General features: G+C 41.6%; 1 protein-coding gene across 1 annotated transcript; it reads right to left on the reverse strand.

The window, feature by feature from the left end:
* Positions 1–8,957: 8,957 nt before the first annotated feature.
* On the reverse strand, positions 8,958–27,907 carry LOC147620797 (kinetochore protein NUF2 homolog). The gene is made up of 11 exons (XM_086825464.1): positions 27,687–27,907; positions 18,015–18,236; positions 17,837–17,927; positions 10,921–11,100; positions 10,745–10,834; positions 10,537–10,644; positions 10,244–10,297; positions 10,034–10,145; positions 9,778–9,923; positions 9,581–9,670; positions 8,958–9,267 (listed from the first exon to the last, which is right to left on the reverse strand). Exons 1-11 carry the CDS (start codon positions 27,851–27,853, stop codon positions 9,250–9,252), a joined length of 1,278 nt encoding a protein of 425 aa, XP_086681590.1. The 5' UTR covers positions 27,854–27,907; the 3' UTR covers positions 8,958–9,249.
* Positions 27,908–72,089: the final 44,182 nt, after the last annotated feature.

The raw sequence follows: 72,089 nt of genomic DNA on the forward strand, positions 1-72,089 counted from the left end.
CAAGAAACACAAGATTTGACCAAATATTGAAAGCTTAATCTCTGTTTTACCAAAGAAACACAAGATTTGACCAAATATTGAAAGCTTAATCTCTGTTTTACCAAAGTCACCTGCTGTGCTGCAGATTTGATGAAGAGCTTGGATCTCACTGTAGACTTTATGAAACTGAATTTTGTCATCACACCAGCTTGTAGAGCATGCTTGAAAACACCTTGGGCTAGGAGGAATTAGAAACATTTGATTTGTGCAAGCTGTAATGTCAGTTTTACTCAGAAAAAACGCGCCAGAAAACGTGCTACCGCCGGCGATTCGCGCTGTTTCTCTTCAATTCCTTGGAGTGGCTTGTAGCCCCTTGAGTGTAGTTTAAGCTCCTAAAAGGGCTTGGCCTAATTTGAAGTGTGCAAGGAGAATGGACTCCTCCACTGGCTGGGGGTACAGAGATGAGTTGAAAACTAACTAAAATTTTGATTATTTTCTAATTATCTACTAATCCTAATTAATTAGATAATGGGCTCATAAACCTGATGGATTCTACGCATGGCTCTGATACCATGTTGAAATTTGAGCATTGTGATGAGCTATGGTGGATCAAACACTAGAATCAACATCATTAACAAAGTGATTAGCAAATAATTAAGATGTAATTAGTGGATAATTAACAAAGTGATTAGCAAATAATTAAGATATAATTAGTGGATAATTAATAAAGTGATTAGCAAATAATTAAGATGTAATTAGTGGATAATTAATAAATAGATTTATGTAGGCATGGATACTCAAAAACCAGCAAATTCTCATTAGGGCTATGCCTCAATTTATAGAGTTTACATCAAGCATCAAATCCCACTGATTTCTCCATGATTCACTCCACCTCTTTTCCCTGATTCTCTCCACCTCTTCACTTTTCCCTGAATATCTCCCAGAATATCTCCACACTTCCCAGAATATCTCCACACTTTCTAAATCTTCTCATGCTACCCTTTATTCTCTCCCAGTAGATTCTTCTCACCTTTTCACAGGTTCTTTCACATTTACACATTCTCTTTTACAGCCTCTAACCAAGGGCTTGTTCCCGCACACACCCTATTCACTTGTATTTTCAACACACATAACTCCACATAATTCTGAGCTTTCCTGATCTCCCTCACAATGTAGAAGTTTTGCAAAAATCTCCTTGTTCTGGCTTTCTTGGTAGACTACATTATGGGGTCTTTGGAGGCATCACAACTTGTCACCTCATTCTCCATCCCACCTCGTCCTATTGGGGTAGATCATACATACTTGGCATTTTCACTACCCGGATCACCAGTATCACCAGCCCCCCACATACCGATGCCACACACTACCATCTACTTCACACATGACATGGCAGACATATACACTAGCAGAGGAGAGGATGGGCTCCTACTCATGGATCCCCTGGCACCTATGGATACCATTACAGCCTAGCTGGCATCACTCCTACACACGACGGAGTTGATCTAGCAGGTACCTCAGTACATATTATGCTTTATGCTGATGATATTGTATTAGTGTCTGAGTCTCCAGGAGGTCTACAGCAGCATCTACATGCACTCGATGATTTCTGCACACAGAGGGGTCTTACTATGAACCTTGGGAAAACCAAGGTTATGGTCTTTCATACATCGAGACAGGGCACATTCACTCTCGCAGGATGCCAGGTGGAGGTGGTGACATCATACGTGTACCTTGGGGTTACCTTCTCTGCAGGCAGCCATGCGCTTCACCATGGGTTCAGCAACCAGAGCTAGATTGAAAGGCTATAAAATTGAAAGTAAGTTTGTATGAATGACTTAATCACTATTGGCATGGTCACGTAGTGAGCTAGTCCATTTCTTTATCTTACCTTGGTAACTCCCACACACCAATTGGACAATCTAGGTGCTTGAACACATTGCCTTTGTTAGCCACTTTTAGCAACCCCATCTAGAGATGTCAAAGGAATCCTCTCCTTAGTCAAGATAATGATCCTATATTTTCTCAAATTGCAACAAGACCCCAAGGCATTTGCAAACTATCGTGGAAAATAGTCAATACTCTTTTGGCTCTCCTCATATGCATGCACAAATAAAGTTGTGTCATCTACAAAGCATTAGATCACCATCTAACATCCCTCTTATAGTCATAAGGCCATGATATGTCCTTCCTTAGCACAACTAACTCCAGTGCTCTAATCAAAGGGTGAGTGATCACACTAAAGAGCAATGGAGCAAGAGGGCATCCTTGCCTCACAAATCTTTTAATAGCAAACTGGCCTACTATGTACCATTAAGTAGAAGTCTAGATTCAATACCAAAGCACAATCTTTTAATAGCAAACTTGCCTACTATGTACCATTAAGTAGAAGTCTAGATTCAATACCAAAGCACGAATCTTTTAATAGCAAACTTGCCTATTGTGTATCCTTTTTCTCCTTCTTTTGCCTTTTCTTGCACTCATGTATGTAGTGCCCTCGTTTCTTGCAATAGTTACACTTGCCCTTCTTTTAGGCTTATCACCTTCTTTCTTTGCATCCTTACTTGAGGATTCTGATTTTGGCTTATAGCCACCATGCGAAGAAGCTTCACCTTTGCATTTTTGGGATTGGCGCAACAAAAGCTTAGTCACCAACTCGCATATTAGATCTATTTTGCCTAGACTGCTCTTCTTGCAAGAGTACTGAAACCAACTCATCAAATGTAAGGGCATTTGGGTTTCCCTTCATCATGAGTCTAAGGGTAGAGGCAAAACTCTAATAAGAATCTAGCAATGCATTGTGGGCACCAATGTACTATCAGGATATATCTCATCCACACTAGCAAGCTGCTCCTTAAAATCTTTGATCTTGATCAAGAAGCTATCCATTGAGTCTCCCTCATTCAGATGCCCAGACTCCAAATGTTTGTGCACATATGCAACACATGCTTCATTGCGCACCTGGTGTAATGCAGCAAGTGCATCCCATGCCTGTTTTGAAGTCTTACATGACCGAATATGAGGAATAATGCTTCGCTTCATTGAAAGTACAAGCAATGCATGTTCCTGTGCATCTCTTCCATCCCATCTCGTTTGAGCAGCAGCAGCAGCAGTGGGAGATACTGGTGGTGCATGTGGAGGAGCCACATTCTTATCAGATTCTACTTCAGAAGTACTTGTAGCACCTGGTTGCACTCGTAGTTGTGAAACAGGACGGGTTTCACCACCACTAACCACATTCCAAAGGCCTTTAGCAACCAGTACATGCCTCATCATATAGGACTACAATGGGTAGTTAGTCCCATCAAGTTTGTCCTCAGCAGCAACATGTTGAATACATCACTACTGCCAGCCCATGACTTTCTACCAAATGCAAAATCTTTCAACACACTGCAAGTACTCAATATTCACTGATGAATGCAACCTTGGATGGCTGCCAACTGACTGAATCACCTGCAAAGTGTATGAAAAATAACACAGAGTAGAGAATAGAGTGTTACTGGAAAAAGTATGATGGTCGATGTTGTTGAAGACCCTGTGGATGCTACTGCACACCAAATCTTTGCCGCTACTACACAGCCCAAACACCCAAAATCGAGCAGAACCAATCCGAAATTACGCCTCTCCAGAACGTCTACAGAAACCTTGCATTGCCCAAAACGTGCCCGAATTGCACCGTGGACCTCGAAAACCTTGTATACTTCGTATACAGCACACTACAGTATATACCTTTTTCTCCTAAGAGGGTATCTCAATTGGAGACCAAAAAACAAGGTCGTGAAGAGGCAGGCAGACTACTAGATCAAGTGTCAAGGAAGCTAGCTCTGATACCAATTGTTGGAATTAGGGTTAGGGTTGCAACAATGCACACACACACACAAGATAGAGAAGCTTGAGAGCATACAAACTCACTAGATTAGAATGAACAAATGTGTGCCAGATACAAAAGATAAGTACACACCCCAAAATGAGTAGATAAGAGGGTGTACATACACACACGGGGGGAAAACCTCCTAGTGAGGGAAAAAGTGCCCTGGCGGTCCTAAGTGTGTTCACACACATCACTACCATATAATGCTACAGTCTTATGTGTCTTATATGTTTTGTATTTCATTGTAAAAGTGATATGCCCAATTTACAAGTATCCCTTTGCTCATGAATGGACTGTATTTGTATTGTAGTGATTATACTTATCCACCACTAGCTTAAGTATAGCGAGTAATTGTAAAGCTCAAGACAAGACCACTAACCAATTTTTTAGGTATGTATACTTGAGCCCTTTCTATGTAGCTCATTGAGCTACACACACAATGCCATCTTGTCATTCTTTCTTGTCTTTCTTGCTTAATTTGTCCCTCTTAAACATTTCAATGGACTGCCACTTAAGCACTTTGGATCATATTTGATGTTTATATATTTGGTTACCCTAGTTATCATTTACATGTCAAGGCTTTGTGTTCCAGTCTCTGTGCTGAGATTGTAAGTAGATACATATTGCATGCATTTGAGCAAGTCCATCCCTAAGGCATTGATCCCACCATGTGACCAATACCTATTCTAGTCATGAAATCTTCTACGTCTAGCCATCTAAAAATGTTTAAAACACTCTATTGAGTGGTAAGATATAGTCTTCCCCTCTTCAAGTCTAACTTTGGTTTACAGATGAGCTCCATGGAGCTCATCCAAGAGATTATCCCTCAAGAATGACTCTAGTTCTCCCTCTCCCTCTTTTGCTTCTTTGGTAGGATCAAAGGGTTAATGTTAGAGAAGTCTGATATCCTATTGTGGTGGAGCACTATGAAAGAGGGAGAAGGAGTTAGACTTTTTTTTTTAAAAAAGTAAGGCTTTAGATTTTATGTGATCATTTGAGCTCTAACATGATTAAGGAGAAGTCAATGTATGCAAGTCATGAGCAATTCATAAAGACATGTGAAATCACATGCAAGTCAAGTGCTAAAACTATTTCTATCGATTAAAACTAGTAGGATGACTTTGACTTAATTTTAGTCATGCAACTCACGAGGGATTCATAAAGAAATGTGAAATCTCATGCAAGTAGTGCTAAAACTATTTCGATTGATTAAGACTAGTAGGCTGACTTTGATTTAATTTTTAGTCAACAAAAAATTAAGGAGAAAACATTAAAGAGATGTGGAGGTGAAAACCAAATGATTAAGAGAGCAAGATTTGTTATCTAAATTCAATAATGCAAATAGACCTTCATAAAAAATTTCATCTTTTGAATAGCTTTAGTTGGACTTTAAAGTAACTAAAAATTTAAATAGTATATAAGTCTCCATAATGGAGATCACACTTTGACAAGGACTTTGCAATGTATAAATGACATTGCAAAGATATTAAGCGCACACAAATGGATGCTTATGGAGAGACATCTTAATTAAAAACAAACACACACATGAGCGCGCACATACTTTTAGACAGAGAGAAGTATGGCCCTCTGCTTGTTAGACCCAATCACCTACTTCTTAATATATAGGCATATCAATGACTCTAATTTTGAGCTTGAAATCTTCATTGCCTATATCTTTTCTTCTTTGAGCTCTTGTTTGTAGACCAATGGTTTAAAGGGATGCACTATTTCTTTGGTCCATGACTACACAAATGCACAACTTCCTCATGAGCACCTATACACCAAACAAAGGCAATACTACCAACACCACGAGGAGCATGCTAATTGAGCCAAGGGACTAGATGTGGGGTGAACTTAACCAAATCCTAGCATGCACACCTCATTTTGGTTGTAATGTAACTCTTTTGCCTACCTGGGGGAGTGTTCTTTAGTTTCTCCTTTTTAGCTTACTATTTTTTTAAAAAAACAATTATAAATAGTAAGTTTGGGCAAGGTAGTCACCTGTATTGTAATGGGATCATAAATAAGGCCTGAGCTAAGTTTTGGTGAATTCCAATTTTAAATTTATTATGTTTTCAATACTTGGGCATGCCATCTCACTAATAGTCAAGCATTTGAGATCACTAGATATTTGACACAATCAAGGTGGATCACATGTCTACAGATGTCAACCAAGGTGGATCACATATCTACAGATGTCAACCAACAATGGGTGAGCAAAATTGGACTACATGATGAGAAACCATATTAGCATTATCTATAAACTAGCAATATAGAAGCTTCTGACTACACTAGACCAACAATGTTGAATGCTCTTTGTGACATGTGAGTAACATTGCAATTGTGTGTCCTAGCTTTGCTTGAACTCTTATTTATTGAATTTGAGTGAGCTTTTCACAAGATTTAGCTATAAATATTATGGTTGTGTGTGAGATAGCTTACAGAGAAATTCCTTGAGTGAGAGTATACTTTCTTGCTTGATTTTGCATTGTAGAGTGGAGTGGGGTGGAGTCATGGTAGGGAATGAAGCTAGTGAGCTAAGAGAGATAAGCTTTGAGTGAGTATACTTTCTTGCTTGATTTTGCATTGTAGAGTGGAGTGAAGCCATGGTAGGGAATGAAGCTAGTGAGAGGAGGAGAGATAAGATTTAAGCGAGTGAAAGTGATCGGTATAGGTTAAGGAAGGGAGTTGAGAGAAGATATGTAGAATTGAGTAGAGTGGAGTGGAGACATGGTACGAAATGGAGCTAGTGAGCTAGGAGAGAAGCTTTGAGTGAGTGAAAGTGATCGGTAAAAAGGAAGTGATAGGTTAAGAAAGGAAGTTGACCCAATGGAAGGGAAACTCAAAAGGAGCTTTGAGAGGAGTAGAGTAGGAAGTACCTTCACTTCAAGAGAAAGGTAAGAGAGAGAAAATGGCAATCTTGGAATTTGTAGAAATTTAAGCTTGGGCCTTGGGCCTTGGGCCTTGAGTCTCAAGCCTTGAGCCTCGATCTTTACACACATAAGCCAAAAAGACAAACCTATGCACCTATAGTTGGAAGTGCACACAAGCATCAAAGCCTCCAAGGGTGGATACACCACTTTTAACTTAGGAAGAGGAAAAGAAAGTGTGTATAGATAGGAGTAGGAGTAAGTAGAGTCATTGTGTTGACACCATAGGGATTGGAATATGGAACTAGCTCTTCTGAATGACCACTTACTTAGGAAGAGGAAAGGAGAGTGTGTATAGGTAGGAGTAGGAGTAAGAGTAAGTAGAGTCATTGTGGACACCATAGGGATCAAAATATAGAACTAGCTCTTCTAAATGACAGCACTTTCAACTAGGGAAGAGCTAAGGCAAGGGTGTATAGGTAGAAGTAGCAATAAGTAGAGTCATTGTGTCAAGTAAGTAGAGCCATTGTGTTGACACCATAGAGATCAAAATATGGCACTATTAAGTAGAGTCAGTGTTGATACCATAGAGACCGTAATATGGCACTAGTAAAAGTAGAGTCAATTGTGTTGGCACCATGGGGATCGTAATATGGCACTAGTAAGTAGAGTTATTCTATTGGCACCATAGACATCATAATATGGCACTAGGAGTAAGAGTAAGTAGAGTCATTGTGTTGACACACTAACTCTTCTATTGTGTTGACACTAACTCTTCTATTGTGTCTTCTATTGTGTTGACACTAGCTCTTCTACATGACATCTAAAAGAGAGGAGCACGTTGGTGAAGATCAATACCATGGTCTTCCCAATTTTACCCATGAGGTCGCATTGCTCACCGAACTTGATCAACGAGAGGTTATCAAGCATTGCACTCCTTGAGAAGGAGTTATCAAACACTAGCACTAAGTGGTAGCTCGTGGCATGATGAGCCTTATGTCAATAGGGTTGGCGATGCGTGCACAAATTTGAGATTTTTTTACAAAGTTGTGCAACCTAATGGTTAGCTCAAAAGTCAGAATACAAGGAGTCAAGTGCACAAAGCTGACATTATATGTTATCCTCACACATCTTTGATCATGAGGAAAGGAAGCCTGTGTGTAGTGAGAGGCGTGTGGGGATGGTGTGGTAGAGAGTGCCAAAAAAGTGGTAGAGTGAGTGATCAACGCAAAGGGAGGGAGATAGGGTGGTGAAGTCCTCAAAGTTGGTTGCAAAGCCAAGGATCCAATAAGATAATCCACATTGTGCGGGAGCCAAAGGGGAAGCAAGTAAGGTCAATTGAAGGCCACTTGGCCATCCCATTGTATATAATGAGCCCATGTGCTGTTTCTATATCAAGGAAATGGCATATCCGACATCCTATGAGACTCTCTCTCTTCTATAAGAAACCTTTATTGATCCTTACAAATACTACATGATGAGCTTTTCTTAAGGGTTTATCTTATCTTCCTCCATATGGAAGAAAGAATTTTAATAGGAATAAGGCATTTATTTGATCTCATCACCCTCAATCAACCACTTATGTCCTCCATGAGAGGGTCTAAGATTAATTCTTCTTTACTTGTAGCCCGATAGCATAAATTTAATGCCCAAGATTAATTCTCTTTTACTTGTAGCCCAATAGCATAAATTTAAAGCCCAAAGCAACAATCAGAAAAGAGCTATGAAGTGTGATGTTTTCATGCATGGGGTGTAGCCAGCCATCATCACGCCGTAATAAAAAGTGGCTTGCCACTTTAAAAAGGAAAGAAAATCATTGCCTTCGAATAAACAGATATGGTGAGGAATAAATTTATGTAGGTGGTTATTTTGAAGATTCTTTTACATTCAATCAGATTAGCTTCATTTATAAAAGTGGAACACGCTTATAATAAATTACTCCTCACTCAATCATCAAGACCTCTCTCTCTCTCTCTCTCTCTCTCTCTCGGAGACAGCAAGAGTCTAAGGTGGAATGACAAGCACCCACATGAAGCCACTGTTGCCAACTACATTTCTTTACTCTTCTTTGTTGATCATTGACTTGGTGTAGAAACAATAATGCACGCGCACACTCATTGACACACACACACAGGGTTTTTACAAACACACTCACATTCTCTTTACAATTTTAAACACAGGTATGATTAAAACATACCTAGAAAGTAATTCGTCAATAGCTAGTTACACCCTTTCTTTCATTGATAGCTATTCCAAGGATCCACTTGGGACAAAAATTCTCAAAACCTTTTCAACAATCAAACTCTAGCTAGTAAAGGGTAAGAAATAGGATAGCCTGATAGCAAAGATCTTAGACACAGGATAAGCCACCTGATGGTAGAGCTTTTGAATGAGCCACCAGCCCGCCCTTCATCTAAAAGCAAAGCGTAACCCCGAATTGCATCAAACATTGAGAAGTTTTAATTGCAAATGCTGCATTCCTTTCGGCATTTATGTCTCCATAGCATCTAGCCCTCCTGCTCTTAGAAGGACTTAGTGTGTCTTCGTAGCCTGTAACATGTAGAGCAGTCATCAAAAGGTTTCTTCCACTCATTCCCTGCAATCACAGGGGACGTTCTCATCCTTCACCTGCCAACCCCCGTCTACCATCTCTTTTTGATGGGTGGCAGATGGGGTATAAAGAACCTTAAAAACGTCTTTACACACTGACAAATCCTACTTTACCTAACACTACAATGCTTGTGTACAGTCCATTACCCGGTGATCATGAGAGACTACTAGTTTTCTATTCAATTATAAAAACTGAAGACGCATCAAGGCCCGCCATTTTCTGCATGGGCGAAGAAGAAAGCAGAGTACTAACCGCTGCCATCAGTTCGTTGGCATAAGCTCGAACCTGAGATATCTTGTTTGTTTTGGGGATCAAAATGTCTGCATTCTGTAAGACTTCAGTCTGCCCAAAAAAACACAGGTTTTCAGTTAGCATGAAAGCTGAGATCCCATATCAGCAAGACCACTTTGAGATGCTTGGAAAAGGGGGCTCGTTTGAAGTTGACCGACTTGCTTATCTTGTTCAGCAATGGCATGATGTCGTGCCTCATGCTCAGCTCTACATTGCTCTTGCTTTGCTTTCATGGCTTGCAAATCCTTTAAGGCGGCATTACACTGCTGCGAATGCTTTTCCACAAGCTCTTCCAATCTCCGCACTGTCAAAAACACATGTGGGTCATCAGACCAAAAGGAAGATCTCATTTTTGGCAAAGAGAAAAAAAAAGCAGAGGGAACCAATGCAAAAGCCTTTAGGATGATTACATACCTCCCCACTCGAGCTCTTCTTTCTTTGCATCAAGAGACCACTCTTCTTTCTCAATGGTCTTTAGCCTTGCCTTCCTCTCTTTTAGCATTTTATCTGTATGACGATCATTTACCTGTTGCACCATGGCACATGGCACATCACCGTGATGCAATTTGCATAGGTACTTGCATTTCAATGCATATAAATGGACAGGACTCTTGAGTTTCAAACCTGCTCTTCTAGAGATTGCAGCATCCTTTGAAGTTTTAGGATCTTCTTCTCTGCCTGTTACAATGCAACCCAAATTCAGCATATTTTTTAAGCATGGCTTCACATCTTTATGGCTAAGTGCAGGTATTCCTCTGCACCACTTTTACAAGTCTGGGCAGTCTCCGCTTTTGATGATGAGGGAGTTATGTCCATGCAAAGATTAAGCCGCCCAATGAGGCTAAGACAAAAGCAGCCATGGATAAACATCTCTCCCAATTACAAATAAAACAAGGGCGGCTGTCACACATGCCCACCTTTGTGATGACCTCTGCTTTAGCCTTCCATGTCTCGCAACTCTCAGCAGCTTTCTTGCCCAGAGCTTCTTCCTCAGCTAAGGCTGATTTTTTCTCCTGCAGTGTTCTCTGCAGACAACAGACAGACACTGCAGCACGTCATATCAAGAAGAAACCACCTTAAACAGTGCCGTTACTTAAAGCAACCTTTCTGAAGCTCTTCTCACACCTGCAGTTCCTGCGGATTTTCCACAACTTGAGACCTGATACGGGCACCTTCTTGCTGCTTTTGCATGATCTCAAAGTCAATATTTGATATCTGCATAAGGCAATACAGATTGATTCCCAAAATCAGTTGCAGGTTTTAATAAAACATTGCTCATTGTAGATGAACAGGCAACACACCTTGTCTAGAATGGCGGTATCTTCCTGCTTCAAATTGCTGATGTCTAATTGCATGCCATGTTGTTGCTTGTTCAAGGCCTGGATCCGATTGTTCAGCTCTTTTGTCTCCAGCTCTAAAGCCTCTACCTGCGGATACGTCGCCACCCGTTCCTGTTCTATTTGAGCTATGTCGCTTTCCACCTAATAAAAAGCACCCATTATAATGACATTGGACTTCTTGAACAAATTTAAGTACATGTTCTCATACATACATGCATATACCTATATGTGAACATAAGCACTTACATATACATATACATGTGCATGTACATGTATATACATATACGTGAACATAAGCACATGTACATGTGCATGTGCATGTACATTTACAGGAATAGGTATACGTTAAGGTATAGGCATAGACAGGCATGTGTGTGTGTGAGCCTTGAGGCATGTGTGTGCGCATGCACACATGTGTGTTGTAGGTTACCTACCCACACTGTTTAGAACACAAGCAGCACCAAACTACAAATATTTATGATGCAAAAACTATCACTATCTATTACATAAAGCAAAATACATGCATACCTCTAGAATAAACATTCTAAGACATTGGATTCTTAAGAAGATGCAAGAGCGCATGGAAACCCATGTTAAACATCATCTATATACAGTGAGCATTAGGACAAGGTAAGTGATTTCACCTTGTCCTAATGCAGAGAGCATGGAAACCCATGTTAAGCATCATAAGTAATACTTGGAGAAACATTGTCTATATTTGGGAAGGGTGGCTGCCCTAATGACCATCATGTGCAAGCTCTTGCTTTGTTTGCATAAAGCATATTTGACAACACTTTTTTTTTCCCGGGAAAAAGATCCTTCTATCAATTAATGAAAAAACAGCCACAAAGGGCTAAATACAACCACAACGGGCTAGATACAAACTCGCCTCATGTACAGGGCGGGGATCCAATAATCAAAAGAGGGGAAAGAGACACTTCTCCTCCGGCTGGCCGCTCTATGAGGAGAAGGCTACCTCATACATGGGGAAGGGGGCGGGGGGGGGGGGGGGGGGGGAGGGGACGGGGACGGGGACAGGGACGGAGAACCACCACACAGGTGGTCTATAATGCCAAGTGGGGACACCACCTCTATCAGTGAGAAAAGGGCCAAGCCGCCAGAGCCTCAGGAAAGCTTCCCGCAACTTCCTCATGCGGTCAGAGCCTCCCTGCAACTTCCCCCACTGGCCGCGGAGGGTATGTATGATATTGAGCCAAATGCTCCTGATAGACTCAGCTAGTAAAGTGTGGATACCCTCAATTGTTTCGCTGCATCTAGCTCACCATATATGTGTCAGGCTGCGATGCTACTACAAATCTCCCATCACTGGCATGAGCCTAGTTGCCAGTGATATGTAGGTGAGGCTGTGATTGGTATTGTTAAAATGCAGCGGTGAGAGACTTGAAGGGCTAGCCCTCCCGCATCCTCCTCGCAAGCCCTGACCACCTCAGCCTCTATGGCCCAAGCGATAGTGCCCCATGTAATGATCCGAGTCAATGCCCTGTCCATAGTGAAGATGCGGAGAATCCGCCGCCAAACCTGTTGAGCCTTCGGGCAATCCCAAAGACAGTGTCACTAAGACTCCTAGGGGTGGCCATACCTCGGGCAAGCTACTGGCCCGCCTCCGACTCCCAACCAAGTGCCAACCGCCAAGCTCATGTGTGCCATCAGCCAAAGAAAGAGGGTAATCTTTCTAGGCCAAAAACTGTCCCAAAGTCTCTTCCAAAAATCTGAAAGGAAGCGTTGTAAGAGGCCCTGTGACTACCAGTGTGCTGCTACTGCTACTGGGGTCCCATCAGTCTCTGGCATCTGGATCCTGCGGCCTAGCCATGCTGTATATGCAAACAAGGGGGCATCTAGAGTCTCCTATCGATCAGTGGGGTCATGCCAAGTCCACTCGCTTGGGTCCCACTAAAGGCGCGTGAAGTCGGCACTCCCATATCCATAGCCACCAGAATCTCCTTGGCCATCTTGGCAGGTGCAGCCCCACTGAAATCCTCTAAGAGGAGCTCGGATCTCTCTAATCTGCCATGGGATCCAATAGAAAAGGTGAGCAGACCACTACCCTCATCCGCTCCATAGACTGGCACAAGAATATCATGCTTGGTAAACTCGCCTAGCCACACAGGGGGAGTCGGGTCTAGGATAGGAGTCAACCACTCTTGAGGGATAGCTGAGTCGATGTCGATGCTGAGCCTGTCTCTACCCCAGATCCCTGCCAGGTCTCTCTCATGCACCTCTGAGGGTAACTGTCTATGTGCAACCCAATCTCTAAGCGACCTAGTAGGTTCTATGCTTACCGCTCCCCATGATACATGAGGTCAGGGCCCCCAACATGTGGCCACTAGGTAAACGGATCAAGGGATTCCAGACCAATGGTTGTCGAAGCCGCTCCTCTAAAGCTACCGGAGCTAACTACCTAAGGGCCACCCTGAGGTGATCCCAAGCTCGAAGTAACTGGCCGCAATAAACAGATCAAGGGATTCCAAACCAATGGCTGCCAAAGCCGCTCCTCTGAAGCTACAAGAGCTAACTCTCTAAGGACCACCCTGAGGTGATCCCAAGCTCGAAGTAAACTGGCCACAAATCTGTCCTCAAAAGCTGGACTAAAACCACAGGCTCGCAACTCTATGAAGATCCATCTTGTACTCTGTGACCAAGGGCCCCCTAGACTCGGGGTGCGGGCTGTAATTCATGCCAAGAGGAAATCCCTCTAAGGTTCACCACCTGGTGGGAAGGAGTCCTCGAACAATTAGCTTGCCCAGCAAGGCACGGCTCTGAATAGCAAGGTCAATGAGGCCTAGCCCCCCTCTACATCGTGGCTGAATGATCACTCTCCATTCCACCTTAGCCCTAGCAGGCCTCGCGTCACTGCCGGCCCATAAGAAGTTCCGGATCATACGATGTACCTGGCCAATAAAAGCTCGAGAGAAGGCCCAACACGAAGTGATGTACCACATAGTAGCAAGAAGTTCCTAGTTCACCACCACCACTCTACCTGCTAGGGAGAGTCTCACAAAATTCTAGTATAAAAGCTTCTTCCAAATACTCAAAAGAAGAGGGGCAAGCTACTGCTCAAGAGAAATATCAATGCCCACTTGGCATCCAAGATAGCGAACTGGAGTGCCCCTCGAGATCCACTAGAAAGCCTCAACTGGGCACCAAGTCGAGGCGGGTGCACAGCCTACCCAAAAACCACACAACTTGTGCTGGTTGATCAATGCTCTTGATGCGCGACGAAAGATCTCGATCGCATCAACGAATCTCTGGAGATTCCCCACATCTCCCACAAGGTAAGCTGATGTGTCATCTGCAAACTCTGAGTCAAGTAGCTCCTCCTGAGGGCAGAGGGGGAGACGCAAACCCTGAAGTTGGGCCGGAAGAAAACTACTCATGGCCACGGCAACGAATAGGAAGAGGTAAGGTGCCAGAGGACAGCCCTGTCGTATTGAGAGGGAGAGGGGAAATATCTGCCATGGGCTCCCTGAATGAGGACCTAGGTGTGTGAGGGTGAGTAGAGTCTTGAAACCCCACGAATCCACTCCACGGGGAATCCCATCCAGCTCATTGTGCCCTCCAGAAAGCTCCAATCCACTCTATCATAAGCTTTCTCAAAATCTAGGAGTAGCACTATGAGGTCTTGCTGCCGCATCCTGGCCGACACAGTCGTCTCCCAGAAGGTGAAGATGTTGTCTAGGATGCTCCGATCCTGAACAAAACCGATCTGAGTGTTATGAATCAAATCAAGGAGGAAAGGCTGGAGTCTCCTGCCGATGGCCTTGGCCAAGATCTTGTAGGCAGTCCTTAGAAGAGTGATGGGTCTCCACTGTCGGATCTCCAATCTGACACCACCCTCCTTAGAAATCAAATGTATCAAGCCCTCTGAAAGCCTCTCTAGCATGGCACCTGTGAGCATAATCTCATTGAAGGCAGCTTGAAGGCCGCCTTCCATGAGGTCCCAATGAAGAAGAAAGAGAAAGACCGGAAGCTTCCGGGGATTTGCCCCTGGGTAGTGCCGTCAACGCCTCCGCCAACTCCCCCACAGTGAATGGAGTCAATAGGAAGGACCGAAGAGAGGGGGGAACCACCTCTCTCGTGTGCCGCCAGACCCTCTAGCGTGCGTCCATCACCTATGGGGATAATGGGAAACTAGTGAGAAGAGATCGGAAGAAATCAATGGCGATGGCTCTCACATGGAGGAGATCAGAAACAATAGCTCCATCCTGGCCATGCAACTTGCGAATACCATCTCTCCTCCTGTAGGGGCCAGCTATCTCAAAGAAATCCCTTGTGACTATGTCACCAACCTGAGTCCAGAATGAAGCTCTGGCATGGTACATGTACTCCACCCTCCTCTCCTCAATGGAGCTAATCTCCGTGCAGGCGGCAGTAAGTTGACTCTCAATCCACGGGCTATCTAGGGAACTCTCTTGAAGCCGATGTAAAGAGGCCATACCCCTCCTCAGACTCCTCTCCTACTTCCAAAATCCCTCCAATCTGCTCTAGGCTGCCTCCTGCAAGAAACCGTTGATCTCCCCTAGAACCACATTCAATGTGCACGCAGTAGAACCTGAGATAAAGTCTAGTCCTGCCCATATCTGATGTAAAGAGGCCAAACCCCTCCTCAGACTCCTCTCCTACTCCCAAAATCCCTCCAATCTGCTCTAGGCTGCCTCCTGCAAGAAACCGTTGATCTCCCCTAGAACCACATTCAATGTGCACACAGTAGAACCTGAGATAAAGTCTAGTCCTGCACATATCTGATCTATCCTGCTCCAGATCTCAGGGTCCTAAATGAGGCTATCCGGAATCCTAGAGCTCACATGCTTGTCATGCCTCCAAGGGTCCTCTAGGGACAGAATAACCGGGGCGTGATTTGAAAAAGTAGTGCTTGCCAAGATACCAATCATACCCCCACGACTGCAAGCCCACTCATCAACATAAAACCTATCAAGTCTAGAGAGGTTGGGGCTAGTGCTCCTATCCGATTGCATGGCAACAATTTTTTATGGTGATGTTTTATGAAAAATGATGCTTGCATATAGAAAGTAAAATTACTTACCTTGTCCTAATGCTCGCTGTATATAGATAGTCAGCTATATTTCTGTTGAGGGCAACTATATCTAAGTTGAAACTATTCTTAGACGACCGAGAAGAAGTCTGCCCCAAGGACAATCGGCACCTCATGCAAGTGGGTTACATCTAACATGTGCAAAGCAAGCACAAATGACCTGACACTAACTTAACCCATGATGGCGCCTGGCAACATCTTCGTGGACAAGGGCTCACAAAATGCACAAAGCCCATCCCAAAAGGTGTCATGACTGTATTGATTAGCCAAAAAGTTCGCATGGCACCCTAGTGCAACAAGTGTGCTTGTGACACCCTCATGCTAAATCTAGTAAATAATGAAGCAAAAATATAGTCTATGGCTTGTACATGACATCTGAGCACCCATATATATATATATATATACCTAAATGAATCCAAGAACATGCCCAAATTCACCTTTTAGGAACGTGCATGTTATATACTCATGGTAGTCAACCCACAAGACTATATAACTATCAAGTCCATTATGCATAGTATGGACTAGATACTACGACATCCCCACTAACGTCATCAGTGCCTAATAGTGGGTGTATATATATATATATACCTAAATAAATCCAAGAACATGCCCGAATTCACCTTTTAGGAACGTGCATGTTATATACTCATGGTTGTCAACCCACAAGACTATATAACTATCAAGTCCATTATGCATAGTATGGACTAGATACTATGACATCCCCACTAACGTCATCAGTGCCTAATAGTGGGTGTAGAACTATATATCAAGATATGCTCTCATAGCTCATTAAGTAATGAGGATTTATCCTACATGTCTCTTGATATGTAGGTATACATGTATTTTGACATGTAAGTGCGTATCTATCTACCAATGTATCTATGTATGTATGTAGGAACAAGCTCCTTTTGCCCCCCACCCCCCCCTCTTGGATTCATGAGCATGCGAATCATCTATGGGGGATGTCTAAATTCTTGCCTTGATGGAAAGCAGCATTGGGACGGATATGGAAGAGCAAATTGCCCTTGAAGCAACGATTGTTTCTATGGAGATGTATTATGGGTGTTTTTCCAGTGAGGATTCTTTTGGCACGTAGACACGTTGCTTTAGCCTCATGTAGGCAATGCTCTCACCCACGTGAATGCCCCATCTTTTGTGGTATTGCTCCCAATCTCGAGCCCTCCAGGACAAATTGTGAAGGCACCTACGAGCACGATTTTCAGGCAAACTTTTTGGGAGGCAGTTTTGGCTTTTTGGTCAACTCTCTCTACCATTGCCAGCTTATGCACTGTTGGACGAGATTCTAGGCACTCTGGATTATCTACCATGTTCGGAATTAGTTGCTTTTTCTATTGTTCATGTCGACCCTTTTTCCTTCTTCTGTAGATCACTTTACCAGTCTCTCAGAGATTCTTTTGATCTTGGAGAGCTCTCTTTTCCATAACTCCAAGTGTTTTCCCGCTGTTTCTGATCTGGCTCGTAGTTGTCCCGCTATGGGACAGCTATGAATGTACAGTACTATTATTAATGAAGCAGTGGTTACTTTCTTCTTTTTTTTTGAAGTATGTATGCATACATGTATGTACACACGTATGTAAATATGTATGTAGTCAAACAGCCTGCCTAAAAGATTTGAATTTGAATCTGTAAATCCAATTAAAACATCCCCTTAAAGCCTCGGATTTAAGCTTAGTTTGTGCTACACGTATCTGCCTATCAAGTAATTCCAACTCTTGAGTTAAATAATTCTTATCATTCCGCACTTATGAAACTTCAGAAAACTCATGCAAAATTCTTGAAAATAACCTTGGATCTCTCTTCACTGACTTCCTCCAGTTTGGCAATTTCCTCATCTCGCACCTTGTTCAGCTGGACAATAAAAGCCACCTTCTGATTGCTGGGTCCCAAAAGAGCCTGCCATAAGATTTCAAAGAAAGAGACCACAACAACAAAACAAAGTTGAAAAGTTTCGCAAATCACTTACCTATACATCATAAAGTTGATTGCAGCAGACAAATACTTAATTGTGCGCTGTGATTCAGGGCGGAAAAGGTCCTTCAGGACCGAAAAATCTTCGGCACCCGCAGCTGTCATGAACTTCTTCAAGCGAGTAAAAGATTGCAAAAGCGTGTAGGATTCAGAATGCATTTCGGGATAGTCTCCCAGCATTTGGATGGCCTCAAAGCCCGGTTGCATACATTCTTCTCTAAAAAAACAATGCATGGAAAGCTTGTTAAGGGGGAGGCACTTCAGTTCTTTTAGTTAAATAACACATTTTCAAAAAGAGAATGATTTATATGTTAGTGTAAAATTGTCCATCACAAATGAAATGTGAAGAAACTGCAGAATCAGAATTTTTTCAGAAACCCAAGCATTTGCCCCCCCAAAAAAAAAAAGTAGCCTTTCTAATGTGAAAATACTAACTTTTAAGATGAGCCAAAGCGAGCACCTAAAAAGATTTGGGTGGATGAGTGGGTGTGTGTGTGTGGGGGGGGGGGGTGTGTGCACGTACTCGTGCACATACATGCGCACGCAGAGTGTGTGTGTGTGTGTGTGTGTGTGTGTGAGAGAGAGAGAGAGAGAGAGAGAGAGAGAGAGAGAGAGTGTGTAAGTTCGGGTGCGTGTGTGCGCGCGCGCGTGTGTGTGTGTGAGATAGAATGTGCAGCGGAAGAAGGGAAAGTGGAAACACAGGAGAGAGAGTGAGAAAGGCCCCCTCTGAGTGTAGAAAACTCCTATGGGAAGCAAAACGCAGCCAACACACTGCTATCCGGCAAAAATATCACTCCATTGCCAATAGAAGGCAAGGAACATGTAGAAACCGTGAAACCGTGTAGGCCAGGAACAAAACGCAAGTATAGATGCTCCAAAATCAGCAAAACGTTGACTGAAATCTGAAATTCAGAATCCTCCTCAAGTACCAAACTGCCTCCAAAGCCACAATCCAAACAAGAAACCCCCTCTGCAAGTGATCTGTGTCCACTGGAGAAGAAAACGCAGCCAAAACAAACAAGGGCTACAAACCTGAAAATTCAGGTCAACCAATGTCCACACCTCCTATGAGGAAAAACACTGAAGAGAAGGTACCTTCGGGTCCAACAGATGAAGCCCAAGTGAAGGTAGAGCTACCAACAAAAACGCAGATATGAAGAGGTAGAGGAGGGAGGATGCAACGCTGAAAATCACCGGCGCTTTGATACCATGATAGAATGTGCGGCGGAAGAAGGGAAAGTGGAAACACAGGAGAGAGAGTGAGAGAGAGAGAGAGAGAGATGGAGAGAAAACACAAGTGAGAACCTGCTCTCAATAACATCACCAAAAGGAATATATGTCACGAGCACGAGTGGAGAACCACGTATGTGAGGGACTACAGCTAGACAAGCTAGGCAAGCAATGAATATGTGAGAGAGGCATGCCGGCTATATATACTACTACATGTAGGCAGCCGACTAGTGATAAATATCTCCATGACTAGGAAAAATACCCAAGACCATAAATGGAGAATAAATATGGGTAAAATACATGTGAGGGGTGGCCGGCCCTCAGACAAACATGGTCAGTCCTAGAGGCTAAAATAGGACACCAAATAGGAAGCCAGCAAGTAGGAGATGATGTCTAACAGTATGTACTACCGTGTGTATGTGTGCACGCGCGCAATAACTTTTCTTACAGGTTATGCTTGTCATCACACAGCAAGAGGCTAACAACATGGATGAGCCCTTCACAAATGGAGAATTGGATGATGCTACAAAAGACCGAGGCAAATGAAAGTCTCCAAGCTGGGATGGCCTAACTGTGGAGTTCTTTCAAACGTTTTGGAATATCTTGAAATCACCAATCTTACTTATGGTAAATCACTGTTGGAATGTTGAGCAATTGCCATGCTCATGGAAAGAAGGTTTGCAGGGTAATGTTGGTTTGGTTGGCTAGAACAGAGACACACTGCTCATATACATCAAGCATAAGATGCCTGTTAATAGAATAAAGAGTGTCCTACATGCAGGTTTACATCCAGTGCAATATGGATTTGTCCTTAGAAGACAAATCACTGACAATATAACAAATGCATACATAGGCATTGAATATGCCAAGTATACGCAGCAGGATGTTCTCATCATGCAAGTAGAGATAGCCAAGGCCTTTGACACAATGCATTGGGACTTTATAGCTCAAGTAAGGGACATAATGGGCTTTGGGCCTAGAATGAAAAATGTCAGTCTCTGGCTTTACTAAGAGGGAACAACTAAATGCATTTTGGGCAGAGAACTTTGAACCTCTTAGCATCTTGGGAAATCTGTTCGACAGGGTTGTCTGCTTACTGCGCTACTCTATATCATCGCAACTCACCCAATGCTCCTCTACATGGACAAACTCACACAAGATGGGCAGCTTCATGATCTTTCCATGGTAGATGGTACACAATTTGTGGTGCAAGCGTATGCTAAGGGCTCTCATGAAAGCACTGTCCCTCTATGGTTTGCCTACAGGATTGCACGTGAATTTTGAAAAATCCAAGTTGCTCCCTTTGAAAAATTATGATTGGAATCAGATTTTGTGATCGGGTCAAATCCTGTCACCTAATGAGATAGTCAATCGTCTGGGTTCTCCGTTGGCAGTTGTCTTTGAAGGATGAGACTCAATGGGTGATGGGAAAATTGCACTGTAAAATTGAATATTGGAAATTATCTACATGGCCTCTACATGTGCGATTGCCGATAGTGTAGTCAATTATAATGGCATGTATAGTTTTATCTTTCACTACTACCCTTTTTTTTTCGTACACACCCGGGGCCCACTCAAGTGGGTGGAGCCGATTTCACTACTACCTTGTTTCATGTCTAAAGAGATAGAATGCCTATTGTAACATGCAACCGAAGTATTCGTATTGGAGGATCCTGTCACACAAATGCTCACACCGTCTTCTGTATCCTGAGTTTCGCCAGTTTATCAATCCACTTTAAGACTTCAAACTTTTAAGAGATATGAGAGAGAGAGAGAGAGAGAGAGAGAGAGAGATGAGAACTGTACACCGTATGAGGTCCCCAATTACCCACTGAAAGGCCCCCTATCCCGTTACCGAGATAGTATTTGCTTTATTATCTTTGAAGAGACTAACGGTGTGACTAACGATAAGCCAAACGCAAGACCTTTGAAGACCAAGTGTTGGGCTGAACTGTACACTGCTGTAGAAGCACCAAAGATGTCCAATCTCGAGCCTATGCACTCTTCCCAATGGAATGAGAAGGGGATGCAAAACTGAGGCTGAGAGAGGGGCTGTTTGGGACTGTTCTAGACTGAGTATGAATGCTATAAATGATTACGAATGCTGCGTTTTACCTTCACCAAGTGGCTGGAGCAAAACAATGAGATGATGAATGCTGAAAATTGTATGGATGCAGAAAACGCAAGGTGAACTGCTGGCTGAATGCTGAACTGATGCGTTTTGCTGATGCAGGGTGGCTGAATGCTCATGCGTTGAGGCGCCTAGTGCTGTAGGAGGAAAACGCTGAGGGATTATGGCTGAAACTGCAATCGCTTATGCTCCTTGTGCTGAAGATGCCAAGCGCTTGAATGCTCTACTGCTGAATATGATGAATGAATCGCTGAATATGATGCTGATCTATTTATATGGACCCAATGAGCCAGTTGGTTGGCTACAGAGCTAGCCAACTGGTCATGTCTACAATAAATGCATAAATAATGTATAAAATGCTGAAAATGCTGAAAAAAATACCAAAAAATTCCTAGTAAATATCCTGATAAATACTAGATGATATCTGGGGTTTCTGCAATGGTCTAGATGCTATGAATGAATGATGTGCAATATGCAAAATGCTTTCTAATGCAAACCCTAAGGTTTCCACTGACTGTACATGCATGAATGCGTCTCTTCAAGTGGGTTAAAGAACTTAGACTAACTGACTGACTTGCTATGGCTGAGAATGACCGACGTAGCTCGTGCCTGACTTATCCTGGACTGAGGATTACAATGGGGTCACGATGTACGACAAATATCATCCTGAATGGTACTAATACTGTTACAATGTTGCACTGATGATGATGAGCCACTTTGTCACCATGCATTACAGTGCAAAGTGCATGTGACACCTACGGAAAACCAAAGCAGATAGAAAAGAGCTACATTTGTTAAGGCAAGAGCTCGTATGTTTATCCAAAATACATGGTAGGCACTAACATGCATACAGACGCTTATAGACATTGGATTATCAATTATAATGATAGTCTTTGGGCATTTCATTGGCCGTATCTCAGGCTATTCATATGCGACTGCTCTTATTCAAGATTGACAAGCTATCCTATGCCATCTACAATGGTATGATAGGCCTCTGAATCACTCAATGTTACTACAGAGTATTCATTGGAGTAGGGTATTTGATCGACCACTTGCTTTGTCTCATCCAAGAAAGGCCTACAATATATCTACATTGGAGATTCGTCATGTACGTGACATCATGGACAAAAATGGTTATGGTTTCACCTCTACACAAGCTATCTGGCAATGTAATTTGGGGATGCATCACATGCCAATCTGGAGAGTCATCTCGGAACTGATGCAACCTTTTCAACCAATCCCAATGCTTGAGGAGGAAGGGAGACTTTGAGATTGATATTTTGATAGGCAACTTCTAGGATATACTCGTGTGCCTTTTTACCAATTGTCTGTGGCCAAGGCTTATAGGTTGCTCTTACCGCCCCCATGGATTGAGGATCATGCAAATCGATTTTAGCTTATGTCAAAATCTCTTGCTTGGTGGAAAGCTACATTGAAAAGAATTTGGAAGAGTGGATTGCCCCTCAAGCAACGACCATTTCTACGGAGATGTGTGGTTGGGGTGTTCCCAATGGGAACTTCTTTGGCATGGAGGCATATTGCCACTGCATCTTGTCGGTGATGCTCCCGTCCTTGAGAGACAATGCCTCACCTTCTTTGGTATTGCTTTCACTCTCAGGGTTTTCTTGATTATTTTTCTAGACACCTCCGGGCTCATTTTCCTGGGAGGTGTTTCGGGTGAATGTTTTGGGCTTTTTGGTTGCCTTATACAAACTTCCTTGACTGGAGTAGATTTTGGGCATTGTGGACCATCTACCATGTTCGAAATCAGTTGCTCTCCTCTAGAGATTATGTTTAGCTCTTTGCTTACTTTCAGAGAGCCCTTTTATAATCCCTCCAAGATTCTCATGAAATCGGAGGACTTTCCTTTTCGCAAATGTTTCCCACTGTTTTTGAACTAAGTACTAGCTGCCCCACTCTAGGACAACTATGAATGTACATTGTTTTTTCTAATGAGACAATGGTTTCACTAAAAAAGTGTGCGCGCGCACTGTTTCTAGATACTCCTTCACTTCCCTTCTTCTTGCAATCTGCAAAGGCTGCAGCGCTCGTATGTGTGTGTGTGTGTGTGTCCGAGCACACGCACGCGTGCACGTGTGCAGCTATGTGTGTGTGTGTTCCACTTGGTGTTCTATCTAAGAGTGTGCATGTCTGTGAGATCATCTCCATGCATGGCATTGATCCCAAGAAGACAAGGCATGAGGATCCTACTGCACGGATTCTTTATGATGAGCTGCATCAGGATTTTCAAGGTGCAAAGTGGGAGAAGTTTAAACCCACACTAAAGTGCACTATCCCGAAGAATGTAATTCTTCCCAAAGTAAAGAAGTTCTCCAATCAGGCTGTGATTCTCTTCTTTCTGGGCCCGGTGCCCTCTGCAAAAGATGTTGGGCACTCGTTAAACACAATGCTTGCAAGATTACATGTAGAAGGTGTCTACTATGCAGCCCGTGGTTTTTATGAAGTGGTGCTCAAGCAACCTGATTTCAAGCAACAGTTATTTGAAAAGTCTCCTTTGTTTTATGGTCAACAGATGGTCCACGTGCTACCATGGACCCCTACTACTGACTATCAAGCGCTTGTGCGACATCAGTATCTAGTTTGGGTGGAAGTTGTTGGCTTTCTTGTTATCTTCTGTGATGCTCTTCCATACCTGGTGCAAAGTCTCGACACAGTTATCTACCCCCCTAATGTCATGGGTAATCGAAATCCAAGCCAATTTGGGTAGCAACAAACTTTGGCACGAGAGATATGGGCATCGCATCTCAGTATGCAAACTCTTTCGGAGATAGGTTGCCAAATTACAAGCCTCTATTGGTGCCTCTACAAGCCTCTATTGGTGCCTCTGGGTCTTCATGGCCTTTCTTTGCTTCATACTTTCGTGTTTGGTCACGTAGTTCTGTGTGAAAATATTTACCCAGTCCAAAAAGGGCATTTTATTTGACATTTTTGTCTTGTGCTGCTGTGGCTGACAGCCTTATCTAGGCCGACCAGCAGCCCAATCCCATATATAAAGATTCGCTTCATAAATCGGCAAATCATGACATAATAAAAACAAATATCAACCAATCGCCGGGCAACTCTACCCTCTGCTCACAACAGCAGCAACCCGGTAAATCATCACATCCAACCTGTGCTGTTCAGCAGTGCTCAGCAGCAGCGTTTTCTACCTCTGTATCTACAGTTACATCACCGACACTTCTGCAGCAGTGTTCTTGTGCGCTGCCTTTGACCGCTACATACATACAGCACTACTTCAGCAGTTCATAGTCTATCTTCAGCACTGCCTCTTCTGTACCTACTCTGCACAGTGCTCCTTCATCATCTTCAGCAGTCTCCTGCAGCTTTCAGCCATCTGTTTGCTGCTCCTATACGCAGCCCGGTTGTCACCATCGACAGCCCTTGACCCCTGCGTTTCTGCCACCCACTACAGCTACTACTTCAACATCGTCTTTTCTTCTTCGCCGGTCTACTACTCAGAGTCACCTCACATCAGAGGGCCTCTTGTACTGGATTTCATTCACCATTATACATACACTCATTCATCGATCTCATGCTGTGTTGATTTGCTCTGATCTCTTGCACATCTGGTCCTTTTGTCCTTTTGCCCTCACACATTCTTCATCTATAAGTGTCGCAAAACGACATTGTCCAAGTCCATAATAAGACTTCTAAGTTGTAATATTTTCATTGATCCTTCATATTTGGGACAAAGACATCTCAACTAGATTGCTTTTGCATCATCCTTGGGAACTTAAGCTTGAAGTTCTCCAAGTTGACTCATGAGAGATTCAACTTATCAATGTGCACATTGAAATTATCTCCTAAGAGCATCTTGAGACCAAAGAGTACTGCTTAAGAAAGATCTTGGCATTCCACAATTTTGCACCGAATAGATCTTGCCAAACTTTGGTTGCTATCTTTTGCACATCTACACATGATGAACGATTGGCTTTCAATTTGTAATGTGTCCACTCTTGTAAGCAACTCTCGGATATCCATGTAAGTTGTCCAGTGTTGCTGCTAGTACAAATAATGGAGAGTGGTTCAAGTATCCTCCTCCCCCTTCCTTTTTATTCCTATTGGGTTTACCAATAGACAACTTCATAAGATTGGAAATTAGAAGACATCCGACCTTACAAATTGAGACAATTATTGCACTTATTTAACAAGGAAACTTACACGTGGACAGCAGCTTGGCATCATTCAGAGGCAATGGAGTGTGCAATATACGTGCATAGCAAATTCATCAAAATCATCTACAAAACTCTTAGCGGTTAGAGCCTATAGAGCGACTCTCTACAGTACATGCTGGTCAAGGAGATTTGCAACAGTGTTTAGGCTGAGAACTGATGTCTTCATTCTCGACCATTTCTTACTTGAATTTCAGTTGCATTACTTCTTTCTTGTACATAGTACAGAACAACAGTTTTAGGACTCGTGTGTGTTGAGTGTTTGATTCCACTACACTCTACTCTCTACTTGGGCTCGTATTCAGGGGTCCTCTCCTTCCGCATAGACAAAGCGTGTTGTATTTATGCGGGAGTGGGACCATGGCATTTTCTTTTCCTCTAGTCCCACAGGTCTTTCATGGCACCATGATGCTCCTCAGTGGTTGAGGTCACCTTACTTAGGGTGATTCTATTCTATTTCGGCTTATAGCCATGATTGTTATATACCTAGATGAATCCAAGAACATGCCCAAATTCACCTTTTAGGAACGTGCATGTTATATACTCATGGTAGTCAACCCACAAGACTATATAACTATCAACTCCATTATGCATAGTATGGACTAGATACTACGACATCCCCACTAACGTCACCAATGCCCAATAGTAGGTGTAGAACTCTATATCAAGATATGCTCTCACACACGCACTCCACACACACACACATGAGCATGTATTCTCATAAAGCCCTTTGTACTGAGTTTCTGTCAAACCTCCAAAGATGCAGGGTAGACTCGGCCATAATGAAGCCTAGCACTAAGGGAAGTAGCAAATAGAAAGAATTAGTACAGCAAATAAGTAGTTGATAGGGCAAATGCACCGCTAAAGCTTTTTCCATACTTAATAGAAGTCTCTTTCTTGGATGGCCACATCTTGAAGCTTCAGATGAGTCTCCCCAAGGGTGTCCCGTGGGACCATACCTCTTCATTCTTGCACCTCATCACCGTCACAATGGAAATATGTAATTTCCATGGCTCTCAGGTACACCTGCACAACACTTTCAGTTTTCCTTCCCACTTCCTGGGGGATCTCCAAACCTTCATTTTGCTATTGGAAGCCTTCCTTGTCATCTCCAACAATAAATCAATCCAGCTAAATCTGAAGTGCTTCTTCTATTCGGATTCCCTAATGAGGGTCCTTAAGGCCATCTTCCCTGCTGTCCTTACCACTCTTCCTGTTTACCACCCCTCCAACTTGGTGGCCCCCAAAGACCATAATCAGTAAGATTGAGTTTTAAGATCCACACCTTCCTCTGAAGTTGAGGGTCGAGAATTCAACTAGAATGGCTAAATTACTTTGGGACATCCATTCCCAAGCCAATGCTCGATTCACTCACACATTCGCTACCTCATATACCTCTCTCAACCATAAGAGGAGCTCTCACTTCAAGCGGCCTTGCCCAGGGACATACCCACCCCTGTTATGGCTCATTCTGCAGAGACTAAGGCCACCCTTCAAGCCTGGCTTCCTAACAAGGCGGATGGCATGAATGGAACAATCGAATGTCTGGACTTCTGAGTGGTCGGGACTCAGAACAGGGCTCGGCTTATTTTCTCCTGGCCTACCTGGAACAGGTGTAATATCTGGCAGCTATATTTTTTTGCCTAAGTGACTTCGTTGTTTATTTTAAGCCTTCCCTCTCCGCACGAAGTCCTGGTTGGAAATAAGTTTCATACTTAAGTTTTCACCTGGATTGACAGCATCTTCCTTCAGTCGCTTGAAGGATGCTGTGCTTCCTTCGGCCCTAGATTTACCCTTACCTTATCATCAAGTCTACTGCCTGGTACATAAATACAAAGGGTACTCCCTTTGTCCAGCAAAGCTCTTAGCTCTGATATCAGAGCCCTCACCTCTCTGCCTCTACTCCCTCGCCTAAACCATACCCTGAAACAACAAACGGGGAGCCACTTATCGTATCTTATCGAATAATGGTCCCAATCACCTCGCAGGTAAGAAGATCTTCAGCGGGAGGAAAGCCCCAGAACTAATGTGAAAAAAAAAAAAACACTAGCCCTAGAAATCAGACAGCTTGGAAGAGGAGAAGACCAACCCTGTAGATGAGAAAGGAAGGTACCTGGATTCGGCGAACAAGAGGGAGACGAGGAAGTCGTAGACAGGAAGGAGGGCCTCGGAAGAGGGCGAATTGAGGTTTTCCACAGAGAGCTTGGGGGCTCCCAAATCTGAGAGGCTCTTGCAGATCTCCTTCTTGTCCAACACGGGGAAAGAGAAAGACCTGTGCATGATGATAAACTGCCTTGCTTGCTGCTGTGCTGCTGCTGCTTAGCAAAATACAAAATGGATTTTCCCTCCGTTTTGTTTTTTTTTTTGTTTTCAAACCTGCTCGTTGGGCGTCATGGACAGGTAATCTTGCCCGTCCATCTGGGCGCTCGCATGGGCGGTAAAGTGTGCATACACGCTCAGCTTCATTTTACAAAGCTTCACACAATGGATGCCTCGTTTCTTATTTATGGAGACTTCACCCTAATACCCAATGCAATGGTGGGTCTCAGGTGTGCTAACCAGGGGGTGCTCAAGGGCAATAACAACACAACTATTTTTTTTTAATCATATCCATGGAATATTGCCTGATAGGGGCACACAATGAGTGATAAATAAAAATATATACATTAGTTTGGGTGGGCTGTGAGACCTTAATACAATAGGGGTCAAAAAAAAACTGAAATGAAACGGTTCTCTCTCTCATGAAACGACGTCCATCATCATTCTCCAATGGCACGCATCTTTTTTTTTTCTTAACGTTGATGATGATGGTCGCCGTGATCTAGCGTCAAGTCCTTGTACAAAATATGTAGTTGGAATTAGAAGCGAATGCCCTCTCTCTCTCTCTCTCTCTCTCTCTCTCTCTCTCTCTCTCTCTCTCTCTCTCTCTCTCTCTCTCTCTCTCTCTCTCTCTCTCTCTCTCTCTCTCTCTCTCTCTCTCTCTCTCGCTTCAAACAGAGGATGGCAATGCGTGATTCTAAGCAATGTCGACGCCCTTTGAGTGTGATGGTAGCAAGGTGGCTTGGCTCTGTCTTTGTGTCGTGAGTGATGAATGAGAGAAGGGACATTTTTTTCATTGCCTCTACTTGCAATGACATTAAGAGGTACAGGAGGTGACCTGTTGTTGAGGTGCGTGAGGAGGGGGAGGCTAGAAGGGAGGATCGACAAAGGATGATGCTATTTTTTTTCATATAAATTTTTTAAACAATTTTTTTTTAATATGGAGCTGGATTTTTCATTGATGCATTTGATTGTGAGCTGTGATTTTGGATTCGCTAAGTCCATTTTCCTTCATTATGTAGTTTTTAGAATTTTAGGTCTTGCTTGTTTACTTTGGCAAGTAAAGCCGAATCTTGCATGAAAATGGGACATTCTCCACTTTTTCTCCCGTTCATGTTTCACTAAGTCCATTTTCCTTCATTGTGTAGTTTTTAGAATTTTAGGTCTTGCTTGTTTACTTTGGCAAGTAAAGCCGAATCTTGCTATGAATCCAACTCTAAAAATTATGCAAGCTAGGTTCATTAATGTAGGAAATAGATGGATATGCTTGAACTTGAAAGGGTTCAAACTAGTAGGGTCCTACACACAAAACTCTTGTTAAATCCACTCAAGACCCTTCAAATATTTATATAAAACTCTTAATTGCAAAAGGGCTAAAGTTTATATCTCACACGTGAAAGATGGGCAAGGGAATATTATTAAGGATCCTTAGGTTTATGGATAAGAAATGGGTTGATACCTTGGGAGATTTGTCTTCAGGAGGATACATATATTGATAGACATCTCTTGAGGCAAAGGCATGGCTCATAGACATCATCCCCAAACAAACCTCTCATGAACTACTCAATGTGTTAAGAGGAAGATTTAGGCACTTGGACTCTTGGTTAGGATGGACTTTATGTAGGGTTTTTTATTGAGTTTTGCTCTAAATGACACATGAACTTCATTGTTAACAGAGCCTTTATGGCTTGTGAATTGGAGTAAGACTCTTGCAATAATGGTGGCCATAAGGTTTACTCCTTTGCGAGCAATGAAAACTCGTAGCCAAGAGTCAACATGGTTTTATTCAAGGAAGGACTATTCTTTATAATATAGAAACGTGCTTTTAGGCGACGAGTTTGTTCCTATAACCATACAAAAATGCATTGTGTTAAAGCTTGAAGCTTGACCTTGAGAAGGCATTTGATAGGGTTTAATGGTCCTTCTTGAGCAAGGTCTTGGCCAAAATGGGTTTTGGAAAGATAATATCTTTAATCATATACATCTTGTGCTTTGCATCTGCACCAAATGTAGAGAAGAAGGAAACTGCAAGTTTTGTTCAAGATGATTGGGCATGGACTGTACATTGCACTTATGACCCTTCTGTTCATGATGTATGCATGTCAGTGGTGGCAGAATCGGATGCTTGGTACTTTGACAGTGGTGCTAGTAAGCACATTACTTCACAAAAAAATTTGTTCTCGTCTCTGGAATATGTCCCAAGTGCAAGAACCGTCACATGTGCAAAGGGTTCCTCATATCCTGTCAAAGGAGTTGGTAGAGTTATCCTCACTGTAGCAAATGGGGGTGCATTTACTCTTTCTAGAGTTATCCTCACTGTTGCAAATGGGGGCACATTTACTCTTTCTAAAGTTTTATATGTGCCAGACATTAAGAAGAACTTGTTGTCAGTTTCAGCCTTAGCCTTGTTAGGCTTGACGGTGAAATTTTGGATGATAGATGTACACTTCAGGATAGAAATGATGGTTATTCTATCATTGCCTTAGGTACCTTGTTTCATGGCCTATACAAGATGGATGTATTTGAGAAGTAGTAGCATGATGCTTGCTCAGTCTCTACGACGCGTGGTGCTATGACTAATGTAGAATTACGGCATGCACGATTTGGCCATCTGAATTATGGCAGTTTGTTACTCCTTCAAAGGCATGATATGGTGTCTGAGTTGCCAACTCTTGAGACCCCTACTAGACATGTATGCGAGGGGTGTATTCCTGGTAAAATGCATCGGGCATCATTTCCAAAGGATGGATCTATGAGAGCTGTTAAGAAATTACAGCTTATACATAGTGATGTATGTGGTCCTATGAGGACACTATCTATTGGGGGATATCTCTACTTCACTTTTATTTGATGATTATACCAGGAGTATATGTCCAAGGAATTTCATGCATATGTGGCTGGAAAAGGCATAAGGCATCAATGTACAGTGCCATACACACCCCAGCAAAATGGTGTGGCTAAGAGGAAGAACATGTCTCTCATGGAAATGGCACGATGTATGTGAAAGCCCAAGATTTACCTCATGGTTTTTGGTTAGAGGCAACTATGTGCGCAAACTGTGTGTTAAACAAATGCCCTACCAAGGCCTTGCAGTCTAAAACTCCTTATGAAGCTTGGCATGGCAGGAAGCCTTCTGTGGCTCATTTTTTGTGTTTTTGGTTGTCTTGCTTATGCTCTTGTTCCTAAGCAACAATGTAGTAAGCTTGATGATAAGGCAGTTAAATGCATATTTGTGGGATATAATTCAAAAAGCAAGCGATACAGACTCTACCATCCGGCCTCAAAGCGGATTTTGGTAAGTAGAGATGTTGTTTTTGTCGAAAACTCAATTCAGCCCATGCTTTCATGCAAAAAATAGCAGAATGTATGCTCACAAGACATGTTTGATTTGCTCCTACCTTTGATTAATGGAGGGCAGCCATATGTAGAGCAATTGAATGCTCAACCAAGTGCTGAAATTCAACCTTTGTAGGTGCAAAATGAGCCTGCAAATCAACTTTTTGATGAGGCAGTTATTGAGGATATAGTGGATGAGGAGAGAGCAGCCATATAAGAATATAGGCGTAATTGTGCAGACATTGAGGGATAGCAAGTTGGCAGCTCCTTTACCTAGTAGAACTCGTGAAGGTTCTCATCATGTAGATTATTCTCATGTGGATCATGTTCTCATTTCTACTTTATGTAATGAGGAGGAACCTGTTTCCTTTGAGGAAGCACATGATGATGATCATTGGATACATGCTATGCAGGAAGAGTATAACTCTATACTCAAGAATGACACCTGGTATTTGACAAATCTACCTCATGGCAAGAAGGCCATTGGTACTAAGTGGATTTACAAGATAAAACACAAAGCAGATGGTAGCATTAATCGCTACACAAGGCCAGACTTGTTGTTTTCAAAGGGGTATGCCCAACAAAAGGGCATTGATTATGATGATACCTTTGCACCTATATCTCGTATGACTACCATTAAGTGTCTCATTGCTTTGGTAGCACATCATGGGTGGAATGTACATCAGTTTTGATACCTTTGCACCTATATCTCGTACGACTACCATTAAGTGTCTCATTGCTTTGGTAGCACATCATGGGTGGAATGTACATCAGTTGGACATTAAGACTGCATTCTTGAATGGTGATTTACATGAGGAGATGTATGTATCACAGCCTCTAGGTTTTGTTGTGAACGGAGAAGAGTTTAAAGTATGTAGGTTGAAAAAGGCTGTTTATGGCCTTCAGTAGGCTCCTAGAGCATGGTATGAGAAGATTCACACATACTTGGTTGCAAATGATTTTTGCAACAGTCCAACAAAGAGTACCCTCTATGTGAAGAGGAGTAAGGACACATTTTTGGTCATCGTTCTATACGTTGATGACATGTTGCTCACGGGACCCAATATAGATTAGATTTAAGCATTTAAGGCGGATTCGCAGGTGAGATATCAGATTTGGGACTGTTGCATTACTATTTGGGGATTCAGTTTATGCAGCACAATGATGGCATTGTTATGCTGTAGTCTAAATATATACATAAGCTATTGAAGAGGTTTAATCTTGAAGACTATAAACCTGTGGCTACGCCTATGGAGACAGGTACTCGACTTAGTCTTCAAGATGCAGGAGACTCTTTTGATGCTAGTTTGTATCAGCACGTTGTTGGATCCCTTGTTTATGTATGCAACATGAGGCCATATATAGTATGCGGTCTCACAGTTGAACAGATTTATACATAGCCCAGGTACAAAGCATTGGCAGGCTCTTAAGCGAGTTTTTCGCTATTTACAGGGCACTTAGTATTTTGGATTGTTTTATCCAAAAGGGGGTGAGTCACAGCTACATGCTTTTAGTGATTCAGATTGAGCTAGATGTTATGACACACAAGTGCCCACTAGTGGGTTTTGCTTTCAACTTGGTGATTCATGTATATCATGGCTCAGCACAAGAAGCAGCCTACAGTGGCCACTTCCAGCTGTGAAGCTGAGTACAGGAGGGCAGCTTTTACAGCTATAGTTGAGTGTGTGAGGCTCACACGTCTTATGGCTGATTTGGGTGTTGGACAATCATCTAGCACTATCATTTTCACTAACAGCTAGAGCGCATTAGCAGTTGTGAGGAACCCAGTGTTTCATGCTCGCACTAAGCACATTGAGGTGCATTACCACTATGTTAGGGAAAGACTCTCTGCAGCAGCAGCAGCTGCAGAGATCAGCTTGGTCTATGTGCCTACACATCACAACATGGGAGATTTATTCACGAAGGCTCTTCCTCGTGAAAATTTCGAAGCTTTTCGTAAAGATTTGAGCTTACTTCCTTTTTAGGATTGATCGGCCATACCCTGTACATGTTCACATCATCACTCCTCCAGGGGGGATTTGTAGCATTATATGGTAGTGATGTGTGTGAACACACTTAGGACCACCGGGGTATTTTTTCCCTCACTATGAGGTTTTTTCCCCCCTTGCGTATGTACACCCTCTTATCTACTCATTTTGGGGTGTGTACTTATCTTTTATATCTGGCACACATTTGTTCATTCTAATCTAGTGAGTTTGTGTGCTCTCAAGCTTCTCTATCTTGTGTGTGTGTGCATTGTTGCAACCCTAACCCTGATTCCAACAAAGACAAAGATTCAAAATCCTCATTTGATGACAAAGGTCATTTACCATGCCTTGAGGAAGGAGATGCTGCTAGTTTGAGAGGCTCATGATCCAAGAGAAAGTAACGCAGTTGGTTGATGAATCACTTTAAGAAAGCAAAGAACAATGGATTTTCTTACTAAGACACCACCTATGGTGCAATGCATGTTTACAACTACACAAGTTGAAACATTGGAGACTCAACCAATTATTCAAGATATCCAAGATGATACTGAGGACTAAGAGGATGAAGTCAAAGTAGGAGCAACTACATGTGCCATTCCTTGACATGTTTAAGTTTGACAATTTAGTCAAGATTCCAAAGGTATCACCTCTCAAATCATGTGAGACAACCACTACTCAAAGAACAAGGATAAAATACAACTCACTACAAGTCTGCTAATGCAGCAGACCTAGGCATATATGCCAAAGATGAAAGACAATTATACTTCACAACATGCCTTTGAGGAAGTGCAATTATTTGACTTGGATTTCGCTAGAGTTAGCTTGGATTTTCGATGAGAATATCTATCGACTTTATGGGCTGCCAGCCAATATAGTCAGTGATAGAGACCAGAAATTTAATAGTCACTTCAGGTGAGCAGTGTTCAAAAACTTGGACACAATGCTTAGTATGAGCACGGCTGACCACCCCCAGAGTGATGATCACACAGAAAGGGTCAACCAAGTACTCGAGGATATGCTAAGAGCATATCTGAGTAAACGGCAAATAAATTGGGAAGATTACTTACCAATTTTAGAATTTGCCTACAATAGTGCGAAGCATGTCGTACAGACTTTAGTCCTTTCATGCTTATGTATGGGTTTCAACCCCAATATCCAGTAGCTGTGGAGTTAGCTACTAAAAGAATTCAAAAAGTGAAAGATTTTCTGCAAGATCATCACGATATGCTGAAAATCGCTAGGAAAAATGTTGAACGAGCCCAAGATCATTACAAGCATTATCCGGATGAAGACTGCAGAGTGGTCACATTTGAAGGTGACCAAGTATTTCTTAAAGTTCCCCTGAGTTCAGAATCTTTGAAGATGGGAAAAGTGCCAAAGTTGTCGCCTAGGTTTTGTGGAGGACCTTTCACAATACTTAAGCGTGTAGGTGAAGTTGCCTACAAGTTAGCTCTGCCAGAACATTCTAAGGTTCACCCATTTTTCATGTTAGTCATTTGCGGAAACAACTAGGTGAAGATGCCAGAGCGCATCTTGGATTTTCAAGAGAAGCAAACTAGTCACAGAATTAGACAAACAGTGTCTAATTAAGTGAAAGGATAGACCGAAAGAAGATTCAACTTGGGAAGACATTAGTACTCTCAAGACCTGATATCCTACCTTTGTTTTTGAGGACGAAAACTTTTCCAAAGGGGAGGAGTAGTGTTAGAACATAGGTAAGACTAGGGGGAGTCAAGCAATTCAAGGGAGTCCGGATATGTGTGGACGGCCAAGGCTATTTTAGCCAGCTAGGGTCTATATGACGGTTGGTCCTATTCTCTTCTAACAGGCTCATGGAGGTCTCATGATTGATCTCACATCGATGTTGGAATAATCTTAGACCAACAATTGCTCAACTACACAACATCCCCAATGATGATGGTGATTACGCTCTAGATTGGTCCAAAGACATGCTACATGATAATGGTAATACTGAACAAAGCAATACGCTAGCTAACCATATTACATTTTATTATTTGCTTAAGATGAAGGGTAAAATCAAAGGTTATGATATTATTGTGTTGCATGATGATGGTAGTACGCATGATTTTATTTTTGAATGTGTTGTTAAAAAGTTATAATTAGAAACACGCCCATTGCTTTATAAGGTAAAATTTGCATTCCAAGGCACACGTTACAATGGTACTAAGGAAATTAGATAACTAGAGATTGTCATTGGTCCTTATAAAGAGAAAAGGGATTTCTTAATTGCACGACTGCACACTAGTGATATAATTTTGGGTATGCCCTTTCATCATCAATTCAATCTTCAAATTGACTATGACACACACATAATGGGGATCACTGTTATGGGCTTCCACACCTCCAAGAGGGAACTCTACACATTCACCTAATGGATGAGCAATAGCCGTTGTGGGGTACTTACCAAATTTTCGATCCTCTCAAGTCCCTTGAGGCCTCCAAGCTCACTTATCAAGCTCCAAACTCCAAACTCCACCTCCACACTGTCACCGTGGAGTCGCTCACACCATCACATAGACCAATTACACTCTCTCTCACTCTCTCATACAAGCATAAGTACACAAGCATGAAAAGAGGCAAAATGCTAGAATGCTCTCACTCCTCACTCTCTCTCAAGTCACAAGGGGAGAGCTCTCAATAGCACAAAGGGGATTGTGTCCTTTTCATTATGAGAAAATGCCTTATATACAATTGGCCCTTATTCACCCCCTTGGACGCCCAAAACTTACTTACTAGGCCTTGGGTGGCCAATATCTCATAATGTACAACCTTTATAGTGCCTTTGCATGACACTTATTAATGTCCTCAATTGAGGATCATGTTGTTAATCCAAATGGGATTAACATTTCCCCCTTCCTGATGTAGGTTCTGTCCTTATTAAGACCTGTTATTACTGAGGTCGGAAGACTTGGTCACCGAACTCATGTTGGTAGAAATTTCATCTAGAATGGAGCTTCCGAAGAGTGCGACTGAATGCTGAGTGTGAGTTCCAAAATCCAATGTCTACCATGTCTTCAAATGTAACGTGCATGTAGGCTAGAATAGTACAGCATCATTCCTCTGTCTGAAGGCCCTTGATTCATATCGAACTTCAAGTGATGTGCTTCAAAGCCATCATAGGTTTCTTTTGGTTAGTCTATTAGTACCACCAACAATTTCATAAACTTGACACTTGCCACGATGGCCGGATCGGGTGTCCTTCGCCATGCTCTAATCCATGTTAGCATTTGCTGTCTTTGTTCTTGAATATGGCCAAATGTTGCTGGTGTGAAGATAGGGAAGTTATAACAAACATGGGAGTCCCTATTTTTGGCCTTTTTTCCTTTTTTTTTTGGTTAGTAATTTAGTGTTAGTATTAATTTATGTAAATTTGGATGAGAGAATGTGAGCGTATTAATATTTTAGTGATTAGTTACTAGTCTTGTGAAAAAGATGTGCAACCCATCCCCATGAAAAACATACGCGTGAAATAGTGGGGACGTGAATGTACAGACGTGAAATAGTATGACGTGAATGTGCAGACATGAAATAGTATGATGTGAAACTGGGGGGCGTGAAACACAATGACATGAATGTGTAGACATGAAACTATATGGCGTGAAACATAGTCACGTGAAACAGCATGGCGTGAATCACCATGACGTGAATTACTATGACGTGAAACTCTGCGGCATGAAACACGGTAACGTGAAACAGCATGGCGTGAATCACCATGACATGAATGTGTAGACGTGAAACGTTGTGGCGTGAAACACAGTCACGTGAAATAACATGGCGTGAATTACTATGACGTGAATGTGCAGATGTGAAACAGTATGACGTGAAACTGGGGAGCATGAAACACAATGACGTGAATGTGCAAATGCGAAACTCTGTGGCGTGAAATATAGTCACGTGAAACAGCATGGCGTGAATCACCATGAAGTGAATGTGTAGACGTGAAACTCTGTGGCATTAAACACAATCATGTGAAACACCATGGCATGAATCACCATGACGTGAATGTGCAGTCATGAATTTATAATAGTGTGTGCACATGTTTAGGATGGAGTTTTACATATATTGAAAAACGACATGTATTGATTGCATATACAAGTGATTTATCTTCAACACAAGATGACAAGCATTCGTTCATTCAATCGACTGATTTCAACGCAAGTAGACATGTTTGGACACACAAAATCAATTGATAACATCATAGAAAAAAGAGAAAAAAGGAAAGCAAAGAAAAAGAAAAAAGGGTAAGCTCCCACCTCGAAGGGCTTGGGTATGCAGTTGAAAGTGGTTGAACGCAAGCGCAAAGATGCTTGATGATCGAAATTAGTTCACGAACACGACTCTCACACGATGCAAAGTGACAAAAAAAGGAAAAATTTTGATTTTATAACGCAGCCGTCGGATAGGGCGCCTGCGTTTAATGAAGAAGCCACATGTCATTTCATAATTGGCTGTCAGAGTTTCTACCATTTTATGGCGTGAAACTCTTCAAACTTCTTCACGGGATGAAACACTAATCAATGGTTCATGACGTGAACGACTATAGTGTGGTTCACGACGTGAACCTTTTTTTTGCTGTTTCATGTGGAGTGTATAAGATCGAATTTTTTTCTTACTGTGCCCAAACACTCACACATGCATATGATGATGCATTACTTACCTTGTCCCTTTGATATTTCCATGAAAACCAAGGGTTCACCTGGGTACTTTTGGGCATTTGCTGATGCAGTCTTTTTAGCTCTATGTGTGAGCTCCTTATTGTTCCTTCCACCTAACTAAACAATTTTGTTGCTGTGTCTCCTTGTGGATGGTTTCCATTTGGAATCTCTTTGCTTCTATCTTCACATTTCTTGTTCAATTATGTTTTCATAGTAGGTATTGTTGTTGCCATGCTCATTCTCAATTCAGTTGGATGAATTTTCTTTCTCCTCCACACAAAAGCAAGTGTGGTGCTGGTTGTTCGATCGAGGAGTTAATGCTGTAAGCCATCACATCTCTTTGTATATTGATTCAAACCTTTTGTGGTTTTGGTCATGGACTTGGTTGTTCGATCGAGGAGTTAATGCTGTAAGCCATCACATCTCTTTGTATATTTATTCGAACCTTTTGTGGTTTTGGTCATGGACTTGGGTTTGGGTACCCATACTGTTGTATTGCCTTGATAGTAGCCTTGTGCTTGCAATAGGTCCTTTTGGACGACCCATTGCTTTGATGACAGTCACGAGGCCTCTGCAAGTGCTTGGAGTTCTGCCACTTGGTATGTGTTGGCAATGGCCGACTTTTGAATTGTGTTTTCCCTTGACTCTTTTCATTACTCATTGTGTCCTTCCTCTCTGGTTGATCCTTAAGTTGATTCTTATGAGCACCCATTTTTGTGTACCCTTGTATGTTGGGTATTGTATAGGCAAATTCAGCATAATGGGTGCAGATTTTTCCCTTAATTTGTCGAGTTCCATAATGGTATGGACATGACCTTCTCATAGATGCTCAACAATGCTGTTCTTTCTTCCCATTGGATATTGCACTTGTTGGCGCACAGATCCAGGATCGTCCTAGGATCATCTCTTCCTCCATTGTACCTATAGGAATCACAAACACCTTCCCGACCAAGGAATTATTATTACTGATGGAAATATTAACATTTAAATACCCCTCAGCCTTTGTGGTTGTTAGGTGCACACTACGAACTTGAGCATCCGTGGGTTTAAGGTGTGGTTTTTCTAAGGCTAACCAAGTATCATATGAGATCAGCTGGACCCTGTATCTATTAATGCGTAGCCTTAGCTTCCTCTTGCGCTTGCTGGATTTTTTCTTTTGCAAGCTGTTTCTGTTGTTTTAAGAGGTGTTCCTGCTACAAAAGCATCTCTTGGGTCAATAGTCCAAAATAATTTTTTAGTTTACTCCCATTGACATAGCCCTCCATTTGGATGCCGTCAATCGTTTCTATTCGGACAGACCCCTGTGGTGTGATTTTCGATACTCGGAATGGTCCCAGGCCTCGGTATTTAAGTTTCTTTTTCCTGGTGTTTCCCACACCAGACATGAGGACAAGGTCCCCCCGTTTTCAGTTCTTTTTGCTTAAGGTTTTTATCAAACGACTGTTTCCTACTACGTAACTTTTCAACCATGAGCCCATGTGATGCTATCAACTGGGTCTCATCCATTTTTTCCAAGTCAATTAGCCTTTCAGCTAATCCATTCTCAGTTAGACACTCCTGTACATCAATCCTTAAGCTTGGGACTAGGTATTCCATGGGCATAACTGCTTCAACACCATAAGCTAGATAAAAAGGAGTATATCCCGTTGTCGCTACCTTATATGATGTGGAGTAGGCCCAAAGAGCTGCTGTCAGCTATGCTCCTAATTTGTTCGATTTGCTTCCAATGTTTTTGTCAAGATGGTACACAAAAACTTGTTTTGGTACTTTCTGCTTGACCATTGGCTTGTGGGGAGTAAGGTGATGATTTTTGATGGATCACTAAGAATCCTGCAAGTAAATGATTAATCACCTCATTGATAAAATGTGAGCCGCGATCACTCACTAATTCTAATGGGCAGTCGAACCTTGATATGATTTGCTCATATACAAATTTTGCAGTTGTTCACACATCAGCTTTCTTTGAAGCTCTGGCTTCCGCCCACTTCATGAAATAGTCCGTGGCCACAATTATGTACCGGGCTTGGGATGCATGTGCCACTGGACTAATCGGCCCTACAAAATCTATCCCCCATTTCTCAAATGGTTGCCCTATGATGATGGGGGTTAGCAGCATCTTGTCCTTTTGTTGTGGAATAGCAAAACGTTGACATTCCTTGCATCTTTTGACAAACTCTATGGCATCCCTGACTAACGTAGGCCACCAGAGTCCAACTTGAAGCACTTTTCGAGCTATAATTTCTCCAGCAAAATGCCCACCTACTATCCCTCAATGAGACTCTTCCAATATGGTTACAAATTCATCATCTCTTACGCACCGTTTGAGCACATCGTCCTTGCCTAGCCTATATAGTTCTCCCACAATCAATTGATATGGTGCCGCAAGCTTGATAAACCGCCGTATCTTATCTTTGTTCAAGGGTATGTCCTGCGGAAAACCATAAGCTAGATACTCTGAGATCTCTTCACTCCACTCAGGTACCATGTCCAACTGGAATAAACAAGCATAAGGAAGGTCATCATCGACACCAGTTTTACTGGTTCCCCATTTGGAATTATGGACAAGTGGTCTGCCAACACATGCTGTGTTCCCTTCCTTACTGTGAGACAGAGTGAAGTTGAATTCCAAAACAACAATAGTAACCACCGGGTGATTCTTCCCATGGTGCAAGGTTTATTCACTAGATATAGTAAAGCTTGAGGGTCTACAAAAAATATAAATTTGTTGGCCAAGAGATAATGTCGATATTTCTTGATGACGTAGACCATGGCCAATCCTTCTCTCTTTGTATAATAGTCGTTGTAGTTCACCTCTGCATCATTCAGCTGACGAGCAATTAGCGAAGCAAATTGGATAGTTCAATTTGAACTCACCAAGTTGGTGGGATAGCACGCAACCAATAGCAAAATTTGATGCATCGATATATACGTGAAATATGAGATCCCAATTGGGGGGTCACAAAATAGGCGCGCTTGTTTTGCCAAGGCTTGCTTTTCTGATGATCATAAGCTTCTTGACACCCCTCAGTCCACTCAAAGACAATGAGAAGTTTGTACAAAGGTCTAGCTATCTCAGCATAAAAAATGGTGAAGCGTCAATAATACCCCACATGACCCATAAATCTTTGCATGATGGTAGCTCCAAGATCAGTTTGACCTTGCTATCATCAGTGGATATACCATTCTTTGAGACTATGTGTCCCAATATTGCCAGGCTTGACCCAGAACTGGCACTTCAAAGGGTTTAGTGATATACGATATAATCGGCAATGTTCAAACACTTTTCTCACAAGCCACATGATCTTCACATATCGAGAATGTGAACATAGATCATCAATGAATACCTCCAACCACTTTTGCAAGTAGTCCTCAAAAGCTGTGCACATCAACTGTTGAAAGGTTGCAGGGGCATTTGTGAGACCGAACGCTATAACCTTATAAGCAAATGTCCCCTACATTGTGTTGAAGACTATCTTATGTTGGTCTTCTGGTGCTATGGACACCTAATTGTACCCGGAAAACCCATCCAAGAAGCTGTATGCTTCCCTCCTAGGCCACTCTTTTCAAAACATGTTCAGTATAGGGTAATGGTCCTTCCGAGTGGCTGCATTTACTTTTTTAAGATCGACACATACTCTCAGTTTCCCATTTTTTTTACGCACTATCACAATTGGTGACAACCAATCCGTATGTTCGATCTCATAGATAAAGTTCGCAGCAATGAGCTTATCAATTTTCTCCTTTACAATTGCTGCATACTTAGGATTCATCTGATATGGTTTCTGCCTGGTTGGTCTCGAACCTTCCATGATTGGAATCATATGTTGTACCACCTTAAGCGGTACCCCTTTCATTTCCTTGTAATTCCAGGCAAAACAATCCTTATATTCCTTGAGGAGAACAATGAGCTCTTCTTCCTCTACAGGAGTCAAATCTTCGCGAAGTCGTGGTTGCTACAGATTTTCATGTCGTGAAACTGCAGGAAATGGTTCACGTCGTGAATGGTTTTCCTGCACTTTCACGTGCTCAAAAGATTTTCCTCCTTAAGGATAAATTCCTTCCTTTAGTCGAATTCCCTTTCCTTAGCTGACCTCTCCAGTCTTGGTATTGTCGATCCATTGGTTTGGTCTACACGTGAATTTGCAAGATTTATTTCATGTCGTGAAATAGTATGTGTTTCACGCCGTGAACCGCTTCAAAAATGGTTCACGCCGTGAGAGGTTTACTGCACTTTCACGTGCTCAAAATTTTGGCGGATTGCATCGTGTCATTAGAGGTGTCAGGATAAGGGTTTCTATTTTTGGAAGGTAATCCCATGATTTTTGACGATAATCCTGGCACACTGATTACATGAGCGATTCGCGTGTGAAACTGCAAAGAAATGGTTCACGGCATGAACAACTTTCTTGCACTTTCACATAAAATTTCCCGCGTCAGCAGTCTGTGGTTTTGGGTGCATAATACTTATCCAAAAGATGAAAATTAGATTGCTCCACTCCTGAGGAATGAAATACAAGTTCCTGGCTCAATCAATGGTCCTTTATGTTTTTGATTTTTATGAATTTTTTGAAAAAAGAAGAAAACAACACCCAACTTGCTCCTTCACTTTGGTGTTTTTAGTGATGCTAACTTTAAAATTATCAAAAGTAACCAATGAATCCTTTCCTAAACAATTCCACCACAACATTCAAAGCATCAAAACCATCTCTTTTTTTTCTACCACACATACCTTATCCCTTCATTTTCCACACAATGCACTACTAGAATGCAAAGGCAATAATGAATACTATGCAATGGGAGTTGAAACTCAAAGAGGATGGAAGAAACAAAGGTGTAAACGAAACTTTAACTCTTCAAAGTAATGTCACACATGAACTTTTTCCACTACTATCACACACACAAGCTAAATGTGCTTTGCGTAAACGAGACAAGGCCTACATGATATATGTCAATGAAATAGGAGCAACTAACCACCTAGCTCAACAACTCTTTCTAAATCAATTCAAAGACTCTTTTGTTCGTGATTTTCCCCCAGGTCTACCTACATCTCATCCAGAAGACCACACAATTGAGATCATCCTTGGTAGTCAACCTCCTCACATAAAGCTCCCTATAAACAAAATCAAATTCAACAAAAAGAGATTCAGTGACAAATATAAGAACTTCTAGATCGAGGACTCATAAGACCTAGCAGTTCTCCTTTTGGTGCCCAGTACTTTTAGTACAGAAAAAGAACCAAACCTATCATATGTGCATTGACTATAGAGCATTGTATAAGATCACTGTTAAAAATCGATATCTCATTCCTTTGTGGTGCATCTGTATTTAGTAAGATAGATTTAAAATCTGGATATCACCAAGTTTGAATGCACTCATTTGACATATACAAGATAGCTTTTTGTACTCTATCCAGACATTATGAATTTCTTGTTATGCCTTTTGGTCTTACTAATGCACCTGCAACATTTAGTCGAATGATGAATCCTATTTTTGGAAATATCAATATTTTGTCATGCTTGTTTTCAATCAAAATGAAGAAGAGCATAAATAGCATCTTACCTTTGTATTCAACCTTTTGAAAGAAAATCAGCTATATGCTAATCCAAAGCAAAGTTATCTCTTTGAAAAAGAAATTGATATTTAGGTCATATTGTCTTAGTTAAAGGAATTAGAGTAGACCCCAAAAAGATCCACACTATTAAGACTTGGCCTACTCCAAAGAATGTGACTGAAGTTCGTTCTTTTCTAGGGTAATGCAGTTACTATAGAAAAATTATTCGTAATTTTTCTTTGATTGCACTACCTTTGACTTTTCTTTTTCAAAAACAAACTTTTTTTCATTGGAGAAAGTCCCAACAAAAATTCTTCGATATGCTTAAACATATTCTTACACATACCCCTGTACTTCAACTGCCTGATTTTTCTAGACCTTTCTTCCTTGTTGTCACTGATGTTAGTGGATCCGGTATTGGTGCAGTCCTCATGTAGGAGGGTCATCCCCTTGCATATATGAAAGTCATAAACTTAAACCATTTGAAACTAAACATAGTACATAGACAAAGAACTTTTTGCTGTTGTTCATACACTTCATACGCGAAAACATTATTTAATGGATTCTAAATTCCTCATTAAAACAGACCAATAGAGTATACGACATCTACTCACCCAACCATTGATATCTGGTTGTCACATAAAATGGGCACCATTTATTCAAAGTTTTCATCCTCTTATTCAATATCAACTAGGAAAAGAAAAGGCGCACCATTTATTCAAAGTTTTCATCCTCTTATTCAATATCAACTAGGAAAAGAAAATTTTGTAGCTGATACACTGAGTAGATGTCCTTCAATTACAAACATTTATGATATTGATATACATTCTTTCTATGTTATGCGTGACACTTATGAGAATGATCCTGATTTTCATCATGTATGGTTGAAATTGCACTCTAACAATTATTTGCCTATCTACTGATAATTATTCATATCATGATGGATTTCTTTTCTTTGAGAAGCGTTTATGCATAACTCTTCCATTTACACAACTCCTTTTGGAAGAATTACATAATCCACCCTACATTGGCCATCGAGGAATCATTACTACTCTCAAAGCTGTGCTCGATGATTTTGATTGGCCTAACATAAAGAATAATGTTTATAATTTTGTTTTTTAATGTCTTATTTACCAACGAGTCAAGCGACATCATGGAAAACAGCATGGCTTACTAATGCCTTTACCTATTCCTGAAGGTCCTTGGCAAGAAATATCAATGGATTTCATTACTCGTTTGTTACTTCTGCACGAAATGATACGCTTTGGACTATTGTTGATAGATTTAGTAATCAAGCATATTTTATTGCATGCAAAAAGACATTGATTGCTTCACAAGCTGCACATGTTTTCATCAAACATGTTTTTACACACCATGATCTACCTAATGTTATTGTGTCTGACTGTCACTCTAGATTTTATAATTGCTTTATTTTCAAATCTAGGATCCAAAATTGATTTCACATTTGCTTTCCACCTTGAAAGCAATGTCCAAACTGAAGCTACTAATAGCACCATCTTAGATTTATTGAGGTCTTACTACACAATCTCCACACTAGCAAATTGGGATCAACATCTTCATTTACTACAATTTGCTTACAAACAATACACCACACTTAGCTAGAGGAAAAGCTCCTTTTGAAGTAGTGTATAGTAAGAAATTTCCCACACCTGCTTCTCGACTTTCACACATTGTTCCTGCCATTAATGATTTCACTAGAGATCATACCCATATATTACACAAGTACATGAGGCTATAGCTAAATCCCAAATAAAATATACTACTCAAGCAAATAAGAAACGTAAGCCATTTTCTTTCAACCAAGGTGATCATGTATAGCTTTGTGTTGAAAAAAGAAGACTCAAAAGTGTCGACAAACATCCTGTAATTAAATTAGCCCCTAGATTTTATGGCCCATTCAAGGTTTTGACCAAAATAAATGACAATGTCTATTGTCTAGATATTATTCCATCACATTGGCATATTCATAACTCTTTTCACATTAGTCTCCTAAAACCATTTAGAAGTCATCTTCTTGCCTATCTAGTATATGATGACCCACCTATATTAGATGAAGATTCTGAAATCATAAAACTAGAAATTATTTTGGACCATGAGAAAACAACAAGAAAAGGTAATGTTTATCATAGATAATTGGTCAAGTATAAAGGACACCCCATCGAAGATTCTCAATGGTTACTTGATCCTTCCCTCACCACCTATCCATCCTTGATTGTATCTTTATAGGGATACTAGCCCATGATTATTATTGATGATTTTGTGAATAACAGAGGAAAGTTGCTTATCACCCTTGGGGTATATTATTGAGGATGAGTTCATGAAATATTATATATATTCCCATGTTGTGTAATTATGGATTCTTAAAAGAATTCATGAAATATTTTTATTCCCAGTTTTTTTATGTTATGAATTCTTCTAGACGGGTTTAGATTGGGATGCCTTTCTAAATTTGGGCGATCGTAGCTTACTTTATGCATACACGGGTGAATTTGTACATGCGTGGGAAGTATTAGTTGCATCGTCTTATTGATGTGAATTTTTATATGGATGTTTTTTTAATTAATTAATTAATTGATTGATTGATTGGCTAGGTGGTGCAAGTGCAGATCATTGGACCGGATAATGGAGGCAAGCTGGTGTTGGTCAATTCAGGGAAATATATTTTGAGATGACAATTCTGAATATCGACAAATAATACTTGATTTTGTGATGGCAAGTGCCAATAATTTATTTGGATTCTATTCATATTTATTAGCAATGTGTATATGTTAATTGGGACATGTGAAAGCTCCCTAGTGTATATTTTAGTTTTCAAGACACGTACACTCTTATAAGGTTCAAGGCTCACACCTATTTTTAAAAGAAGCCTAGCTTGTGTGCTCAAGAAAGCTATTTTTGAAGTAAGACACTTTGAAGAATACTATCCTTGAAGAAGTTGACATTTTTGTAAAGCATACTATTCTTGAAATATATTTAAGTACACCAAGAGGAAGTGTGGGCTCAAATATGCAGCATTGGCTATGCTAGAGAGACAGTGCCACCAAGCACATTTTCAGAAGCCCCGGACGACGAAGGGGTGGCTATTTGACACATTAGTCACACTGGCACTGATGTATGGAGCAGCGTATGGGCGCCAGGCCTTGCTACCCATTGGTGGACACAGATAGAGAGACCACAAGCCCTCATGATGGCACGCATGATACGCAGCAGATCGTCAGTACCTCATGACATTATCCGAGCAGAGTTTGTTGCGTCTCCTATGATGGTAGAGGCCATATTCCAGACTTTATGCCTGCTAGATAGATTCAGAGAGATGCCATAGGACAGATTGTCATACAGAGCTTTTGAGGCAGTTGGCTGAGGCAGGAGACAGAGGATCATGGTATGCACAGGTCACACATTGGTTTTCACAGCATGGCCTAGACATGGATCATCTACCACCATTCCAGTATGACAGGGATGCACCACATATCCGTCTCTCTCATAGTAAGAGGAACAAAGTATTGAGACAGGACCTATGGCAGCTCTATACATGAGAGACATGGATATCGCCTACACAGCCTCTTCCACCGAAGATGCTGTACTACAAAGATCACTTCATTGAGTATCACTGATGATGGATTTATAGAGAGGCCTAGATACATGGAGGGACTTTTACCACATGGCTCCCGAGTAGCTACGGTCAGCTTAGAGTCTCATCACATCGATTGGAGATCGAGAGACTGGCAAAGCAGCATGGATCCCCCCGAGAGGAGAGGGTATGCAGATTGTGCAGAGAGGAGGTGGAGAGTGAGGAGCATTATGTATGTAGATGTAGAGCATATACAGCCATCAGAGAGAGATATCCCATTTTATTCAGAGAGCCACATTCCCTACGCCAGCTCTTTAAGGCAGCAGACTAGCGCATACGGGGGAGATTCATTCTAGACATACAGCGTCACAGAGAGACATCATTACAGGCTCAGACAGCTCCAGAGGGGGAACGATAGCCACAGATTACTACATTTTTCAGAGATCCACCCCACTCCCACCCCTACATAGCAGGGAATTACTCTCCAGAGAGCAAAAACACTCAGAGCCCATAGGAGACAGAGGACACCTGGCTTTCGGATACCACGCCTCTACCAGAGAGAGATGACAGAGATCAGAGCTCAGTTTCACAGAGAGGGTGCGAAGCGACTTGCTCGCTTTAGAGCAAACCCAGGCATGTTCTTCAGGGAGCTGTGGACACCCCCTTCATTGATGTATACCATTTTATACCCCCAGTATGGTACAGGATGGAGCTAGCTAGGTTGCATATCATGATTGTATACTCCATGCATATAGCTTTGCATTCTCCTAGTAGTAGAGCTCCATCCCCTCCCCCACTCATTGTACTTATTGCACACCCAGATTCAGCTTTTTAGTTCAGTACTTTTTCATTTTGTTGGGATGACAGAGGATACCCCACACAGGTACATTGATTTGTCTCATAGGCCGAGTTTCGTCTTTTGGAAGATGTTAATAAAATCTTTCTCTGTGTGTGTGTGTGTGTGTAAGATTCCTCCTCATTCTGAATATCAATTAAGCCTCTTCTTCAATCCCTTGTAATCATTCTATGTTTTTGAATACAAGAAAATATCATTTTTTCTTGTTTTGTCTAGTGAGATAAAAATTTCTAGAGAGGTAAATCAAAATTGGGATATTTTTAGATAAATAAATTCTACAAATATCAAAAAAATGTTTCCCTGAAATAGAAAATCAAAAGAGATTTTCCAAGTGCAATTGGAATTAATTAAAATTGATTCAGAAGACCTTAGCCTAAGGGTCCAGATTTTTATTTATTTATTTATTATGGTCCAATTAAGGCTCCTTTGGACCAATAAGATTAATCCAAGTGTTGGGACAAGATAAATCTAAAGAATAAAAGAAAATACCCAAAAATGAGTAAATGCCCACATAAGATGAAGAGTTGACCAAGTACTAGGTTTATTAGTTAAAAATTATGAAGCATTAATTAAAAAAATGAGATATTTTGGAGTAATCATTCATTTTTGACACATGTGTAAGGAAAAGGGAGACCTTCAAGGAGGTGCCTACTTCACATGCTTGGATGAGTTTAAAACTAAAAAATAATAGGATATTTTTATCTCTCCTCTCTCCTGGATCAAACCAAATAAAAAAGGGAGCCAAATTGGTCCAAATCTTGTCCAAATTCAGCCAAACTGAAGCTGGAAAATTCTAGAACTTAGTTGGACTCAGTTAGTGGCCTCCCTCTCCTATAAATAGACCCTCGTTCCTTTGTATTATTATTTGTGAACTAAACTATGCCGGTAAACCTCTACAAAATTGAAGAGATTAGAGCTTCTCTCTCTCTTCAATCTTCCTTGGTGACTCCTACAACATACCAAACCAATTGATTGGTTGGGGGCCTCTATTGTGATCAAATAATCAAGTAAATTAGAAGGTAAAGTGTGGATTATTGTCTTTTTCTTATTAAAACTCCAAATGCTTCTCTTCTCAACCCCTCTCAAGCTTGAGAAGCTTTAATTTGAATGGATTTTGATTACTATTGAAGTTATTTTATGAATTGTAATAAAGAAACACATAAATTTCTATTTATGCTTAATTTTAATGGTTTTTAAGAATTTCTCTCTCTCCCCCCAAAGAAAGGTCATTCCTATGACCTATTCTCAATCCAAATGAAGCTTCTCATGAAGCATTTCTCTAATCCAAAAGTAATTTCTATGCTTGTCTAATTGGAGGCGAAAATAATGGCTTTTTAATGCTTTTATGATATTTATTTCATGGAGAAATTATGAATCAATCCATAATTGGATAAAGATCCAATTAGTGGTCATTCTAATCATATCAATAATATTAAACTTCATTCTTTCAATTAAATTGAGAATTATCAGTAATAGCAGAGCGGAGCTATGGTAAAATTTTTGTAAAATAAACACATAAAACATTTTCATTCATAATATGAAAAGAGGACTTCCTACCATATTCTAGGAATTATCATCCTAGATTAATTGAATGATTCTCATTGTAATCATGGAGAAATTGATTTTGTTGTTTATGCATAATTAGTAAATTAGGAAAAAGATAAATTTCTAGTAATTTATTTTTATCTTAAAAGAGAAATCCCCATGACATTGGAAATCCATGTATTCCAATGATTTAGAGAAAAAAAAATGGAATGCTAAAATAATGTATATTTTATGAAAGATTTTAGTTAAATTTATCTTTTTGTATAGATAAATTTTTATGATGAAAGAGGAATTCCCACCATATTGAAATTTAAATATTTAAATAAGAAAAGTATATTAAATTTTTATGATGAAAGAGGAATTCCCACCATATTGAAATTCAAATATTTAAATAAGGAAAGTATAATTCCTAGTGCAAAGAGATTAATGAAGATTTTTATTTAATTTTTAAGAGAAAATATATTAAAATTTATCTTTTTGTATAGATAAAATTTTTATGGATGAAAGAGGAATTCCCACCATATTGGAATCCAATTAATTAAATGAAGAAAGTGTAATTCCTAGTGCAAAGGAATTAATGAAGATTTTTATTTAAATTTTAAGAGAAAAATTTAGTTAAATTTATCTTTTTGCATAGATAAGTTTAAATGATAAAAGAGGAATTCCCACTATATTGGAATTCAAATGTTTAGATGAGAAAAGTGGAATTTTTAGCTTAAAAGAATTAATGGTTATTTTTATGTAATTTTACGAAGAATTTTAATAGATTTAATTTATGGAAAAGAAGAATTCCCATGATAATTGGATTGCACTCATTGAATCGAGAAAAAGAAGGATTTCAAGTTTATTCCAAAAAAAAGGTATTGATATTTTAGTTAAAAGATGAATTTCCATGATATTTGAGAAAAGATGGATTTGAATTAAATTCTAATGTCAAAAGATGAATTTCCATCATAATTCTACCTAATGAATTAAGGTTGAGAATTTATGTGGAAAAAAGAATATCTTGGATATTTGAATTGGTAAAATCACTAAATGGATATTTACCCAAAAGCTAGATGTTTAGTTGAAAGGAATCTGGGTAGAACTAAACTGAATGAATTTAGTTCGACTATGTAAGGTCGGACAATAAACCTAATTATCCTTCTCTCGAACTGAATCAGACAAAAACTTTGTGACCAATTCCAGTTACTAAATCCAAAGAATAGACTACCGGAACTAATGTAGTTTCTCACCAAGAATTAAGTTGGATAAATGGATAAAATGACGGGTAGATTACCCTCATGAGAGATCAAGGATCCTCATTATGAAACTGGGAATTATTGGAAAAAAGGTCTTTGGAACCGATCTCAAACTGGAATCTCACTTGCATTGGAAACTCAGTTTTTCATTCAAAGGAGTGTTTTACACCAGAATGCTTCAGGAAGCATTTGGCTTATGTTTTTCTAAGAGGAGGTTTGTTGGAACAGCTTCTTGTGGGGAGTCGTCAAGGGACATCGCCCGCTGCGGCAAAGCCTGTCGAGGTCTTGACCAGCCTCGATACGGTTAAAATGGTGTGCTTCCGGTACGATGGGCGAAGACCGATGAAGCGGTCCCTAAGTGAAGTGCTAGGACACCTAAGGAGGATCCTAGAGGGTTCTGACTAGGCGATGCACGGGCTCGCAATTGCTAGGACACCTAGGCGTACGTCGAGGAAAATATCTGATGGACAAAAAGGAAAGGTTTTTGGGAACAAAAAATTGATACTGGATCTCGTTGGTTGGCCAGCTGGTCTTCAACAGAGAGTTCAGAGGATGCATTTTTGTAATACAATTTTGTAATACAATGGACTTGGAATTTTGGAAAATGATGATCGGAAATATTATGATTTTATTCAAGGATTGTCTTAAAGCCAATCGAATCTGTTATAAATGGCAATTTCATATTGGGTGTGTACGTGGTGTGTACGTGGTATGCTTATTTGATTTTTGCATGAATCGCCGGCTAGGGGGCCTGGGAACTCTTTTCCTCGGTACCTGGGCAAAAACCCAATCAAATCTTTATAAAGGAATCCCACCAATTCAGTGGTCGGTCGGGTGGTTGGCTAACCCATGGGCCGGATGGGGTTAGGCTAGATCGGAGGATTCCTGAGAAACAACTAGATACGATTAGTTATGTTAATCATTTTAAATCATGAGAAGACCTTGTTCTATGAGAGGGGATCATCGGCTGTGCCTCGACGAAAATGAGGAAAAAAGTGGTGATTCCATGGACCAAGTGCAAGTCTCTTCTTGATTTGACCATGTGACTTCAGGTTGGGTCAGATCAGTTTAATTTAGTCAAGACTTGACTCGTTAGGGTAATCTCCTAGTTAAAAGATTTTTTCCCTTCCTGGCGGAATCGCCCGTGCCTTCTGGGCGAGGGGAGTCTTTCGGGCCTGCCGGTCTCGGAGGGACCGCCCCCGGGCTAGCCTCTCATCCCGGACGTCCGCAGGCGAGGCCCCGAGTGTGCAGGACCCCCGCCCCATGTGCGGGAGGCCGACGCCGCTTTCGTCGCCCCGACAAGAGCCCCGGAGAGCGGGCGGGCGGGGACCTCACAACTGGTATCAAAGCTTTGTTGAGCTTTGTTGAAAGCTAATAAGGATAAACGAATTCTTATCAGAAATTGATAATAAAAACTGAAAAAAAGCATTTTCATAATGTATTTTCATTCCGTATGCTTCTTTAATGAAGAATTTTTAATCAAAGAAATTGTTTTTATAGATGGAAGTTCCATACTTATCTGGTATTCCGACCTCACCCAGTCACAAGACATTACTGCGTTCCCCTTTGAGCATCTCATCTCTTCCACTTCAACTCGAACAAGCCGAGCAAGACTCGCACGCCATTTCAAGGATTTATATTTTCCTGACCCAGCAGAGAGACGACAGCATAAGTGGTTTGCAGGGTAGTATGTCCACACCTCTTTTGGCGACTGTCGTGCAATGCTGAGCCAGAACCTCTCATTAGCAATGATTCTGTTAAAGCTGAAAATGGTACATGGTGTCATTCTATATTATTCAATGCCTTGAAATTTCAGACTTTCATGCCAAGTCTACAGACTCCTTAGTTGCTTTATTCCTAGGAGAAGATAATAGCTCCCTTGTCAGTAAGCGAACGTTTATATCAGGGCATGGCTATGGCCCAGTACCGTCGTCTTATGCGTCTCCCGAGGAGATTTTGAATTCTGGAGCCGAGTTACTCTATGTACATATTGCAACTTTTATATAAATAAAGAAACGTTTTCTGGAGAAAAATTCCTTGTTGTATAAGTGATTGAACTGATAAAGAAAAATCTGTTATCGAACATATGTCATAGATCTCCAATAAGATCATTGTCTTGTTTAAGAAATAGTTTTCCGAACCTCTTAAGTCTTAGGATCTCGTGGACGATATCAAAATAAAAATTTAATAATATATAATTTTTGGCAGAATCATGAGATGAGAAAACCGTGGCCATCAGCCAGACCCTCTCTCTGAAGATGATGAGCTTGACCCTGATGTCCGAAAGGCTCTTCATAGGACTCAGCCAGGACCCTTCAAAGGAGAAGGGGAGAACCTGGGCGAGGCTGTGGAGAAATGGGTGGAAGCCATGGAAGAATATTTTGACATCACAGGCTACAATGAGCGGAGCAAAATGGCTCTTGCCAGGCTGAAAATAGTGGAAACAGCCAAGGTGGCATGGAGGAACCACTGTGACACCAACCGTCTGGACAGAAATACTTAGTCCTGGAACGACCTTAAAACCTATTTGAGAAAGAGATTTTGTCCCCCTGGATTTTTGGAAATTAAAATGAACGAATTCTTAGAGCTAAAGCAGGGGAGCAAAACCATCGAGGAATATCACCAGGCCTTTGCTCTTCTACTCAAATATTCACCACCTTTAGAGATGAAGAGCAACTCATGGTGGCCAGGTTCGTTCAGGGAATGAACGAACCCTTGGACACACTGGTCAAAAATGCCAAGCCAGTGTCCATGGCAAAAGCTGTCAGAATGGCGAAGGACTTTGCCAAAGCCTTCATTGTAAAAGTCCCGCCAAAGCCAGCTCCCTCATCCTTCAAGAGATTTCAGACACTGAGAAGTTCTTCCAACTTTCCGCCTCCAAAGAGACACCAAGGTTCTAACCAGAATGTGGAGACGGGAAGCTTCAAAAATGAAGAAAGACCTTTCCCCTGAAGTACATTCTCAGAAACTTCGGCTCTCTCCATAATGCAAAGGGAAGACCTTCGAAGCGAGAACAGATGCTTCGGGATGTCAAGGACTTGGGCACTAGCTCAAGGACTGCCCATCTCCTTCTGTAGGCCAAGGAAGCCAAGGTCCCAGAGTTCCGAGACAGACTCCTTCTTATTATCAGTCCAATCCACAGGGTCCCCTGCGCCAGAATCAGCAGGGTAACCCAAGAAGAGTGCCAGCTCATCCTGCAGCCTCCATGCAAAGCAGTCTCCGAACTCCCTCTCCCAGAATTGGAATAACCAAAGAGAGAGAGTTCCACCTCAGACTGCAGCAGCCAGAGCACTCACCATAGCTGAGGAAGTGGAGGAAGAGAAAGGATAGATCTATGCAGTAATTGAGCATCATGGGAATAACCGTCAATTCTCAGTCCTCCCCAGACTCTAGCAAAGTACCAGGGTAAGAAATTCAAGCTTTTAATTGATTCAAGCAGTACTCATTCTTTTATTTCCTCAGGATGTCTGCGTAAATTATTCCTAAATCAAAAATTAGGGAAACCTATGCAAGTGGAATTAGCTAGTGGAAAGATTATTTTCACTCACCTTGAGACTGACCTTATTCAATTTAGCTTAGATGGGAACGTAACAGAGTGGATCTCTTTCCTAGACCTTCACGGGAATAAAGTTCAAGGAATTGGAATTTCTGGATCCCCAGTGCTGCAATTAGTCAAGGCTTCCAAATTATTAAAAGGGCTCAGAAAAAGGCAAGCTGTGTATGTCGTTAAAATGAATCCGGTAGACATAAAATGCAAGGCTAAAGAACTAGAGTGGTCAAGTGAGTATGCAGATGTATTTCCTCAAGAGCTGACTGAGATGCCTCCGTCTCGTGAAGTAGATCATGAGATCGAATTAACCCCTGGAGCTCAGCCAGTAGCATAGCGTGCATACAAAATACCAGTCCCTGAAGCCATAAAACTAAAGGAACAGTTAAGACAACTGTTAGAGCAGGGATTCGTCAGACCCAGTGTCTCACCTTGGGGTGCGCCCGTTCTCTTTCAAAAGAAAAAAGATGGAATGTTAAGACTCTGTATTGACTACAGAGGACTGAATCAATTAACAATTAAGAATAAGTTTTCTATTCCTAGGATTGATGAACTTCTAGATCGGTTAAGTGGTACCCAAATGTTTACAAAGATAGATCTCAAATCCGGGTACTACCAGATCAGAATCAAGGAGCAGGACATCCCAAAGACAGCATTCAATACTTGCTATGGGCATTATGAGTTCTCAGTCATGCCGTTTGGATTGACTAATGCCCCGACGACATTCAATCGTCTTATGTAGGATATTCTCAGAGAATACTTGGATAATTTTGTTCTTGTCTTCTTTGATGATATCTTAGTATACTCAAAGAATGCTGCAGATCATGAAGATCATGTGCGCAAAGTCCTAGAAATCCTAAGGAAGCACCAACTCTTTGCAAACAAGAGCAAGTGTTCCTTCTCTATTGACCAGGTGGAATACTTGGGATTCATAGTGTCAAAGGATGGGATTTCTCCTGACCCCGCAAAGATCCAAGCAATAGTTGAATGGCCAAAACCCAAGTCAGTAAAGGAAGTCAGAGGATTCCTAGGGTTAACCGGATGGTATAGGATCTTTATACCTAGGTATGCTGAGATAGCATCCCCTTTAACTAACCTTCTCAAGAAAAGTACACTTTTTCAATGGGTTGCAATGTATCAGAGTGCCTTTGACAAGCTGAAGACAGCCTTAGTAACCAACCCTGTCCTTAAATTGCCAGATTTTACCAAACCCTTTAAGGTAGTGATGCCAGTGGATTTGCCTTAGGCGGTGCTCTAATGCAGGAAGGTCATGCAGTGGCCTATGAATCCAGAAAACTCAGAACACATGAGAGGAATTATGCCATCCATGACTTGGAGTTACTCTCAATAGTGTATGCTCGAAAGTTGTGGAGACATTATCTCTTGGGACAAAGGTTCACCTTGACAGATCATCAAAGTTTGAAGTGGATCAGGGATCTCAACATGCGTCAAAGGAGATGGATGCAGACCCTGCAGGAGTTTGATTTTGAAATAAAGTATCGGCCAGGGAAAGAAAATGTGGTTGCAGATGCGCTCAGCAGAAAAGCCTCCTTGCTTGCAATTACAGTGGTGTCAAATCCATTGATCAATGAAGCAAAGGAAAATCATGCAGGACAAATTCTTTGCCCCTATTGCTACCCTTCTAATGCAGGACAAATTCTTTGCCCCTATTGCTACCCTTCTAATGCAGGAAATCAAGACTCCTCAGGAAATGAGTCGAGTTCTTGGATACAAACTAGATGAAGGATGCATGTATTTTAATAATCGGCTATGTATCCCCAATGATGCGGGAATAAAGGGAAGAATTCTGAGAGAAGCCCATGATAGCGTGATAGCTGGACATCCAGGGTTTATAAAAACCTATATGTCTGTGAAGAAAAGCTTCTTTTGTCCAGGACAAAAAGGATGTTTGTGCGAAAATGGTTGATGTGCCAAAGAGTCAAGGCAGAAAGAGTCAAGATGCCAGGGAAATTGCAGCCTCTAGACATTCCACAGATGAAGTGGGAATGCATCAGTATGGACTTTGTCATTGGATTACCTTCAGTACAATCAAGTTATAACTCCATTTTCGTGGTAGTTGATAGGCTAACCAAAGTTGCCCATCTGATTCCAGTGAAAGAAACATACTCTGCAGGCAGTGGATGTTGCCAGAGTTTTCCTTAAGGAGATCTTCAGATTTACCCAAGAGGATAGTAAGTGACCGAGATCCCAAATTCACATCGAAATTTTGGACTGCGTTCTTTGAAGCAGTAGGAACTTTCTTGGATCTCAACACAGCCTATCACCCCGAAACGGATGGCCAGACGGAGAGGGTGAATCAGGAAATAGAAGATATCCTTCGATCATGCTGCAGCCAGCAGGGAACCCAAGAAGTGGTAAAGTCATTTGCATTTGGTCGAATTTGCTTACAATGCTTCTTATCATCGGAGCATTGGGATGAGTCCTTTCAAAGCTTTGTATAGACAAGATTGCCTTGCACCATTGACTTTGTCTGACCCATTGATCAGAGTCAAAATATCCAGACAAATGCTTGATGACATGGACCAGTAGATGCAATCAATCTGTAAAGATATAAAGGCAGCCCAAGATAGGCAAAAGCAGTATGCAGATAAAAAGAGATCAAAGAGAGAGTTTGAAGAATGAGATATGGTCTTCATTCGAGTACGACCAAAAATAAGTTTCTTATCCTTAGGGAAGTACAAGAAGCTCTCTCCCAGATACTGTGGGCCGTATGCTATCATAAAGAAAGTGAGCGATCTAGCCTATAAACTTCTTCTGCCTCCCCATCTCAAGGTACATGATGTATTCCATGTCAGTTTGCTTAAGAAATATGTACCTAGCCCGAGTCACGTGCTTGATGTGATGAGCAATTGATCTCTCCGACGCAAGGCCAGATGGTACTCTAACCTGAGGAAATCCTTGACGTGCGGGGGAGAAGATTCTCAAGAGAAGAGTCCTCAGACAATTCTTAGTAAAGTGGAAGTTTTTCCCTCTAGAAGATGCCACCTGGAGGAGAAAGAAGAAGAGTTGGTGAAGGATTACCCTCACTTTGCGAGATGAGGACATCTCGCGTTTTTCTAGTGGGAGAGGATGTAAGATTTCTTCTCATCCTGAATATCAATTAAGCCTCTACTTCAATCCCTTGTAATCATTCTATGTTTTTGAATACAAGAAAATATCATTTTTCCTTGTTTTGCCTAGTGAGATAAAAATTTCTAGAGAGTGGTAAATCAAAATTGGGATATTTTTGGATAAATAAATTCTACAAATATAAAAAAAATGTTTCCCTAAAACAGAAAATCAAAATAGATTTTCCAAGGTACAATTGGAATTAATTAAAATTGATTCAGAAGACCTTAGCCTAAGGGTCCAGATTTTCAAATTTTTTTTGATTATGGTCCAATTAAGGTTCCTATGGACCAATAAGATTAATCCAAGTGTTGGGACAAGATAAATCCAAAGAATAAAAGAAAATACCCAAAAATGAGTAAATACCCACATAAGATGAAGAGTTGACCAAGTACTAGGTTTATTAGTTAAAAATTATGAAGTATTAATTAAAAAAATGAGATATTTTGGAGTAATCATTCATTTTTGACACATGTGTAAGGAAAAGGGAGACCTTCAAGGAGGTGCCTACTTCACATGCTTGGATGAGTTTAAAACTAAAAAATAATAGGATATTTTTATCTCTCCTCTCTCCTGGATCAAACCAAATAAAAAAGGGAGCCAAACTGGTCCAAATCTTGTCCAAATTCAGCCAAACTGAAGCTGGAAAATTCTAGAACTTAGTTGGACTCAGTTAGTGGCCTCCCTCTCCTATAAATAGACTCTCATTCCTTTGTATTATTATTTGTGAACTAAACTATGCCGGTATTACTCTAAACTAAGCTTAATTAAAAACCTCTACAAAATTGAAGAGATTAGAGCTTCTCTCTCTCTTCAATCTTCCTTGGTGACTCCTACAACATACCAAACCAATTGATTGGTTGGGGGCCTCTACTGTGATCAAATAATCAAGTAAATTAGAAGGTAAAGTGTGGATTATTATCTTTTTCTTATTAAAACTCCAAATGCTTCTCTTCTCAACCCCTCTCTCAAGCTTGAGAAGCTTTAATTTGAATGGCTTTTGATTACTATTGAAGTTCTTTTATGAATTGTAATAAAGAAACATATAAATTTCCATTTATGCTTAATTTTAATGGTTTTTAAGCATTTCTCTCTCTCCCCCCAATAAAGGTCATTCCTATGACCTATTCTCAATCCAAATGAAGCTTCTCATGAAGCATTTCTCTAATCCAAAAGTAATTTCTATGCTTGTCTAATTGGAGGCCAAAATAATGGTTTTTTAATACTTTTATGATATTTATTTCATAGAGAAATTATGAATCAATCCATAATTGGATAAAGATACAATTAGTGGTCATTCTAATCATATCAATAATATGAAACTTCATTCTTTCAATTAAATTGAGAATTGTCAGTAATAGCAGCGAAGCTATGGTAAAATTTTTGTAAAATAAACACATAAAACATTTTCATTCATAATATGAAAAGAGGACTTCCTACCATATTCTAGGAATTATCATCCTAGATTAATTGAATGATTCTCATTGTAATCATGGAGAAATTGATTTTGATGTTTATGCATAATTAGTAAATTAGAAAAAAGAAAAATTTTTAGTAATTTATTCTTATGTTAAAAGAGTAATCCCCATGACATTGGAAATCCATGTATTCCAATGATTTAGAGAAAAAAATTGGAATGCTAAAATAATGTATATTTTATGAAAGATTTTAGTTAAATTTATCTTTTTGTATAGATAAATTTTTATGATGAAAGAGGAATTCCCACCATATTGAAATTTAAATATTTAAATAAGGAAAGTATAATTCCTAGTGCAAAGAAATTAATGAAGATTTTTATTTAATTTTCAAGAGAAAATATAGTTAAATTTATCTTTTTGTATAGATACATTTTTATGATGAAAGGGGAATTCCCACCATATTGGAATCCAATCAATTAAATGAAGAAAGTGTAATTCCTAGTGCAAAGGAATTAATGGAGATTTTTATTTAAATTTTAAGAGAAAAATTTAGTTAAATTTATCTTTTTGCATAGATAAGTTTAAATCATAAAAGAGGAATTCCCACTATATTGGAATTCAAATGTTTAGATGAGAAAAGTGGAATTTTTAGCTTAAAGAAATTAATGGTTATTTTTATGTAATTTACGAAGAATTTTAATAGATTTAATTTATGGAAAAGAAGAACTCCCATGATAATTGGATTGCACTCATTGAAATGAGAAAAAGAAGGATTTCAAGTTTATTTAAAAAAAAAGGTATTGATATTTTAGTTAAAAGATGAATTTCCATGATATTTGAGAAAAGATGGATTTGAATTAAATTCTAATGTCAAAAGATGAATTTCCATCATAATTCTACCTAATGAATTAAGGTTGAGAATTTATGTGGGAAAAAGAATATCTTGGATATTTGAATTGGTAAAATCACTAAATGGATATTTACCCAAAAACTAGATGTTTAGTTGAAAGGAATCCTGGTAGAAGTAGACTGAATGAATTTAGTTAGACTACGTGAGGTCGGACAGTAAACCTAATTATCCTTCTCTCGAACTGAATCAGACAAAAACTTCGTGACCAATTCCAGTTATTACTAAATCCAAAGAATAGACTACCGGAACTAATCTAGTTTTTCCCTGACCAATCTCACCAAGAATTTAGTTGGATAAATAGATAAAATGACAGGTAGATTACCCTCATGAGAGATCAAGGATCCTCATCATGAAACTGGGAATTATTGGAAAAAGGGTCTTTGGAACCGATCTCAAACTGGAATCTCACTTGCATTGGAAACGTTGTTTTTCATTCAAAGGACTGTTTTATGCCAGAATGCTGGAGGAAGCATTTGGCTTATGTTTTTCTAAGAGGAGGTTCGTTGGAACAACTGGCGGGGGAGTCGTCAAGGGGGGACATCGCCCGCGCGGCGGCAAAGCCTGCCAAGGTCTTGACCAGCCTCAGTGTACGGTTAAAATGGTGCGCTTCCGGTGGTACGATGGGTGAGGACCGATGAAGCGGTCCCTGAGTGAAGTGCTAGGACACCTAAGGAGGATCCTAGAGGGTTCTGACCAAGCAATGCACGGGCTCGCAGTTGCTAGGACACCGAGGCGTACGTCGAGGAAGATATCTGATGGAAAAAAAGGAAAGGTTTTTGGGAACAAAAAATTGATATTGGATCTCGTTGGTTGGCCAGCTGGTCTTCAACGGAGAGTTCAGAGGATGCATTTTTGTAATACAATAGACTTGGAATTTTGGAAAATGATGATCGAAAATATTATGATTTTATTCAAGGATTGTCTTAAAGCCAATCAAATCTGTTATAAATGGCAATTTCATATTGGGTGTGTACGTGGTATGCCTATTTGATTTTTGCATGAATCGCCGGCTAGGGGACCTGGGAACTCTTTTCCTCGGTACCCGGGCAAAAACCCAATCAAATCTTTATAAAGAAATCCCACCAATTCAGTGGTCACGGGTGGTTGGCTAACCCATGGGCCGGATGGGGTTATGCTGGATCGGAGGATTCCTGAGAAACAACTAGATATGATTAGTTACGTTAATCAGTTTAAATCTTGAGAAGACCTTTTTCTGTGGGAGGGGATCATCGGCTGTGCCTTGGAAATGAGGAAAAAAGCAGTGATTCCATGGACCAAGTGTAAGTCTCTTCTTGATTTGACCATGTGACTTCAGGTTCGGTCAGATCAGTTTAATTTAGTCAAGACTTGACTCGTTAGAGTAATCTCCTAGTTAAAAGATTTTTCCCCTTCTTGGCAGAATCGCCCGTGCCTTCCGGGCGAGGGGAGTCTTCCGGGCCCGGTCTCGGAGGGACCGCCCCCGGGCTAGCCTCTCGTCCTGAACATCCGCGGGCCAAGCCCCGAGTGTGCAGGACCCCCGCCCCGCGCGGGAGGCCGATGCCGCTTCCGTCGAGACAGGAGCCCCGGAGCGGGCGGGCGGGGACCTCACACACACACACTCTCTCTCTCTGTGTGCCTGTGTGTGTGTCCTTTATGCATGTACGTGTTAGATCGCACAAGCAAGGCATTCATCATAGTTAGTGCAGTTTGGGTGCGATAGTGAACTTGCGTTAGACATGGAAGCGCCATATCGTGCCAAGCTGTAAAAATACCTCTCTCTCTCTCTCTCTATCTCTCTCTTTCTGGCGCAGTATTGGATGTGTATGTCTGTGTTGTGTGTTTCTCCTTGTGTGTATGTGTGTGTGTGTGCGTGCATGAGTGTGTGCAAGAGAAAGACATACCAAAGACATCGGTGGCTTGTTGTGCTCATCGATGGATTGCTATCGTGTTCGATGGATATGTCTCTATCTATGTCTCTCTCTCTCTCTCTCTCAGGTGCACCGTTTTACAAATAGAATAAAAAAAGTATTGTTTTTAATATTCACAAACCTATAAAGTTACTTAATCCTCATGCTACTATTAATGGTTCTCGTTTTTGAGAGAGAGAGAGAGAGAGAGAGAGAGAGAGAGAGAGAGAGAATCCATGCCCACGTAAGCAGGCACAACAATGGCAACAAGTAAGTTCGCTTGCTCCTCTCTCTCTCTCTCTCTCTCACACACACACACACACTCAGATACACAGACACAGACATGCATGCACAGACAGACAAAATTTTTCACACACACACACACACACACACACATACACCCGCACACCCAGATACATAGACACACAGACACACAGACATGCATGCATAGACAGACACAATCTTTCACACACACACACACACACACAAGGAGAAATACATACAACATAGACATACACATCCAGTACTGCTACACACACACACACACACACACACACACACAGAGAGAGAGAGAGAGAGAGAGAGAGAGAGAGAGAGAGAGAGAGAGAGAGAGAGGTATTTTTGGAGTTTGGCGCACGATATGGTGCTTGCATGTCTAACGCAAGTTCTCTATCGCGCCAAACCGCACTAACTCCTATGATAGATGCCTTTCTTGTGCGGTCTAACACGTACATGCACAAAGGACATACACACACACGCATGCACACACACAGATATATATATATATATATATATATATATATATATATATATATATATATATATATATATATATATATATATATATATATATATATATATATATATATATATATATATATATATATATATATATATATATATATATATATATATATATATATATATATATATATATATATATATATATATATATATATATATATAGCGTCTACTAAAGACCCAATGGGCCTATGAGACCAAAGTGGTACAATAATGTCCATGGCATATCTCATCATGGAATAGAAAATAAAACAGAATGAAAACATAAATATAGCTCTCACTGGGGTGATACAAAATTGTCCATGGAAACTCGTCACATGGAATACTAAGAACATAAAAACATGGGAGCACCATCAGCTCTGAGTAGATGGTATACCACTCTCCAAAATGTCAAGCATGGGGTTGATGAGTATGGCCGAGAGGTCTCCCTCAGCTATGTCACGTGGAAAGGTAGCTTGATGGCGGTGGAGCATGTCCTGGATGTGGAGCTGATGAGGTGGCTGACGGGGGGGTTGAGGGCGTCGGGCACGTTGGACCAAGCCTCTGCACGTTGGAGTGCAGAGGCTTGGTCCAAGGTAACTCCTCTCGGGTGAGGTAGGTCCAGAGCAGCTCGTGGAGGGTCCACAAGATCCACTATGTTGATGTCCTCCACCTCCTGGGTCTGGAAGAAACTGGTGATGGTTGGCTGCTGAGGGAGGGAGCGGGGTGGCTGAGGCCTGTGTCTCAAGAAGGTGTCCCTATGTCTGCAGAGCTCAAGCAGGAAGAGGCCCAGGCAACGCTAGTCCTGGAAGTCAATGATCCTAGAGAGTGGGCTGAATCCCTCACGAAATAGAAAGTGAAACCTCCCGCGTGGATCTCATAGTATACTAGGCAACGGCATATGTAATGCTCCTCTGTCTCAACCTCTGTGTGGCATAGTCGGCAGATCCTCTCCTCTTTGGGTGTCCGTACGAGCTTCTCGGCTCTGAAGATGCGCTCAGCTCTACCCGTCTCCACTCTGGCGATGGGGAGAAACTCATTTTATCTGGCCAATCGCAATCCGCATGGCATGGAACATGTGAACACTCAAGTAGCCTGGTTGCTGGATGAATCCATCCTCAGTGAGTGTGAGGAAGTGGTCTCTATAAAAGTGCATCTTCGTGGGTGGTGGGGAGCGCCGGGGGTGTGATCCATGTGCAATGTGTGTAGAGGCTAAGAAGATCTGACCGGATAACCCGGTTGGTATCCTCGTGAGACAGCCGGGGGTGTGATCCATGTGCAATGTGTGTAGAGGCTAAGAAGATCTGACTGGATAACCCGGTTGGTATCCTCGTGAGACAGTCGAAAAAAAAGGGAGTCCAAAATGTATTGAAGGGGGGATAGGCGGTCCTTGCAGAGTCCATATATTGAGAACCAAGTGGAAACTAGTGCATACCATACTCCATATATTGAGAACCAAGTGGAAACTAGTGCATACCATACTCCAGAGTGTCCCTCAAGTGCTAGCTGTCTCTAGAGAACTCCAGGGGCAAGCCTTGGGTACCTGTGGGGATCCATGTGACTGATGCAATGAAGGTACGTGACTGTTTGGAAGAGTGCCTCCACTAGCATCGGGGCTGCAGAGAGCAAACTCTGCCTGGATAATCTGGTGTGGGACGGATGGTTTGCTGCAGATCATACGGGAGACCATCAAGACCTAGGGCCTCTCAACTCGCTACCAATCCTCATCGGATAAATCTGGGCCCCAGAAAGCTGCTCCATACACCAAGGCTGGTGTGATGAGGGTGTCAAAAAGCCAGCCCTTCGTCCTGGGATCCTGGAAATGTGTGTGGAAGTACTGCCGCTCAAGTAAGCTCAAGGCTGCATATCCCCGCATCACTCTAGCATGTGCTGCGGAAGCATGGTAAAGCGTGGGCCACTGAAAGTGACACCAAGGTAGACATAGGATGAGACAATCTCCACAGGATCCCCTCTATATGTGAAGCTCAATCTGGATGTGATGGGGCGAGAGGTATTGAAGACCATTACCTTGGTTTTACCAAGGATAACAGAGAGCTCCCACTGAGTGCAAAAGTCATGCAAGGCATCCAACTATCTCTGAAGCCCTTCGGCTGAGTCTGAGAGGAGGACGATGTCATCTACAGAAAGTAGTATGGGGATCAACATGCCTACCAGTGTGGGACTAGCCCTGCCTAATCCATCAATGAAGCTCGAGATCTCATCAATGTAGAGGCCGAAAAGAGTGGGTGATAGAGGGCAGCCCTGTTTCAACCCAATGGTGCTGGAAATCTCCTGTGATGTACCTCCCTGGGGCTCTCACTCGTCCGGTGACAGATTCATAGAGGGTGATGATGTTCCAAACCATGTCAGCAATAGTAAATCCTCTAGTGTCGTGCTCTACCCTCCTCGATGATGGCTCGAAGGGTGAAGATGTGGTCAAGGGTAGAGTAGCTCCTCCAAAAGCTAGCCTGTCCTGAGGCTCTGCATCCCTGGCTACAAATGAGCTGAGCTCCACCTTTAGCACTGATCCATAGAGTTTGGCCAATGTGTGGCCAATCATGATCGTCCTGTAGTTATTAGGATCAAGTGGATCTCTGGCTTTGAGGATGGGGGTGATGGTGTTGGTGGACCAAGAGGGTGGAAATCCTTCACAAAGGGCTCTATTGAACATGTAGGCTAGTAGGGGCACTAGGGTATCATGGGCATGCGAGATGTACTCGTCGTCCGGCAGTGAGTCCTTCATGATCTTAGGCTCGCCCATTGCGTAGTCTACGAATGGCCTTGAGGACCATGCCCTTTGTGAAGAAGGTGGAGGTGGTGGGGTGGGGGTCTGGTGGTGGGGGTAGGGGTGGCTGATGGTGGGGGGTATGATAGAGGGAGTGTGCATAGGAGTGCCATGTGTCTAGGCAGGTGATAGGTGTGGGAGGGCGATGTTCTCGGAGTTTCCTCCATGCCTCTTTACAGTTCAGTCATAAGAAAAGTCGGTATAACTCATCCTCTTTCCGAGCATAGAACTCCCGTTTTTCTTGTTGCATTGGGTGATCGTTGAGAAATCCGTTGCGCTTGGCACTTCGTGATTCGCCCAATCCGTACCTCATGCTTAAGACGGGAGCGTGTGGCCCGACATTCGTCATCATACCAACAGTTCTGGGGCATGGAACCGCAAGGTGGCTTGGCGGTAGATCGCCGCATGCAGATGAAAGAAGCTATGGCGGATGTGTTTAGTGTGGTGGTGAGTTGTGTTGTGAGGGTGGATAGGGGGACATTAGGTTCCACATCCTGGAGTTGGCGGTAGATGTGGTTGGAGAGTAAACAAGGTTAAGCTCATGATCAAAGAGGACCTGAGTGTAATGTGAGATGGGGGGGTGGAGGGACGGGTGGTGTGCAGGTAAGAGTGAAAGAGAGGTAGGCGTGGTCAGCTTCAAAAGGGGGTGGCAGAATAGAGAAGTCGGGGATAAGGTGTGCCAAAGCCGAAGATCCCATAAGGTAGTCCACAGTGCTAGTACCTCCTAAGTGAGGGAAGGAGGTGAGGGTGCCAGAGGAGGGCCATCGAGACATCCCTTTATAGATAACGAGACCATGTGCAGCTCCCAGCTCTAAGAAATATCTCCTAGACACTGTGACCTCCTCACAGTCCTCTGATGATCGCGCTGCAGCCCTGTGTCAGTGATGTTCAGCTCCTGTAGTCTGATAGGGTCATCTAGATCAAGTAGTGGGACCTGTTGACTTCCCATCCTAACATTGAAATCCCCAAGTAGGAGGACTTCCCCTCCAACTGTGAGAACTCCATGATATCCTCATATAATGGTAAGTACGTTGACTGGCCATGCTGTGCGATGACGATGCCTGGCTCCCAACTCTAGTAAGTGGTCCCCATAATGTCCTCTGTCTGGTCCAGTGTCCTCTGATGCCCGACTAGCCCCTATCTCCTCTGGATCCATAGGGTGGAGGATATCCATGTCATCATAGTCATACACCTCACATTGTCTACTCTGTGTGTGGGCATTGAAGTCACCCGTAAGAAATACCTCCCTTAGTGTAGAATAATGCATAATCTCCTCTGACATACAAGTGTATGGCGAGGCTCCTGTCTCCTCCTCCTGTGGCATGTCCTCTGTGTAATGACATAGGAGGCTCCTGATGGAGGAAAGTAACATAGGGCTATGTATATAACCCTGTCTTGTGAAGTGGTGAAGAGGAACATCAAAAAGATGCAGGCAACAAGGGAGGGTTGGGTAGAAGTGGCATCCTCTTTCACTTCCTTTTTTATGTTCCTCTTCACCACTTCTACCCAACCCTCCCTTGTTGCCTCCATCTTACCTTCTAGGCTTTTGGTGATTGCCTTGGTGAGTTCCTCTTTGATGGCCTCTTTGTCAACTTCCACAATCTCCCCCTCCTCGCGTGGTGGTCAGTCTCGTAGAGAGATCACCTCCGCTTTGAGGATGTCGATTTCCTCCTTCATAGTGTCCCGTTCCTTCTTCCATCCCTCTTTCTCCTCTTTCCATGCTTCTTTCTCCTTCTTCCCTCCTTCCTTCTCTTTCTCCCTCTCCTTCTCCCAAGTCTCCTTCTCCCTTTTCCAAGCTTCCTTCTCTTTTTGTAAAGCTTCGATCTCCTTCTCGACTTTTTTGATGATGTTGTTATGTTGATGGCGGAGTCCGCCGTCTTCTTGTTTTCTCTGATGGAGATGTTCAGCTTATCCTCCATTTTGAATATCTCCTCTTTGCTTGCACCCTTGGCCATGTCGATGTACCTCGGAAAGATAGAACCCTAACACTTATGTTGCTGCCTTGGAGGCCTGAGCAAGGGTGGGTGAGGGAAGGGTAGCGAACATAACCTGGATTGGGGGCTGGGGCTTCACATGGCGGCAGTAGCAACACAGGTGGGCAAAACGAAGCAATGGGGAGGGGATGCGTAGGTGACGGGGAGAGAGAAAGTGCAGGCGATGGGGAGAGAAAGAGAGAGAGGCGACGAGGAGAGAGATGCGAAGGTGAGAGAGAGAGAGAGAGAGAGAGAGAGAGAGAGAGAGAGAGAGAGAGAGAGAGAGAGAGAGAGAGAGAGGGCTGGGGGGCTGGTGGGAGAGCGGGCAGGAGAGAGAGAGAGAGAGAGAGAGAGAGAGAGAGAGAGAGAGGGCTGGGGGGCTGGCGGGAGAGAGGGCAGGAGGGAGGGCTGGCGCAGAGGGGGGGGAGAGGGGCTGGCGGCGGGAGGGGGCGCAGGGGGGGAGAGAGAGAGAGAGAGAGAGAGAGGGGGGGGAGGGGGCACAGAGGGGGGGGAGAGAGAGAGAGTGTGTGGTTATGTCTCTTTCTCCAGAGGCTAATTTTGGTAGTTCATGGACAAAGGCTACTGCAAGGAGATAGGGTAAGGGGCCTGGATTGGCCGCAAAGGCTGCCTCTCAGAAGAAGCCAAGAAAAGGAAAGCTTAAGCGGGGAGCCACGGTGCTGGATCTTGAATTTAGTGTGACGCGCGGATGAAGTCTACAAGTCTACAAAGCTATTGATGACCACAAAGAAAAGATCTATTGACTTCACTACTGGACGCGTAGGTTATGGCACGGATAGAGGAGCCACAACCTATGAGAGGACAGACATAGGATCAAGGATTTCCAACTGTGGAGCCGAGAGAATCAAGTTCCTCCCTTTACTTTGTAAAGGATCATAGTGATGAGGAACCCCATTCAAAAGACCAGGATATGGAGGCAGATGAATAGAAGAAAGTAGGTGTTCTCAGTCTGGTGTCCCTTTCTAAATAACCTGCTCGCCATAGGCTCTCTGTTAAGAGGGATTTCGATTTCTCAACGGAGGTTAAGGAGGAGAAAGGGCCAACTACTTACACAGAGATGCCGAAGAAGAAGAAGCAGAAGAAGAAGGAGCAAGTTCTTAGCACTGACATGAAGGACAAGAAGGAGGGAATTTTTGAGAGCAATGATCTTGCCTTAATTGATGAGAAACTTTTCGAGTTTGTTTGTAACGCGTTGATGACTTTCACATTATTGCTAAGATGTTTAACAAGCCTTTGCCAGTAGAGTCAATTTTGGACCAGCATGCAGAGTACCTGTCGAAACATAGGGACGGTTTCGAAAAATCAGTATCCAAAGGAACGCTGCTGCTAAGTAATCATGCTTAAGTGCACTTGCTGGATTGTGCACGAAGAAAGAAGGCAAACAATTTTCTATATAAGAAGTACCAGGAACTCCCATCTTCCTACAAGCCTACTTGTTGGTGTACCTTGCACTGAAGTTGCTGCAGGCTGTTGTATGAGCCATTTGGATTCCTCTGCTACTTGCACTGCCTCTATAAAGAGCTTCCTAAAAGGGGTGAAGAACTGCTCTATGAAGGTACTACTCAAGATGAGATTCCCCAAGAAGACAAGTTACCTTCTGAAGAGGCACAAGTTGAGGAAGAGATATATATAGTACAGGAGGAAGAGGAGGCGAAGGCTATGGATATTGTTGCTCTTAAGACGTGCACAATACAGAGAGACCTCTGGATGTAGAACTCTTTAAAGTGGACCAATGTGGTCTAATATTGCCAGTGCTGCCAGAATTCGTTGTGGATAACAAACGTTATGTACTCTTATCTGACATTCAAAATATTTTCAATCTTAGGGAAGATTCTGCTCTATGTGCTATTGCCAATTTTCAAGAAGAGGGTAGTGGTTTTGTCAAGATGAGAGTGAGGACTTAGCATTGGAGGAAAATTACAATAGTAAAGATTGTCTCAGCATATGTTTGGGCAAAGCACAGAAGTTCAAAGATGATGGCTTTGTGCCAGACGATAAAACCTTCATGGAGCTTCCGGCCAAATATGGCTATGCTAAGTTGAATGACTCCACAAAGGAATGGATGGACATAGTAGGAGAAGATAGTAAAAGTTCTATTAACCTTTGGCAAGACCAACTGTTCGTGATAGATGAGACTCAGGTTCTCTCTCTCTCTCTCTCTCTATATATATATATATATATATGTGTGTGTGTGTGTGTGTGTGTGAATGTGATATGTAGATTTATGTTTCCTTAATTATTTTCTTTTGCAGAGTACATTTGAAGTCAATGACGGATTCTTGTAGTGGCATAAAAGGGAGTACTGTGGCCGAGACGCAGCTCTCTCTCACTAACCTACTGAAATTGTCTAAGGCAAAGATGATAATCTACCACAATGCCATGAGCTAGGAAGGGAGAGTTGCAAATTTTTTATTCAAGACATTATCCCTGTTCCTAGGTGGAATAATTATTCCTAAAAGTTATGAGAAGATTATTTTGATAGAGAAGTCTACTACCTTAGAAATTTTTGGATGCTACCCTAGTTATGCCAGCAATCGAAGGGGTTACAGTAGCATTATCTCTATGCCTTAGAAATTTTTGGATGCTACCCTGGTTATGCTAGCAATCGAAGGGGTTACTTTCATACATATGCTACAGTAGCATTATCTCTAGGCATAGAGAACCCAGAGGAACTAGAAGAGTATGGTAAACATCGTTTGCTAAGGTATAAACTAAAGCCAGAACCAAAAGAATTGCAAAAGTCATTAGAATGGAAAGATACATTGTAAAAGAATTATGTGTTACATCTATCTGTCCAACGATGATTAACAAAAATCTTTTGTTCTCTCCATTTGTTTTGTGCTTGTATGGCATCTGAGTTTTTAAATGCTTCGGAACGCTTCAATCTCTTTCTTTCCATATGTCTGAGAGTGTCTGCATCAGTTTGGATGACCTTAAGGTTTTTTTTTTGTGTAGTTGTTGTAGTATCCTTCTATAGAACCATTGGAACACTTCTTGTAGGCTATTTGCCTTACTTTTTCCACCACAATGTTGTGTGTGCCTAAAATATGCATTTCGAGCCATATAGTGTGATTTCTTGAGCCCTTGTGTATTCCAAATGCTAGGATCTCCGTACTTATTGATAAAGTAAGGCATGTGGTTGTAGAGAATATGCTGCATAAGAAAATATATAATGTAAGTTAGTATCGAGGGCTAGGAAACAACAGTAAGCTAGAAACGTACCATGTAGTGTGTAATGTTGGTGTCAGTCCAAGCAGCTCTGAATGCTTTTTTGAACGCTTGTAAGTTATCTTGAAAGCTCTTTTTGTCTTGTTGGGAGTAGTTGACTTTCTCACGCATTTGGAACAAAGTATCAATTGAACGCCAAACATTTGCTTTGACATTCCTTGAAGCACCTTCATGGTCTTTCACTGCATTCTGAAGCTTTTTCCACTGTTGGTATTCGATTCTGCTTATATAGGTTGTTGTATATTGCTTTCCTAACTTTGTAGTTTTGTGTTGTTGATTATTCATTGGCTTGGAAAGAAATCTTCTTGCCTTAACACCTCCAATAGAGGGCTTCATTGGAACTTCCTTTTCATTTGATGACTTTTTAGTGTCCTTCAGAATCTTGACATTACCTCCATGTAGTCCAATTTCTGATAGCACCTTCTCCAATGCACGGGATGGCTTCTTTCCTCTCTGCTACATTCTTGATCTTCCAAGCAAAGCCAATGTGGAGATATACTAGTTTCTCTATGATACGACACAAAGCATGAAGCGTGCATATATGCACATTGGAAAGAGGAATCTCAAACATTGGTTTAAAGTTCCCATCCAAAATTTGTCTGTTCGTCGGTGGTCGTCTCCACCACTTAGAGTCCATCACCCTTGCGGAGTCCATGCAGTAAAGGCATGGAGACTTTGCATTGGTCCCTTTGCTACAATTAAATAAGCACTTGAGAGTCTTCAAGTCACCCGCAAGATGCCATTGGACTTGAAAGTCCCCCCTTTTCTCTACATGGAGCATCCTGGTTGCATTCATCTATTCTTTGATGAGATTGGGGATATGTGTCTGATAAAATACCCAAAACAAAGATTCATGGTCCTCTTTCTTGACCTCAAATGAACCTAGCAACTAGATGTTCGTCTCGAACTACATACGAAAATACATTGGATCATCCCTACTGCAATTACAAAGAGCCCTATTCATAAGTGTTATTGTGACCCTTTCTATCTTTTTCTCCTTAATAATCTCGCACTCATCAAGCTTGATGACAAACTGAAGTACACCTCCTATCTCCTCAAATGTAATATCATAGAACTCCACCATTCTCTTTTGCAAGAGCTCCAAGTCCATAAATATATTGTTGTGTTCATTGTAGAATATACTGCCACCTTCTCCCTTAAAACTCTCCTACAATGTGGTATGAGTGACCAACATAGTGAAGCTATTCTGTGTTTAATTCCTCCCTATGTCTCCAAACTTTTATAGGTGTTGGAAGTAGCTTTGCTTTAATGCCTTTGGCCTCAAGGAGCGATGACACTGACTTTTGGATGGCACTATAACCTTTACGAGACTGACTCCACTTGAATCCATGGCGGATTGAATATACGTAGCTGAAACTATATTGTTGGTTACAAATTCATCCACTATATCTCGTTGAACCACCTACTTCTTCTCTTTTATCATTTCTCTTGCCATTCTTGATGTCACGAATGGTTTTAGTTGCTTTGTTGGATTAAGATTGTGATTGATATTCACTTTGTTAGGATGTATGACAACCCTACAAATACAGCACTACTCATTACTAACATAGAGAACATGTAAATCACAAAGAAGCCTAGCTTCCAATCTAACTTTCTATGTCTTACATTCACCAGAAAAGCCAAGAAGCTCATTTGCTAAGTGTTGTGAATAATGCATCTCTCTTTCTTGCATGTAAGAAATTGACTTGCAATATCCTAGTAAGCCTTTGGTGCCATC

Source organism: Cibotium barometz, chromosome 31 (genome assembly GCF_041138505.1).
Source record: "Cibotium barometz isolate CiBa-2024 chromosome 31, ASM4113850v1, whole genome shotgun sequence".
Taxonomy (NCBI): Eukaryota; Viridiplantae; Streptophyta; class Polypodiopsida; order Cyatheales; family Cibotiaceae; genus Cibotium; species Cibotium barometz.

Coding starts and splice junctions, on each gene's coding strand:
- LOC147620797 (XM_086825464.1), bottom strand. CDS start 27,853: ATGCACAGGTCTTTCTCTTTCCCCGTGTTGGACAAGAAGGAGATCTGC. Junction 17,928..18,014: donor ATCAACTTTATGATGTATAG/GTAAGTGATTTG, acceptor TTTGGGACCCAG/CAATCAGAAGGTGGCTTTTA. Junction 9,671..9,777: donor TTGCTGAACAAGATAAGCAA/GTCGGTCAACTT, acceptor TTTTTTGGGCAG/ACTGAAGTCTTACAGAATGC.